Source organism: Contarinia nasturtii, unplaced genomic scaffold (assembly GCF_009176525.2).
Source record: "Contarinia nasturtii isolate CC-2019 unplaced genomic scaffold, AAFC_CNas_1.1 Cnas_scaffold_129, whole genome shotgun sequence".
NCBI classification, from domain to species: domain Eukaryota; kingdom Metazoa; phylum Arthropoda; class Insecta; order Diptera; family Cecidomyiidae; genus Contarinia; species Contarinia nasturtii.
The window spans coordinates 9,613,490-9,685,578 of record NW_022197486.1 but is presented as its reverse complement, the minus strand read 5'-3'; the positions used below and the strand labels follow the sequence as shown (position 1 = coordinate 9,685,578).

Sequence of the window (72,089 nt, the reverse complement as noted above, 5' to 3'; positions counted from 1 at the left end):
TAAAAAAGTATCAAACTGTTGGAAACAAATCTATCTTATTATTATTTGGGCGACCCAATTTTTTTTTTCTTCAACTTTTTGTTTCAGCAATTATAATTTTTGCACTCACAGAATTGAAACCATAAAAAATAGATCATTTCTTACTCTTTTTTCTATTCTATACATTCTCATGTCGCGGTTTACGTCATTACGCACTGTGTGAGCCAAAAAAAAAAACGACGCAATTAACTCGACATTACATTTTTTTCATTGCCTAACATTGACTCAATCTCGAATAATTAAACACCACAGATGCAAATCGCCGCTTAAATTTTAATTACTTTAAAGTAAACAAAGAATAAAACAAACATCTCATTCTTTAAGCCATTTTAAAGTGCCGTTTAATCACATGCTTCAAACGAAGATCTTCTTGTTTCCTTTTCTTCACACGCACAATGACAAAAAAGACATTGTAAAACAATCAGAATTGAACAAGTAAAGGGCAAGTATAAAATGACTTTGACTAACCTGTGTAGGTTTTTGTAGAATTTGAACGACATTGAAAGACTCGCCTCTTTGGAATTTTGCACAGAATTTAAAAATTATTTAAGTAAATCGATCTGGCCAAACCCTTTAATTAAAATAAAACATAGTCGTCATCTCGATTTTATTCATTCTCTTACATCCTTCCATTGTCTCACGTTTGAAATGTGATGGAAAAGAAAATGACGTTTGGACGCAAAATTTCGATAAATTGACCCAGTTGAAAACGAAGTAAATTACAATCATAGAGTATATATTTTTGAAATAGCCATATGAGAGATTTCATAACGAGCGGATGAAAAATGTGCAAAAACTGACTTTCAGTCAAATTAATATCACATGTTGAAATCAATCATTATGAGCAGCTATCAAATTAAATGTGTACACAACGATGGGGTCTAATATTGTGCTGTGTAAACCGATGACGTTTTCTTTTAATTCGGGCGACAAGAGAGGAGAGAGGCACATAATGCAACATAAAATCGCAAATTATTCACACGAAAAACATTGCAATACACACACACACACACACACAAAATGTCTATGGGAATAAATTGGGAACAAGGAACGATAAATTAAATGATTAGTAAATTGCCTGTCCATTTGCATGACATAAGCCATTAAAATCATTCATTCCTCCGGTCGTTAGCGCGGTGCTATTCTTACCAACAGCCAACAACAAAATAAAAACAACAACGATGTTATTCGATGACAACCGATTTTCTATGCATTTTTCTGAATTTGATTTTTGGTTGGAACGAGTTGGAGTCAGTAAATTAATTCAGGTAAATGTCAAATAAGACATTCCTTTTCATGCCAAAATAAATCTTAAAATTGTCTTGTGGAGTATTCAAACTGTGAAATTGATATCCATTTGAATAATTTTTCAAATGTTATGTGCTTCAAACATTCCGTTGTCTTACCGCAGAAAATTAAACCCACTTAATTTTTGGTTAATGGACGAGAGTGAGAAAAATTGTACTATTACCAATTGAAAACGAAATCGAAATTGAAACATATAAATCACAGTAATGGGCAGCGATGCCCCGAACCATGTATGGTTTTTTTTTTTTGGGGAAGACATAGTCGCATGCATTTCATTCGATAAACGGCAATCGCTTAATGCAATGTTTATGAACTCATTAATTATCGACTTGGTTATAGGTACTGTTGCATATCAATTTATGAAAATTAATGTCGACAAGAAGAAATGTAAACCGCACTACAACGCTCACACACACACACATGGTGAACGTAATGACCGAGTAATTATTGAAAAAGATTTGCTATATAGAAAAATCGATCGAACAATACAAACCGCAATGAGACAGAAAAATAATGAAAAAAATCCAAACGCGAAACATACATTATTGAAAGTTTGGAATTTATTACTGGAATCAATATTCTTTTTGTTGGCAGCCTACATTACCTTTCCAAGTTAAAAAACGAAAAGAGAAAAAGAGCAAAGCAACAACAGCAACAGTACCGCAATATATGATTTTAACACATGAACAGAGCGATTTGGTAACTCACATATTTAAGCGAAGAGAAAATTGCACTGTTCTTAAGCTACAAAAAGAAAAATAGCGGCAACAAATGTGAAATATTATGCACCGATCGCACACACCGTATACATTTATTTGCAATGTGCTGCTTATCAGCACCACAGATGCCATAGCATTACCATTATATATATATTTTTTTTTCTTTGTGGCTTGACTTTTATCTAACACACGTTTCACTTCATATTTCTTTTCTCAGTGCGGTGCGATTTTGCTTATGTGCACATTTTTGCCATCATTTGTTTTCCTTAATAAAAACTGATGCAATCAAAGCCCACAGTAATTACATGAACATTTGAAATTATGTGTACGGTTTTTTTTTTTATGTTACATTATTTTCCTGTAGCATTTCCATTTATACACCGCGAGATTTTAATTCAATTGATTCATAATATTTCAAATAGATAAGTACATTTTAGGAAATATCTCATCTTTTTTTCAGCAGAAATCTGTCAAAAAAAAAATATTTTTTTTTCTTACTTTATTTGATGAAACCGTTTTGATGGCATTTCGTTTTAATTGTTAAATGCTGAAAAATGAAGAAATTGTAGAGAAAAAAAATCGAATATTTTTTTTTGTTTGTTTCAATTTTATTCTAAGCTCAAAAATTGTTCTAATCTATGCTTTTTTTTCATTATCTAAATAATAATCAAAGTTTACAAGAGAATCAAGTGAAATGACGTGTGTTGTTTTTGTTTATTTTGAAAATAAATTTGCTTCTATTTTGTTGCTTAAAAATCTATTGAGCATTTGATATCGTTTTATTTTTGTGTGTATGTGTGTTAGTTACAGTGACGTAGAGACAGTTTAAGTTGTGGCAGGCAAAAAAAGTAATAATCTTGTAACATAAAGTGAAGTAAAGTGAAAATAGATCGGATGTTTTGTAATATGTTCACTTTGCTAAGAGTGACGAGAGAAAGGGAAAAGAGAATTGTGGATATTTATTTGTTATCAAATCAAGAGATGGATAGAAAACATTTTATGAGAAAATGTGCATTTCCATCAAATTCGAAAATATGTTTATATAGAACACAGTTTTATGATGATTTCCAGTTGTTGTTGTTTTTATCGCTTGCAAACATTTTTTTTTTCTTTTCGTCCAAATCACTTTTGATTGTCTTAATTTTAAAAATTGAGCGTAGAGTATTCCTTGAGTATTTTCGTTTATGTCGAAACATTGTATGTGTGTGTGTCGCACTTTTAGTTTTGCTTAGCTTCAATGAAATCTCCATTTAGCTGATTATCTAAGTTAAAGTCGTCGTCGAAAAAAATTGGTAGGCATTTGAGATTTGGCACTTTTGAAATGAAAGCTTTTTTTCTCGACTACTACTGATGAAACACATATTAAATTAGAATAGAAATTGAATAGAATAGAAAGATAGAATGTTAGTAACAAGACACAGATAGAAATGCGAAATATTGAAGGAAATAGAAAGTTGTGAAATCAACAGCAAAGCAAGTAGTAACTATTTTTGAACATAGATATGTTCAGATCCTGAACTATAACTTAGTTACAGTATGGATAGTTTGGACAAGCAGCAGGATTGACACCTGAAAAGAAATATTACATTATAGACAGATTCAATTGCAATGGATAAAGAAATTATTTTGTACCAGCTGGATATTGCCGTGAAACGTATCCTGGCAATGGAGCAGCAGCATATGCACCAGGGTAAACACCGGCACCGGTGTCACAGTATGGATAATTTGGGCAGGCCGATGGATTAACGCCGGCTGGGTATCTGTACATGAAATTGCAAAAAAAAAATGCAAGCAACAGCGTTAAATTATCATCGAGTATATAAATCCAAAATGACTCACTTGTCACCGCCTGGTCCTTGGATGTCATTTGTTGAGTAATCGTTCAAAGCTGGAGCGTCCCATTGGTTATATGCTGGTGCAGATTGATAGGCGTAACTTTGTGCACCATGATTCCATGCGGGGGCTGAGTAGGCAGCCGGAACTGGTGCCTGTCCGTGCAACAACGAATTGTCACAGATTGGAAATCCTTTCAAAACAAAATTCAAATCGAAATTATTTTATGAAAAAAATGAACGCAATTTTTTTTGTTCGAATTTCATTTAATTCGAAATTGTCCATCAAATGATATATGTTTTTCAATAACCACCAAATTTTGCATTTTTCGTTTGAAAAACTTGCGCACGCAATGAAATCAAAACATATAATGTATAAAAGAAATTTTTTTGCGAAATGTGATTTCATTTAAAATGATTTTGTACCTGGACATAATGCTGGATTAACGCCAGCTGGATAACGGGCCGCTGGAAGTTGTGGAGCTGAGTGAACAGCGGCAATAAGCACAAAGAAGCAAATCTACAACAGAAAAACAATCGTTAAATATGATCGGTATCCGAAGTGAAGGCGAATTGATCGAGCGAGCAATATTTTGGCACACGCATTTTTAGTAATCACTTGATTTTGCAATTTAAATTTTTCACACAATTTCAACATTCGATTAAATCGAAATGGAATTAATTTGTTTTTCTTTTTTTTTTATTCATGTGACTGATTGTTATAATTATTGTGATCGTTGTCGTTGGTTCTTACCACTTTTGAATTCATATTGGACTATTATGTGTATATCTATTTTGTTTTAAGAGAGCAAAAACAAAAAACTATATATCACGGTATTAAAATAAATGTAAAAATTGTTTTAAATGAAGCGTGCTACACACAAAACTTCCAATATTTTGCCGATTCGGAATGAATTGTTATACTGATTCAATTGAACTGAATTTGGCGGTTTAAATACAAAATACCGCGCCTTTTGCCATGCACGCATACAATCGCATACTTACTCCCATACCCCAGCGCACATTGTCACTGTGTCTCGTGTGTACACATATGTTTTACGTGGTGTTTTTTTGCATCGTTTCCACGATATGCGGTTCAATATGTTTTTTTTTTTCTTCTTGCTTTCAACTGCTTTCCCTTTCTTTCGTCGTTTATACTACATTTGCCAGTCTTTCCAGCGCGTTTATTGCAGGCTCTCAATTTAACGCTTTTCTGTAATTTATGCTACATTATTATTAGCTTATTGGTGTAGCACAATAAACAGTTGCTTCAGCAGAAAAATGGTACGATTCTAATCTGGTCAGTACATTTTGATCAAATTACAAATCTCAAAATCATATCAACATTTTTTTTAAATTTCATTCAACGAAAGGCACATCTTATTGCTGATGCAATGGAACACTCTTTCTCAAGAACTTAAATCATTCATCGTTTTTTTATGCATTCCAAAATCCAAATTACCCAGAGATTACGTTGTTGCTTTTTCTCTCGTGTCATTTTTTTTGCTCCAGTTCATTTAAAAGCAAGCATTGAAATTGCATTGCAGCAAACAAGCAAGCAAGTTAATGCAATTATTTGTTTGTATGGTGAGATATTGAACGATTAAGCACCGATATTTACAAATATGCCATCAAGAAACGTGTTGCCCTTGATCATTGGTCCGGAAAAGTGAGTAAATTCTTTAATATTTTCCTGTTTCAATTCATTGAAATTGAACGATTAAGTTGCAAGAACCAATTTCAATTACATCGCTCAAATGGTTGGCGCTTATTCATATCCATTAATCGCTTTGGTTGGCTCACATCGTATTCACAATTTATATGCAATACGGCATTTTGGTGTGCATATTTCAAACAATTTAAATAGCATATAGAACCAATTCTTGTTCCTGAGGCGGTTCTTAGGCTTCTTATCGCTAAGCTGACCAATGAATTTTTGTTCAGCTCGTGACAGAAGCACAACAGATTTGTCAATGACACACATTTTCACGCTTTTACATTCTAACGATTTGACCGGTTTGAAAAAGTACATAGTTTTGTACAAAAAATGTCATAAATTAAACGAAAGGAAAAGAATCTGACCAGAATCGAAACAAAAAAAAAATAATAATAACAAAGCCAATTGGAAAGGATATTTTTTATTGTTGCAACATTTAAATCTCCAAATTTATGTATCGTACTGTATGACAAATATTATTTCGACTCAATTTGTTCGAACATATATTTGCTGTGTAATAAATGTTCTTCTTTCTTTTTCATTCTCAGCCAATGTTTCATAGTAGAATTTTTTTTTCCTTATTACAATTATTTGCTTTTCACGCCTGGACAAAAACGAAAAGTGTTAAATCAAATTCAGCGAAGTTTTCCATTCACATTTTAAAGTGAAAAACAAAAAGAATCGGTTTCAGTTTGAAATTTTGACTGGTGCCGAACTATGAGTTTTCAATTTTAATTGAGTTGAAAACATTTTTTTTTCGATTTTGTTTTGTTCAAATTACACTTCTTTCAAATGTTTTGAAAATTGTTTTGATTTGTTTTATATTTTGGAATCACTAATTAGAAAAATAACATTGGACACCTTCGTTTCGCTCTGATTCATCGATATACGTATCAATAATCAAATATTTGAACTTTATTTAATACGTTTGCAATTTGGTTAAAATAAAATAACTACAAGTCATGCAACAGTCCATTTGTAAAGCCAAGCAATTCAACTGAAATTAATATGACTGTCAGTAGACATGTAAAACGTTGAAAAAAAATTCTTCCTGGATGTCAATAAAACGCAATATGAATCATTGTCACCTCATTTAACAGCCTTCATTTTACTTTATGACATCTTCGGTTGATGCTGCGCTCAACATAATGAGCTGAGCGGCAAAAGCCAATCAGTTGCATAATCAAAATGAACGCGATCCTGAGTGATGTACACTGTGTTCGTTAGATTTTTACTTCATAATGCTCACAGCTCATAAAAAAGATAAATGCGTTCATCTGATGAAAAATGGTCATTTCAGCTTTAGCGTAAGAGAATAAATTCACTGCCACCTGAATATATTATATAACTTCCCAGTGTGCATTTTAAAAACACAAATCAATTATCAGCGATTTCAGTATGTTTTTTTTCTGGTTGGTTTTATTTTTGAGCGCGGAGAAGTTGTCCTGCGCGCTCAAATCAGGAAAAGTGAATAGTTGATCGAAAAAAAGCGCGAGTAAAATGAGTAAAACTAGCTCAAAGCCAAGTGATTAAACGATATTGTTCCGCTGATATTGAATAAATGTGGAAAATCAAGCGAATTTATTGTAATTTTCCAGGTATTAGGCTGTTAAATATCAAATCTATTGCGCATACCCGTTTATGTAGCGCAATACTGCGATATTGTGCTAACTGGTTAATTATTATGATCTCATTAAGCATTTCAATATTGGTTAAGCTGTCGGTTTTGTGTGCAATTTATTCTGTTTTCTTTTTAATTGCTCGGGCTATTCGGCGATGTTTATATTATGCTCGTTGTTGTTGTTGTTCGTGGCACGTATTTCATCGAAGTTTTGATTGTATTTCTCTTTTCGGCGCACTCTGGCTCTCTCTCTCTCCCTATCTATCTCTTTCGCTCTTTTTTCCGATACGATTTGTTTTGTTTCTATTCAATTGGAATGGCATTTCAAATTTACTGAACGGTACTTTTTTAGCGAATGCGTCGACATGATCGTATTGTATTGTAAGTATGTTAACTAGCCAGCTTTAAGCTAATGAACAAAACTACTTAACTATACTTGAGCGATTAGTCCAACTTGATTTTTGGATCTTCTGTCGAAAAAAAAGATCACATTACTTCCTTTTACCAAAATACTTTTTTTCTCGCCACATTTTCTGTGCCATTTCGCTTAAAAACGCATTACGAATTAGTTCAGTTCTTTTTTTTGTTCAGTTTGAATCTGGTTTTGTGTAATTCAGACAATTTTCAATGTCATAATAACAGGAAAAGAAAAAGTGCGAGTAATTCGCTGCCAAATGAATTGCAAACGACCTCGAATCGAAAGAGAAATGAAATCAAAGCAGAACGAGACAAAAAGCATAAAGTTCATACCACATATATGTACACTGTATAAGACGCACTGTGTGCGACATGCGTGTCTAAATGTGATCGAACTGGGGTTGGTATTTAGAACCAATATTTTTCATAAAATTGTTGACAGCTAAAATACGTTCGCACCGCATGCCTCTTTGTAAGACACAGGTGACTTTGCAAATATGTACTGTGTACATTTATGAATAATTTATGATGTGTAATTGTACTCCCGAATATTGGCATGAATGCGTGGGAGGACGAAAAGATTGAAGATCAAATGTAGAAGATCATTTCAATGGTATCGATCAAGTCTTTTGTTCATTTAGACAACATTTCATGTGTTTAATAATGTCAATTGTTTGTTTTCCATTAGCGTTCATGGATTAGTATAATTGAAGAATAAATTTAAAATAAGAATTGTTCGAATTAATTTTTATTATTATTGAGACCTTCATTGTAAGAAAAAACATTGCCATCATATTAACGTAAAATATTGAATCATATGTTTTGTGCATTAGTTATTCGCAAACTCACAAACACCTACTCATGCGGCAGACACACAAGTTGTTGTTGTTATTTTTTCAATTCCCTTTGCAGATTCCACGTTTGAACATTTAAGAAGAATAATCTTAACATTTACAATACAACATGGACAAGGTGTTGCTTGTTGGAGCTGTCGTCTTCCTGATGTGTGCCTGTCACTTCAGTCGTTTCATATATGCTATAATTAAAATAACATGAAATAGTCAACGGGTATGATAAATGCAAAGTAGAGAATGAAAGTGGTCACGCTATCGGTTGAATTTGTACGGAACATGTTTGATATGGCTTCACAATGGAACGTGTTCGTATGCCGCATATTTATATCCTTTCTCTTCAAGTCCTTGAATTTAAATGTGTATCACTTTCAAATTGAATCATTTACACACATACATTATGTGAACTATTCGAAAAACTATAACTCAAGCTCAAGCTTGAACTCGAACTAAGGTACAATTATTCACGTAAAAATATGTACACGATAAAGAATGTGTTATTTTTTCCCTCTATCTCTACATTTTCGAATCGGCGATATTCTACTAATTGTTCTTTGTGTATTGCTTTGTGTCGCATTTGGCGAATGTATTTTTTCCCCTTCGACAATTGTTTCAAACACAATTCATTCGATCAATTTTGAAGTGTTGGAGTGCGTGCCAATAGACCGGCGGTCATTTGTAAAATGTATTTGTTTCGCCGCTCAGATTTATCGAAGTTTTTGATCGGCATGCAGTAATTGACGTTTACAGTCATCAATCGTCATTGGATATTCATTAAATACAGTCCATTCTTGCATCACAAAACACTACAATGCACAAAGAAAAGAAGAAAAGGGCGGGCGAGCGAGTGAGAGAGAGAAAGAATAAAAGAGAACGCGCCGAATTTGACAGCTTATTGCGCGAAAGTTTGCATTCGTATTTACGCCAAAAGTAAGACATGAAATTTTAGACGTTTTCAATTCGCGCTTGTGTTGCACCAGCAAAAACCATACATATCTGTCAACAATCGTTGTCGATTTGAAATAGAATAATTTTGATTCCGTTCATAAATTAAAACATTCAAAATGATTTCGTTGATTGGATAAATGATACGTCCATGATCAGTCATTTTTGATACCTTTTCATTCAAAGTATTTCCATATTTCACACAGGGTACCTCTAGGAACCAACTTGTTCTTTTTTACAAAAGAACCAAATCAATTTAAAAAACCCTCTTTTATTACGTTAGAAATTCGGATAGTCTTTTGAGATTTTCAAACAAATCACATCTTCTGTGAGCACCCACAAATCATACGACACCAAGCTATGATTAGGACCATTAGGCATATTGTAATCGATGATAAGTTAAGACATTCTGGCCGCTGCTATTCTCTCTGATCTCACTCCATAAATTCAATGGGCCGCCCTGTGCGACACCTTATAAATCAATTTCAAGATACAATATTGTCTTTCAATTTGTGTTCTTTCCTTTCACACAGCCATTCGGTACAGTGAATTTTTCGATCGACAACGAAAAGCGCTTTTGACTAATAGAAACGGTAATTTTATAAAAATTACCGTGATTTTGTGCCCGAATTGATTTGATTGAGCAACCAAATATGAAACGTGTGGGTACAATGGTCAGTTCTGTGGCAAATGCTTTTGTGCCGTGAAAGTCTATAATGTGTTGCTAAAAGTAATAATGCATTGGCTTAAGATCTGGTGTGTGTGTGTGCGCGAGTGTTTCCACTGCAAAGGTTTGGCAAAGAAAACTGGTTCGATATCGTGGTGCATACACAACATGTGGACATATGGTCTTGGCAATGTACGCGCACAAGCTCACTACTTAGCGCTCCGAGTGCTAAGTGCATTCATATTCGCATTGCGACTCAATTCAATTCGATCCGACTCAATTCAACTACCGACCTAATATACATTTGATACGATTTTATTTCTTTCGTTTTTTTTTAATTAAACAATACAAAATGTATTCTTATATTTGGCTTTGTCGACAAGAAAGTGACATATGGGAACAGTCATTACCTAAACATGTGTGTTATATATACATATCAAAATGAAGAAAAACAAATAACAATACAAAAAACGAAAAAAAAAACAACAACTATATAAAACCCATAACGAATGGTCGATTTTTCAACTGGATGATTAAAAGTGATACCATCCAAATTCATTTAGTTCATTGTGCACAATTTCAAATCTACGGGATCTGCGGACGAAATGAAAAAAAAAAAAAGAATTGTGCGCCTACAATTGCAAAAGAATGTTGGTGCGCGCTTGCACGAATATTCAATAAATAAAATATGCATACCCATGCATAAAAAGCAATGCTTGAAATCAAATTACATTGTCCGGCCGCACGGCAATCAATATTGAGCTTACCATTTTCTATGCTGTATATTTGTGTATATATTATTCTATTGCTCTCTTTTGCGTCGCCCTCTCTCTTTCTCTTTCTCTCCCTTGAATTCCATCTCTTTCGGCAATTCGTTCTCTCTATCTATCGCTCGCTCTTGCTCAATTTTCAATCTATTTCTCTTGTGCATTTCAACCAACGCAATTGCAATTGTTGCACATGAGCGGGGCACAAAAAACACCGTCAGTGGAACAAAAAATCGAATGGAAGCATTCAAATTATTTACAGTGCAACAAGAAAAATTAAAAACTAACAAAAATTTATATTGTGATATTAAAAAGAACTCTACATGCTACGAAATAGCCTCGTTAATTTTTATTGATATTTCTCTGTCGCAGCATTTTGGCTGTTCTTTTTTTTTTGGTTTGGTTTGGTTCCTTCACACCTCTGCTCGGTACGAGTTGTTTTGGTTCGAGCATTAGCGTGTAATGGGCAATGCATTGCCATACATTGTAATGATAGAAAGCCGCTTTTTTTTCCTCTTTAATTTGTCATACGTTTTGTTCCTGCAAGTAGCGAATTTATTGCACCAATATTTTGCATACGAAAGCGTACACATATAGTGTACACTATGAGCCTTAGATGAGGAAACAATTGTAGCATTTCGACAGGCTCTCTATTGAAATTCTTGTGAGCGATCAGGCGTAACCGTATATACGTGGCACACGGGCACACATAAGTACGTGGCTCATTCCAACGATCGGAATTTCTCCCAACCGAAATAGTGCCAATGAGTCAAACAAACACAAACCGAAATTTATATGATTACACATTGGAAACTGGAATTTTCAACGAATTTATGACTCGATTGGCATTGGTTTTAAGATAAAACGATAAATTGCGATGAATAATTCAAATGATACCAAATTTGTTCGCCATATAAAGTCAGCGCTTGAGTTTCATACTGGGTGCGAAAATTAAACACAGGTTGTTACACATTGTTGACTCAATTGATTGGGCTCTAGCAGGCATTGGCTACAACATTTATACGATCGATTTAAGTTGAAAGTGCATTGGAAAAGATTCTTGCTAACATTCATATCGAATGGTTAGTTTTCTTTATCGGAAAACAATTTTAACATTTTTATTGCTTAGAGAGGAATGTAAAATAATTAAAATAAAAACCAAACAACCATTGAGAACCTTGCATTTTCGAAAGTATAACAAAAGCTCAAATCATACATGAGAAACATTATCATATCGTAACATTCTTTAAGACAGAGTCCGAATATGTGGATTTTTTTGTTAAAGAATATAATAGGTTCGTTTACGATGCGCATATTTGTTGTTTTTACCCCCTCATAATTTGTACGTTCAGTGCTGCGATGTCTTTGTAGTCGAACGTATGCTGAGGCGAAAAAAACAAACCGGCACGGCACATCTTTAAGTCACGCACAAAACAAGAATGAAGAAAACTCCATTTGGTTTTTGTCCTGCAGAATTTTTATGTCGAACATTTTTCTCATCTTATTGTTCTGTTGTAATTTCGAAAAGATACTTATAGTTTCTTTTTTTGCCGCATTTGATTTTTCTTTTTCCTGGCTAAATCTGTAGAATTAAGAAAAAGACTTACAATTCTTTTACATAGGCCAACTTGTAAAAAAAATTCACTTTTGTTGTATATTGAAACGTTGAGGTCAATAGACTACAGTGTTCGTCAGTGATCATCATGTAACTTTAAAGAATAATATTGTGTTTTTTTTAGCAAAACTCTTAAAATTCAATTTGCAACTAGTTATAACGGAAAAAAAGTACTTTTCGTCTGATTTATGGTCAGTTGCTATTTAGTTATTGCTTTCCTTGAACGTCGCATTTTCTTCAAACGTTTTTTGTGGTCATCTATTATGCAATTTAATTTTCAATAAATTCATTCACTTGACGTTTTAATACATGACAAATTATTCAACGCTTAGACATATTTATGTCCCAAATAATCTGAGCTGCATGAAGATTCTTTGAAATGGAGAAAATTGAGATAACCAACATCAAATAGCCAATCATATAATTTGAAAAGATACTGCTTTTATCAAAAATGTATCAACATTTCGTATATACACATGTCTATAGAAATTAAGTCCATCCCATATAACTCATTTGCGGAGTAATTTTGTCGATGGCGGTACTGTGCGGAGTTCGGCGGTGATAGTATGCAAGCATTCTTTGCTGTTCATAGATTTAATCTGTCCAAACGAACATCTTAGTAGCCGTGACACACAGCAAAGTTACTAATCATCTGCGTAAGAATGATACACATAGAAGTGCTGTTATCCTCGTACACACAGAGTTTGTATGTCATCTCCGCCAAACTCCGCACAGTCCAGCCATCGTTAAAATTACTCCGCAAATGAATTATATGGGATGTTACATCTTATGCCTATGAAATCATATTTATATCGTTGTACTGTTTTTGTAAAGTAAGTAAATTAAATATTATTATTATTTTTTCCCTATATGGGAACGGTGCTCATTAACGAGTATTTTTTTAGACAAGAGAGTATTTGGAAAAAGCTAAAAAAAGGATCAGAAATAAAATTACGGAGTTTTCGGTGAAAATAGTGCAATAATAATATTTCTGAAAAAAAAAAAAAAAAACAAATCATTTAATTTCAAATTAAGTACACAATTTTACTCTGGAAAAAGTTTATTATACAATTAATTTTAAAATAAAATATTAGCAATGTAATTTCTAATTATAATTTTCAATGTAATGTCTATGCCTAACTCAAATTTGGTTTAATTGCTTATTTTATCTTCGACATCAGAATTGTCAATTAATTGTGACATTCTATTCAATTTTGATTCTTACATAAAGGAACAGTTCCACAGTTTTTTTGAAGTCTACACATTTGAAAGATTTTTTTTTTCCTTTTCTAGAACCAAATTTCCGCCCAGCTGAATTCAAACATTTTATTGGCGAACATAAAAATACATTTTTTTGAAGGAGCTGTACTTTTCTTATGATTATCTTAAATCATTTTTCTGTTCACAATTTTTTTAACTCATATTTTCAAGTATGTTCAAAAAATCTTGGGTTTTATCATTTATAATAAGATTTTTTTATGAAAAAAAAAATAATTAAAAAAAAAAAAATAATCCATGGAAAAAATGATAATACTTTTTTTTAAACATAACTTAAAAACAATATTTAAAAACAATTATCAATGAAACCGATTTAATTTACTTCAAGTGCGAATGTTGTTTTATAATGTGTATTATTTCAGCGCCAAAACCGAACAGGAACTAAATAAAGCGTAAATGAAAATTAATTAAAAAAATATTGTTTTAAAATTTGAGTGAAGAGAGAGCAAAACACAGCATTTTTAGGATATTTATTCAATCTTTATGTGGCAATGAATTTTTATTTTGAAGTGCTTGCTTTTTGTTGTTGTTTCGTAGAACTGGCATAGGTTTCGTTTATTTTTATTTTATTTTTTATTTTCAAGTCCAATGAAATGTTTTCCTTAAATTATTAAATTATTTAGCACAGCACGTCCGTTTAGATGGTAAATTGCAAATTGTATGGCCAGCTTTTGGCTGCTGAACGATAAACTCGGATCTAAATAGATAGATGTTACATGTGCTCTCTGTATTTATTACAATACTACTATTACTGTCAATCTCGTAAATGTCTCATTGCATACAATATGTATGAAATATTATTGGCTATGTTCAATGTTAAAAAACGGACAACAATGAAAATTAATTTCTCGTTGAAGTATAAAGTTGTTGGATTTTTCTTTGTCATACTGATAAATTGATACCTTTTGATTTTTCTCATGCGATTTATTTTTATTGCAGATCCCGTTAATATTTCCATATATATCTTCTTTTTTTTGACAACTTTCTTTCATTTTGTTTTTAGCTACTTAAGTTTAGGTTGTAAATTAGATTGCAATTTTATGTACATGATTAGCATTAATACGAGCATTCTGGTTTCCAGCACCGCCATTGTGATTTCCGATAATTGGTGATATGGAATTTTTCACTTTTCGTGCATTACGTTTGCCGATTCCATTTTTTGTATTCATTTGACGTGCTTGATCAATTAATCTCTGTGGCACTGTCCACAATTGATCTGCACGCGTGATCATAATGTCGGCAAGTTTGCAACATTGTGCAGCCATTCGAACCTGCGCTGCGATGTCATTTTTATCAGCCGGATGAATGTATCTAAAGTGGCGTGAATCAAAAGATAAAATTATGCTTCGAACAATAGGAAAAATGTTTTAAACTGGTTTTACCTTGGCGAAAATAATGATGGAGCAATGATTGTGGCGACATTGTGTTTGGACATTTTATTGTATTGTTGATTATCGATCACACATTTTAAAAATTCCAGGAATGCACGCAATGTGTTTCGATTTTCATGCGGTAATAGAAGACACAATATGGACATTGCTTTGCACTGATCGGGCACCGGAATGTCTATCGAAGATTTAAACGAAAAAAATCAATCGAGTTTAGCATTCAATTAAATTTTTAATAAATTTATCCTGTGCCACAGAAAAGAATGTTTCACACAAACCTGCTGTTTGATAGAATAGATGCACCAAATCATTTGCAAGTAATGGTGTTGGCAATTCGCGTAACCATCGTTTTAATAAAGCACTTAAATCGTGAACGCCAGCCTTTTTCAAGATGCCACTGACTTTTTCATGTTTCGAATAAAAATTTTGTTCGAGCTCATTGTAAAGCATTTCGGTTTTCTGTTTATTGCCAGCAACACGCAAAATACCTTCTTCTCGTGCGCCTCGACTGCGTAAATTATCTGTAATTCAAACCGAATAAAAAAGAAATATTATCAAAAATGATCATCACCGTTCAGCGGAAGATCGGAATAAAAGCAAAAATAAATTACCGAGAATTCCTTGCAGGAGAAGTGGAACCAATGTTGAATCCTCACCAGTAACTTGTTGATCACGTCGGATCAGCGCATTCAACGAAACACCAAACACATTACCTTCCTCCTTTCGTTTTCTTTTGAATGGTTTACGTTTATCGAAGGCAACATTGTGACGATCAAAAATGGTGGCCAATTCAAGCCAAAGTAATGGCTGCAACTTTTTCAATTCGGTTTCATTTAATTGATCGATATCACAACCGCCTTCATTGTATTCGGGTTCACACCAGTCCGTTTGATCGATGCTATTATCACGGCATAAATTCTCAAAACTAACTGGCTCGGAACGATTACGAATGCTACTTCTCACTGGTTCTGGACTAGAGTTATGCATATGATGATGACATGGTGTTGATGTGGCATTGCTGCCTAACAAACTATGACGCAATGGTGAATTGGATGGGCTATGCTCTGGTGTTGATGGTTGCGATGATGATGATGTATTATCGGGTGAATTGCTGTTGTACAAATTATTGTGACTCCGTGAATTCGACATATGGGTTGATCGACGTCCAAGTGAACATGATGGATCTGAACCGGATCGAATTCGTGGCAAATGTATTGTACCAAGACGTTGAAAACCTAATAGCTCAATACCATCGGCCGTATAAAATGGTATGTCACATCGAATATGTGATCCTCGGAACAAATCAGCACTCACGCGTAATGGTTCACTTGGTGTTCGGCGCAAATTCTGTTTGATTCGAGCATTTGTAATGGCTGCCGTTGGATTGTCAAATATTGAGACAAAACTTGGTCTACAATGGGAAATAAAATGACATAAAATCAATTTATTTGATGTTTACATTTAAAAAAATGGAAAACATTCGTTCAACAATACATACATTTGATGAGTATTCCAGTGATCGGTGTCTGCTGGTAAAGAGTCCAATGAGTCAGGTGTCGCGCTGCGCGATCGTGTTCCAGTACTTGATGTGTCTACATCGCGGAACACATCACGAATATCGGGCTTTCGAGAATGACGTGATCGGGTACGTCCACGAACTGTACGATTAAGAGCCTTCACTCGTTGCTTAACTGCCTCAGCATGTGATCTCGGTAAACCAGCAATGCTTGATTTTAATTCACTCGTTGGTAGCTCTCGCCCCTGAAAATATTTTAATCAAAATCATTACAAATTAAACAAACACTTTCCGTGAATAAATCATAATTTTCCCAATAAAATTATGATCAAACAATAGAAAACAAAACTGGTGCATATTTCTTCTGCTATTGCAATGCTAAATGATTTTAAAAACAATGCTAAATTTTTAACCAAATCAAAATAGCAATGGCATTCTATTTAGTTGGCTGTGCCCTCGACACACTTGACACAATGGAAAAATGATTGGCCTGTATCGGTGACCAAACATGAAATCAAATAGCATTAAAACAACAGATTGAAATAGACAATGAAATATTCGACAAAGAAAAACAATAAAAAAAAACAAATACCTCCTGAAAAGCCTTCGTTAATTGAGGAAAGCCTGCAGCAACTAACCATTCAGCTTCCAATTCGCCATCTACAAATGAATGAAATAGAGAGAAAAAAAAAAACAAAACAAATCAAACTATTGGTCACGGTACAACAAATAATTGATTTTCGAAACTCAATGAATTTTGAAAATTCAGGTTCATCCAATCAAACGGTGTCGCCTGCCTCAACCAAAAGAAGAGTGTCAAAGGTGATCTGGCGCAATTCACTCAAAAACCAAAAAAATAGAAACTGAAAAATACACGACGATGATGTTACTACACGTTTTTGGCGGCAAGAAAAATTACTCAAGGCAAATAGCAAATGCAACCGTAAGTTCCGCTTTAAAATCTAATGGCCTGATATTATCGCACACAAAAAATTGAATTGAATGAAAATAAAACAACAACAACAACATTTCGAAATGAACGAAAGTGACGCTCGAATGCGTCTATTGTGTGCAGTTCACAGAACATGTGTGTGTGTGTGTTGAACCAACTCAACCGCGATGATAAATTATATCAAAACGTTTACCAAATACTTGCTTGCTATGTTTATATTCCGCTATTTCAGTAATTGATTCAAGCGGATTGACTTCAATTCAATAAACACTTGCACAAAGCAAAGCTGACCAAATGAGGAAAAAAACACAAATCAAATTATGTGAACAAAAGAAACGAAAGGCCACTAGCGCAATTGTTACACGCGCTGATTGAACATTAGTTAATATATTCAATAGAAATACACTTCAAAGAGAAAAAAAATGCTCACAAACTCCAGGTGAAATGAAATTAGTGGTTTTTCGCACAACTTTTTGCGCCAAGTAGTGTTTTTTTATCTCTTTCGTCTGTTTCGGTGTTGCAATAATGATCTCTTTTTCTAAATACAATTTGATGTATTTCAAAAAGGTAGAAGCAATGATTTATCTATCCAGACAACGGTAGCCGAAATTATTTATGAGTTTTAAATTCGAAAATGCAGCCCAATTTCGCGCTTACGAAAAATTGCAATTTATATCCATATCTATATCTAATATCGTTGCACCATTTATTGACACATTGTTGGTTGCACGTTTGTAAATTGATTGTTTATGTTTGCACAAAATCTGGGTTAATTTACCAACATTTAGTTTTGATTTTATTTATTTTACATCGAAAGATTGTGAGCGCAAATGGTGCTAAATAACATTTATACTAATTGATTGAGCGACATGTAATTGAGTATTTTGAAAACAAATAAAAAAAGATCCAATTAAAGCATATAGAATATGGAATAAATATCTCGCGAGTGAACGCGTGCGATAACATGAAAGTGGCCCCGAAGAACAAAATGAATGAATCATTAAGAATATCAATGTACTTTAAAATATGTAAACAAGTGATTGTGATTACACATTGGTTGTGACAATATAATGTTACACTCACTCGTACACATTATAAAGTGATAATTACGAGTAAATATGCGAACAAATTAATGTCATGCAACTTGAGATTGGTTTTGTTTACAAATAAAACTGGCCTTCACTATATAATATATATATATATATCCATTTTCCATGCTCATCATATAAACACTTAATTTATTAAGCTTTAGCCGGTTGAAGGATGTATTTCGTTTGAATGGCAGATAATGTCGCGCAATTTGGTTGGTAAACAGTGCGACCGAATGACCGATTCAAAGAATGTGCATAACACTCTCTCTATCACACAATCACACTCATACACAAATCATATGTAAATTATACCTTCATAATGGCTGATCGGTTCTGCTGGCGCCTGTAGCCGATACTCCGTTAAATATTCATCCAAATCGGGATCCAACATAATTGCTTAATTTATGGTCGCTACTTCTTCAAAGTCTTTGGAATTGGCCGGGATTGTAAGTGTTGAAAGTTTTAATGATTTATATAAATGTATATATATATATGTACACACGCACACACGTTCCAACGTTTCACTCGATACGGAGAATCGCGTTTTGGTGCGGGAATATATTTAGCTTGTTGTCGATTTTCAAGAACTGCTGTTAGTTCTGCACTCAACTGGTTACGAAGACATATTCACAATCAGTTTGCTTTGTTTGCCTTGCTCTTTTGTGTCCGTGCCTCACTTAATTAAACGCATTCATTTCACCGTGAATCTGCAAATGAGTAGAGAAGATAAGAGTAGAAAAATTAAAATGAGAAACACTAAACCGATCAGTCTAATTCAATAAGTAGGTTAAATGTGTTGGGTACTTTAATCTCAAACATAACAAAATGATTTCCAATTAAATGTAAATTCTGGTATGTTTACAGATCATCGTCTAATTAATTCGAAAGACTCACATCACAAACTGGATTGAAAGAAAGATAGATAGACAGAGAGAGCGCGCGCACGCGAGAAAACCTTCGAATTGACAATCAATTCAAGGTGTCTTAAGAAACTAAATCAAAACCAGAAACAAAAAGAAAAAGGTAAACATCGACGCTGTAAAGTTCATAAATATTATGAGTCATTTCAGTGAATCGTCAAGTGAGCGAGAGTGAATGGCTTCGCGCATGTTACAATGCACACGTGATCGTGATCTATGCGACTTAATATGATTTCATTTTTTTCTTTCGTATTGTATGTTCATGACTAACTAGTCCATAAATGTGCGTTTATTTCTATCGCGGCCACGATAACTCACAAAATAGATTCACATTTATTTTGAGGTTACAACCATTCATTGAAATTCCGATTATTCATTCTACAAATGGTGTATGCATGAAATGGTGCAAAAAAATTGTGGATGTAAATTAATAAGAAACTGTGCCTCAGATAAGAAATCGCACAGCAGGTTCAATGTTGCCGCTGAAGATGTTGACGAGGTTGTTGTTGTTGTTTTTTTTTTCGTCGAGGAAATTATATGTACTTTAAATAAGTTTTTGGGGCCAGCTTCAAGTAGTTTCTTGATAGAATCGAAATAAATACATGTATCTCAGTGGTAGCAAGAGCGAGAAAGAGAGAAAAAAAGTGCTGGTATTTTTTATAATGGAGAAAGCTGCGTGTGGAACCACGTTTGCAATTATGTATTCATGAAGCATTTACCATCTCGCCCATTTCAACTTACAATAATGTACATTTTAAAGTGTGTGTGCCGATTAAGGCGACTAATGCCCGGTCTGACACATTGCGAAATAAATTTTGGGAAATAAAAATACTTATTTCGTTCGTTATCTCGTGTCACAGATGTTTTAAGGTTAATTAGGTGAAAACAAAAATAATCTGTTCACGCAAATCCTCATTGTTTCAATCGGTTTTTTCTCTTTTCATTTTGATAACGATGCAGTGGACAATCAATATTCACTACATACTCTGTTGCTCCCCCTTGTGCAAGTGATCACATCATTTTCAAAGAGGTCCACAAATTCAATGCACACAATGCTTTAATTTAATGTATCTTTTGAATTGGCAGTAAGAGTAAACGAAACAAATCCCGTTGTGCACATGTGCAATGTAGTTTTTAAAGCTTGCACTTGTGCATAATATCAATCACCTCTATTGTTAATTGGCCATAGGAATTTTCTTACACATACGAGAATGTAACCGGTCTGAGATGTAGTTTTGTCTTTCATTTCATTAAAAATGACCAAGAGAAATTCAATGAAAACTAAATGTTAACGAACAAAAAAAAAAGAAACCAAAAACAAACGAACAAAAACAACGTTGACTCACAAAAAGATTTATCTATCGATATTGGCTCACGCGCAAAATATTCCACTTTATTCAGAGTTAATAAATATGTATGAATGCTAAGCAGATCGAGAGAGGTATTTTTGTTTTGTTTCATTTCAATTTTCCTCTCAAAATGTGTGTATAGTGTTTAAAAGTCGATGTATTAGACGTTATAATCATGTGAGCATTGTTATTGTAAATCGTGTTCACTATAGAACAAACACGAAATGCATAAACGTAACTGAAATTGTACGTGTGCTTCTAGCTTCCGTACTAAATGAAATGCATATCGGCATGTTGCTATTCACATGCTGCGAATTAACCAAAGAAGGTGCAGAATAAAAAAAAATATTTATAAAACGGAATATTTGGTTTAACATACACACATATTCCGGATTGGATTGGGTAGACAATAACCGCATGCTGAACGCGTGATATTCGAACCGATCAAACGCAAAGAAAAATGGCAACAGCGATATGAGCGAGTGGAATGCGGTAAAGAATATTACACAGCAAGGTCATCCATGCATGAATTTCTTACATATTTTTGCCTTTTTTTTCACTGCATTTCGAGCGTTCATTTCATTGCCGTTTCTCATTAAAGCACATGTGCAGTGTGTAAGTGTCGCTTAATGGTGTAAAATCACTGCAATCGAATGTTTTGATATCAACGACACACAAAATACAATAAAATTCATCAATGTCCAAAATGAACAGCAGTAATGATTTGTCAAAAATGCAGTTATACTTTTTATGTTTATCTTCTATCTTGCGCGCACACTAGTTTTAACCATGAATGCCATGCATGCATTTATATTTCCCATCAGAGATAAAAACCAACAAATTGAAATGTGTCGATCAGAATAAAAGATAAGAAAACCGAGTGGTAGAACGACCGAAATTTATCACCTAGTTTTGAATATAAATTTGGTTGTTCGATGGATAATCCAGCGTGAATTGGGCGCGTGCGCCACAGAGTAAAGAAATACAAGTTTGGCACTCAAACTTGATACGAAAATTCCTACCAAATAAATTAGTTTAGAAATTAATGGATTATTCGTCAAATGGTTTTTTTACTATTCCACTTCTGTCTTTGAATTTCGACGTATAATAAATACGTATAAAATACCAAATGATAATACTTCGAATAAATGGCAAAGATGACTCGTTTCAAATCAATATTAGTACGTCAGGCGCATTTTTTTTCTCTATTATGATTACAAAGAAACAAAACACAAACATCATTGTTTATGCTACGATCGGAATTTCCGAAAAAAAAAACTGTTGCTGACATAATTTTATAATTTTGTTTGGTATTCAATGGGAGAAAAAAAAAGAATTCGCAAAAATTCCGTCAAAATTGTTTTTTTTTTCTTTTGAATTTTTGCGGACCCAATGTTATGGCTATGGATTGATCTAAGCCGCGTTGGTTTAATCTATCGATCTTTCTTTCTTTCTTTTTCATCATTATGGAACGCATCCACTTGGCATGGTACATGTGAAAATTAGTGGCGAGGTGGAAAAAAAAAGAGAGAGAGAGAGAGAAGAATGGCACAAGAGAGAAATAATGAGAAGAGCGCAACAGTTGCCAACTGTTATGTTTACTTATTTGCAGAGCGTTCGCATCGTATTTACATTCTTACGATGTTGACGCGTTACGACTTCTAAAATGCGCAGAAAACAAACGTAAACATAGTGAGAAAGAGAAGAAAAAAAAGTAAACAAAATTAAAATTTACACGCGTGCAAAATGATATACGGTAAAGAATAACACGCTACGCGATAAAAAGCAAGAGAGCAAAAGTTCTAATACGACAGTAAAATGGTCGCACCTACCTAATAGTTTTGTTTGTTTTTCATATGAACATGCGAGAAGAAAAAAAAGAAACACTATAGAGAGCCGAGCGTGAGAGTGAGAGAGAGAGAGAGAGAGAAACCGAACGCGACTGCGAAAAGGCTGTCTATAATCAATGTTCATATTTACTAAATTCATCCAATTATTTATTGTTGTGGCAGCGACCATCTACTAAACACTTTATATTAATAAGTTGAAATTTGAGCTAGAACATGATTGTCGATATGCAAACAAAAATGCTTCATAAGACAAGAATTGAAAAACACACACAAACATGACAAAAATTGCGACTGATGAATAAGAAAAAAAAAACACAACAAAAAATGTTTGTGGATTCATAAGATTCGTTTTGCGTAGATAATTTACAACAACTTTGACGACATTTTTCAATATTTCCCGCTTTATTAGCTCATATATCTTGTTTTTTTTGTGTGTTTAAGTGCATATATGTGTGTATGTGTTTTTTTTCTACATTGGAATCGAAAAATAAAAATTTATTAAAATTCCAATGGAAAACATAGCTGTATATCAAATCTCGATAATGAGCAAATAGAAAAAAATAATTGAATAAAATTCTTAAGTGTTTGTGTTTGAATCATATGTGAGAACAAATTAAAATAGCTACGAACGAGGAAGTGATCACACTGGAATTTTTACGTTTGAAATTTCCCACCACATATACACGGGAAGAGAGAGAGAGATCATACGATCAAGCAAGCGAAATTCAAACCGACTAATAATTATTTTCAATTATTATTTAAATGAAATGCAATAAATAACATCAAACATATTGTATTATAAATATATTGAGGTGATACCATACTGCCAAATGACCAGTGGTAATGACTTTTTGAGTGTTTATTGAAGAAAAAAATGCGGTTGATCATTTTGCTGTCGTGTTCGTTGCTTTCATTCAAAATATAAGCGCTTTAAAATCATTTCCAAAACGTTTTTTTTTTGTAAATAAATCGCAACGCTCTCTGTGTTGCATATTATGTGTGAAAGTCCATGTAAGAATAGAAATTGTTGTGAGCAAAGCAAAAAAAAACCCTCGATTCGAGAGGTTGGTTGTGTGATTAAATTCAATTACGTGCTGTTCCGTTTTTTTTTTGTGTGTTATTGCCCTAGTGGTTATTTGTTTGTGGTGCTGGCTTTCATCTCGATACTTCATTATTATATATTCAAAGCATATTTTATATTTCTTCAATTTTCCAATTAGGCTTTGGAATGAATGGATGGATCTTGTTCGCCATTGTTATAACGCTTCCAGGCGATTGCCGATCTCACTATCTCGGACATCGAATTTGTGACCTTTGTATGAAATTAATTCTATGCATTTCTGAAGTAGGATTTTCCATCGTCAACGATAGACATGACATTAACATTGAAATAATTGCTGAGCACAGCCACATTTATTCTTTTACTGACTCGACTTTGTGTGTTTTTCTTTTTTTGCTTTTCATTTCCCTCTTCTGGTTGTGGCTTCCATAACATGTGTGTACGGCGATGATTCCAAGCCAACCGAACATTGTTTGTTATCTCGGTAGAAGATTGTGAGCATTGAGTTTTAAGAAATGTGAATTCTACACTCAGTTCTCGTTTGGTTTGTTTGTTTTATAAATTTAATGTTGGCCTGTGTGAATTAAATTCATAACAATAGCGCTTAAATATGGTGGTTTTTATTCATATAAATATCTGAATTATGTATATGTATGTATAGTTAATGTGAATCTGACTACAGACGGGAAGATTTTTGGCTTTTGAATGCGACTCAAGACTATCTTGTCTGTCTGTCTGTGCGAAAATAAAAATTCTATACACTTATATGCCAATTGACTTCTTTCTCTCTCTCTCTCTCTCTCTCTCACTACCTCAACACACTACCATGAAAGTCTAATCGGCTAGTTAAATATTGAAAAAAAAAGCAACAAGAGAAAATGTTGGAAACACATGATTCTAGAATTGTTTGCAATTTCCGCTTGAAAGTATTTCAAACTACTTAAAAAAGCAAATTCAATGTAAATAGTTGCAGATTGCTACTATTTTCATTGCTCTGTTTACGGTGTGCAACTGATACTAATGCTATTGGCATGTTTACTGAACGTTAGCGCGCATTTTATTTCATTCATTTAATGCGATGTTTTAAACATTTGATGGCGTAAGCGATTTCAACTGATTTTTATTCTACTAATGCTCAAACAAAATTGGTACTCTAAAAATGGAAATATAAATGCGATTTTATTCGCATAAGACTAAATTGTAGTTTCGGTTGAAAAAAAAAAAAAACATACACATTTTTCGATTATATCATACAATGGAAATCGATGATCTTATGTTAACATGCTTTCACATTCATTTGTTAAAACGGATTTTTTTTTAAACGATTTCGAGTCATACTATTTCGACTGAATCGCTCGATGAAACGGAAAGTGATGATGATGATGATTTGTTATTCGCTGAAATGCGTTGTAATGCGTTGGCTATTAGTCGAGAGTTTTATTGTACAAAAGTACAAACTCTTCATCGATCACTTAATTGAAACTAGTCAGTTAAGCAAAATGATTATGCCAATGAAAATCGAAAGCCAATGATTGGCGAATGCAAATCGACTTCTCTCGCAATATTTGAGTACGCATTCGAAATTGGGATTCTCTGCCTGCCCTACGTAATAATGTAGGCAATTGAAAAATGTCACAGAAATGCCAACTAATAATAATTAAAGTACCTGCTCAACGATTTTTTTTTTTTTTCAAATGATGTACGGTGTCAATCACATCACCTTAAAATGGTTTAAATAAATAATTCGCGTAATGTGCTTCGGCACATGATTGGTTTTTGCATTCGTTGCTTTTGGCACAACGATGAAATGGTTGGCAATTTCGTGCGCACATTGCACATTCGCCTATGAACACTTTCGCCTCCATCTGATTGAAACAAAGAGAAATTCTTCGTGTGATTCGCGGCGATCTTATGCGAACAATAACATCGAACATCATTGTTAAAGTAATTTTTATGTTTTGTTTTTGTACAATTTTCATGTAAACAGTGTCCCAATTTTATTGAGTTGAACATCGTGTACAATATACCACACAAAGCGAATCAGAAAACAAACACTTTCGCTTTGTGGTCGGTTGTTGTTTATCTTTGTCTTTCGCCGTATTCGATATACCAAACCGAATTACCGAAATATTGTGTGTGTGTGTGTGTGTGTGTGCCATTCATTCAGGCAATACAGTTAATCATATCTTTAAACATCAGACTATCATTTGAAACCGGTTTCATGATGTGACATTGTTACTAACACAGATTAAGTGCTTTAGATTGGACATTCTTTACCATACATATTTGCAAACAAGCAATGATTAAAAACGCATGCTTTTCGGAATTCAATTTTTCCATTTGTATTTGTATGAATCAGACGAAGAAAATTCATACAAACATAAACATAGAAAAAGTGTCGGGGCAACTCGATCTTTGACCGAAATCCATGTTAAAATTAGTTTTTAACGTTTTGTTTTGAATGAAGTACAAAACAATTCGGATATTCGGTCAGATCGTATTTAAGAAAGAAACAAAATGCACATTTCGAAAATTTGAACGACGATCGGCTGCAATAACTGCATTCGTTCGTGCATCGGAATGTATGTGTTGGATAGAGCGACAGTGAAAAAAAAATCAACCGCGGTTTCTTTCTAAGGCACGAAAAGAAAGAGTAATAATTGAAAGTCCATATCTCCAACAGTCAACATAACTTAGAATAATGAATGGAACGCTCAACCTTTGTGTGGCAAAACAATCTAGCAAAAAAAGCGGCCAAATCACATACACACAAGCAACGCCACAAACATCGCGGCCATAAACGCACGTTACACGATAGAGAGACTTATGCTCAAACTCAACACTATTATATTATTTATGTTAATTGCGAAAACACATAAAAACGCAAATGATTGAACGTCGATCTTTGCTTATATAGAGATGAATGTTGGTTTTGATTGTATTTCTTAACGTACATATCAATACTTGTATTTGCTTTTGTACACATTGCCTATTCTTTGGCCGTTCCATTTGTGGTGCGAAAAAAAAACGACGACAAAGTATGTTTCTCATTTGAAAATCAAGTTTCAAATAGCAAGAAAAAGTAGTTATTCATTTTGTACATTTGTGATCGATTTCAAGCAACTTTGTTGCCCATAGGTGTATGTGTATGTGATAACACTGTTTGTCCGAGCAACAGTTTGATTTTCATTTCATATAAACATGAATGAAGTACGCAACTTTGTTTGTTGGTTTCATCCGTTTCATGTCGTTTTGTATGTTTGTTGTTTTTTTTTTCTGCAAATTTCGAATGAAGAATTTCACTCATTAATCGCATACACCACATTCCACACAGTAGTTGAATGTAAAGCAAGAAAACATCATTTTCGGTGTACTATACCGTTTTGGCGATGCATTCACAATGCGCATCGAGTATACTGTGTTCGTCCAATGAATTCAGCACCCCAGTAAACCACAAATCAACCGATATAATGACAGCATTGTGCATGAACTACATTTCATTAAGAACGAAGTGAAAATACCTCAAGCGCCGTGAACTTTGCAGAATTTTTATGTACGTTTGTTTTTTTTTATTTAGCCGACATTCACTCACGCACACTCAATCGTTTCTCTTTCTTTCACTCTCAATTTGGTGCCATCATTTTACAATTTATTTTTTTTTTTTTTTCGTATAAATTCTCTTGTTTAATGCCTTTACATCAATCCACATCAGCCAGTCACTGTTGAAAAATTATTTCGTGCGTTGGTTGGGATTTGTAATGCTCATTGTTACGGAAGTTCCCATTATAAATACAAACTTTTGTACTGAAGATTTGATAAACACTTTCAAATCACATTTGAAACCATCTGTAATGAGTGTTGAGATTGAGATCGACAAATGAATCTGAAAACTAGACCTTTTTTGTCGAGTGATGAATTATTATTTCGAATGCTGATTGGACTTTAATTATTATAAAGTGAAATGTACAAACGCTGTTATTTGTGGTTGGATTTGAAATTCTTGGGTGTTCTTCGCATTGCAATTGGAGGATTAAAGTAGCAGAAGCCGACATCCGGCAAATCATTTGGCTTCCATCGAATTTCGGAAGAAAAAAAAGAAGAGAATTAGACTTTGTAAGCGCATTTTATTTTAATTGACACAAACCATAGAATTGTCAAAAATATCATGCAAAAAATCAGTTGAAGGTTAGACAATAACAAATAAGAGAATGATTTGCACGTTGAAAAAAAAGTTTTGACATTGAAATTTGGGTTAACTATGAACAGACATGCGATCGTTCGTTCTGAATACAGGTTAATAAGATATAATTGGGATTATATGTTTTGAAAGTTGAATTCGCAAACAAAATTAAAATAAAATCCCGATCGACATCGGTGTCCCTTTTTTTGAGTGCCATGAGTTCTACCTTCATCAACATCATCAACGTTGAGCGCAATAATTGCGAAAGTGGTTGAAAAATGTGCCGATCATTATTCTAACATTTTAAGTAATAGCTCAATTTATATCGCACATGATATGTAGAAATGGTGGCTCAAGAAAGTGCGATGTCGATTTAAATATTCAAATATTTTCACTTTGTTTGGTGTAGAATAGATGCATACGATCTCATCACGAAATGCAAAATTCTGCAATTTAATTATGATGTCGACCGATCGCGATTGCAGTTTGATTTGCATCAATTGATGGCAACCGGTGCTGGCAAATAAAGCCGTATTTCCGTGATTCAAACCGCTAAGTGGTAATGCTCCAAATTCCTTGATGCTTCATTATAGTTGATGTCTAATGCTATTCATATTTTCTAAACACAATTCCGAATTTTATGGAATGTGAATTAACTCGAATTTCATTCGTTATGCACTACATTTCTCTCTCTCTCTCTCTTTCTCTTCCAATTCAAAATCAGCGAATTCTGCTGAGCGAAGCCGGCTACAGAGCATTTATATTTTTCGCTACTATTTGTATTTGCAAACAGGTAGATAAACAATGCTATAGAGTAATTAGTAGGTGCATAATTTATACAACGTAAATTATGAATGAAAGTTCCCATACAAACTGCCTCAACTAAATTCATGCATTTAATTCCCTTTTCAATGTTCATTTAATGTTTGTTTGTTTATTTGTGTGTATAAGTGCTATCGCTTTAATAGTCTTCAGCACTCTCAGCTGGTTGGTTGAGTGTGTATTTCTTATTGCATCATGTTCTAAATATAGTAGATTGATTTGCAACGCTCAAATACGGAGATTGAGAAGCAAACATGAAAACTGGATCACAAACACCTTTCCGTCTAATACAATGCAAAATTTTTCATGATTGAGCGCGTACGCTCTACTAAGTACTGTTGGACCTTAATGCATCGTTTGTGCTGTTTCTTTTTTTTTCTCGTATTCATTCTTTCTCTTCCTCATTTTCAACAATTTCCCAAATGTTATGCTTGTAAATCATGCGATACTTTTAGCTATTCTCGCTTATGGTGCGCTGTCGTCTTCGAAACCGATTGTATTCGGAACAGGTCAGATGAACAAACAATCGAATTCAATGAAAAGTCATCTATTTATTTCAAATTTATTTGGACAATGAAATCAGCACGCAAAATTCACGGGGAATCAATAGAAAGAGAGTGTATCATCAGTAAAAATCAATCGAAATAAAACTAGTTCTGATTCGTAGAAGATTGAAAATGTAAATAAGCAAAAACCCACATTGAAGATCAGTTCAAGAGATTAGCGCATGATTTGACATTTCACATGAACAAATGAAGAGAAACAAAAAATGGAACTGGCGACCTGTAGACAGGCGTTGAATATCAATTCACGCTCCCGTTGTCCATTATCAATGGACGTGTAACAACGCAAACTTTTATTTTTAGTCGGTTGATGAAACGTTTCGAGCATTTTTCTTGTTATTGTTTTTTCGCCTGGAGCCGTTTGGATTTGGTATTTTGTCGCTCTGTGTGTGGCAATGGCATGAGTTCATCGATTCATTGTGATCACATTGTGTTGATCAAAACCATTTCGAACTTTGTCACAAGTAAAAGTCATCCGCGTTGTCAATTTGCAATAATATCACATATTCGTATCGCGAATCATCCAAAGGAGACACTTTTTTTTGTTGTTGTCGTGCACCATATATTGAACTTACTTTGTTGCACTTTTAATGATTTTTCTTCTCTCTTTATTTTGAACAACAAAAAAAGTGAAAGTTAGTCAACATGGTCCGAAGTACATCTCAAATGGCAACAAGCTTCTTTAAAAAAAAATTAATACGCGTACCTTTGGAAATATCTACAAATGTATCATTTCTTATCATAATTGATATAACTGCAATGCAACGATCAGCATGAAGACTGAAAACAACGATGATGTTAGACTACATTTTCTCGATGGCAGCAAGAGCCCAAGTAAATCTACCATTCAGTAGATATGTGTAATTAGACGTGCGAAGAATTTGCAATACAGGTTTTACCTCTCTCTCTCTCTGTCTCTTGATCGCCCGTCTTTTCCATCGTTGCCACTTAAAATGAGCTAAAACATTACATAGACACGATCATGTGTGCATGAGTGAATATAACGATCTCAAATAATAAATGCTTAGGTCCATGGCTTTTGATTTGCGCTATTCGCCTTTTGATTTATTCAAAAATTCATGCATGATCTCTTGCCATTCTTTGTACCGTCACTTTTTTCATGTTCATAATTCGATCTGCTGTTATGCGATCTATTTCCTCGCATTTCCGATCACAACAGTTTCCTCATTGAAGAAATAAAAAATATATAATAATTTCCAAATCTACCGTCGGGAAAAACAAAATCAAGTATCACGATGCAAGAAGAAGAAAACACACACACACACACAAATTAATCAAGAATTATTTTACTCTTTTGCCAGCACACTGAAAAATCATGGTATTGGCTAGGTGAGTTTCTGGTTTTTCGCTGGATTAAAAACTGGAATGCGTGCACATTCCAAATACACGTAATCATTGAATATATGGTATGGCAATCGGTTGGCTCAAATCGATTCAAATGTAACGATGTATAATCTTTTGCATATTCTAAATGTAGTTTACATATTAATGGTGTTGAATGTAATTCGATCCGGATTTTCCGTTTTGTTTCTTGTTTTTCTTCGACTTTCTTTACTCATTATTACCATAAGAATATCCACATCATTTTTGTTTTGAAATAATTAAAGTAAAAGTTGAGTTATAAATGTGAAACGCGGCACAGTTTACTTTAAAACCTAAACGTGTACATCTTCCTATGTTTTCTTCATTCGACTAATGCAAATCATTAATATATTTCTTCTGTTTTTTTTTTTTGGACAGAATGATGATGAGCTCAAACATATACCAAATGCGCCCATCATTTGGTTTGGAAAAACGCCTATTGTGATTGTATTTTTTCAGTGTTTTTTCCATTTAATATATGCAGTATATTTGAAATTCACCGCGTGTATATTGTGAAATGAAATGATTATTTTATGTATTTGCTCATTATTGAAGCGATTTTTGTCGACAATATCGTCGGCATTTTTCCACTCTCTCACCTGTTTATCAGCAACGAAATCAAACCATGTGATGAATCAAATGTGTTATGTAAACAATAAAAATTATTGGACTATTCGAGCGTGTAGATATCTCTCTGCGCACGAGTGTGTGTGTGTTTGGAAATGCAGTCGGATATATAAGAATTACGTTTTGTTTGGTTTCTGTGAATGAAATAACAGAAATACGATTCGATGTTTTGCATAAATTACTTCTTGTTTTCTAAGAGATTTTTCATGTTATCTCTGATGTATATGATCGAAGTCTATTCCATTGTAATCGTAGATAAAGAGAGGGAGAGACAGAGGTGCAACAAATATTCTTGAAACGAAACGAAATCAATTTATAAATTTTTTCGTTTAGACCAACATTTGCAATAATAAATATGAAATGATGTTAATTTTGTGCATTTCGACATATTTCAACCAAAAATCAATCTCGTTATCTTCTTGAATTTATAAATAGTGTGCCTATCAATTTACTTTTCACGAAATCAGGTAAATCGCTTGTGAAACAATGTTTTCCAATTTTCATATTGCGAGAGCATCAATGCAATCGTCTGAGTGTTGTATGATTCCGAATGAAAATACATATTAATTATCACATTCATTGTGAATTCATCACATTGAGATGTAAGTCATCGAGCGTTTTAGTTTACCAAACCGCCTACATCCGTGTTTGACTCATTCAAAACGGGCAACCGTATTATTTATTTTAAATTTGTCGATGTTCAAAGCCAAAACTCAGCATAATTAACTCCATCGATGTGAGCAAACAAAAGTCATCAATGAACTTCGACGATTTGAAAACAAATCCATAGTTGTTTGTCTCGTTTCATTGAACGCTTTCGTTTGTAAACAGTGAACTGAGTTAATAAACTAATTAGATATGAGATGAAGAAAAAAGATGAAAATCCAACACAGACTCTCATATCAATCAGACACGATACACTATCGAATATCACATCAACATCACGGTCCCAGTGGTTTTTGTTTTTACTGGTGCAACACTTCTTGCATATCGTCTATCTCTTGAAATGTGCATGTAAAATGGAAACGCACGCTGCCGGATGACCATCATTTACATATTAAACTTGTTCTCTTTTCTTTGATATTTAAAAAGTTAATGACACAAATTGTTCCGCTTCCTATATACATGCTCCAATATCGTAACACTTAAACACGCTTGTTGCGATAAATAAGTGATTTGAGGTGGTGTGATGCATGATCATGTGTCATTTGCATCATACAACTTATCTATCAAAAGAGTGTGTGCGCTCGTCAGGACACATTGATATTGCAATTGATTCACTGACCCATTGCTCGTTGCCATCCTCGCCATTTATGCCATCACGTAATTTCAACGACAACGACTTTTTCGCACCAATTTGTCTTTGTTTATTTCCATGCTGTGTTTATTGTGCACATATTTGCCGGTGTTGCTATTTTTTTATTGTTGTTGTTTTGTTTCACTTCTTTTTCAATTCATAATACATATTATTGATATTCAGTCGTTTTGATCTCTTGCTCTCAATCATGCTACTTCTTAATTATATATGAAAATAATAAGCACTTTAACATAAATTGAGCTACGCTACCGATACACAGGGAAATAGAGACGACGAACAGCGCACGAGTCTTGCTCTGCAATGAATGAGAAAAACACATTAAGAGTTTGTAAGGTCTTGGATAATATGCATTTCAATTACTATGTACGATTGTGTGTGCCTTTTTTTTTTGTTTCACTTTCTGATATAATAGACTGAATCATTTCGCTCTATTGTGAGGATTTTGTATTTTGTTGTTTTGCATTTATTCCCATAGTAAATCGAACGAGTGCACTTCCGTTGTTTCTTTTCTATTTCAACGCTATTATTTTTCTTTAGCATGAAGTCGAACATTCGGAAAATTGAATGCCATGCCAAATGCAATTACAAAAGATCAGTTTTTTTCTTTCTTTCTTTTCGATCTTATTAAAAGAAGTACACAAAAAAACAACAACAGACTCTTTGTTTAGTATCCATTAATGGCACACATTGAAGGCGTCTCTTTTTTTGTCCAAAAATATAGTTCTTGTCCTTGTTGCCATATGTGGCGATTAATACTATTAATTAAAGGCCAAATGGCATTCTCTGTCCTAGTACGTATACTTGAACGAACAACATACGAACCACGTCATTGCCACAGAATTTCACCGATGCCGTAGGTTGATAATAATGTTGTCGCAACAAAAATTGTAATTAAAAAAATATTATATTATAAAATTAAAATATGGAATTGCACAAAGCGTAAAATGCCGATTTTCTTTGGTGAAAGAAACAAAACAACAACAACAAAAAATAAACACAAAGAGAAAGTGGTGAATTTGGCACCTCATAATTGCGACACGAAATGATTATATATTTGGCATAAAGTAGAGAAAAATACCGAACTAGAAATGTGGCATGCACACACACACACACACACATACACCAAAAGTTACACTTATCGTTTCGAGCTAATTAAATGACATAGACACATTTGACGAGCAAAACTGTACAAACTTTCTTGACAGTAATTGTAGTTGCTATTGCTGCTGCTGCCACTTTTTTTTTAATTATATGTATTATTATTCAAGTGATTGTTGTTGTTATTGTTGTCGTAAGTGTGTTGTGCATGCGCACCAGATGAGAAAGGGTACATTTCCGATTTTAGTATAAATTAATGTGAATAGATCTTATATGTTTCAAATTCGAATTGATGTAAGTGTGTATTTGTGTCTACTCGCACGTTTTTTTTTTAACTCGCAACTGTCACTATACTTTCTTCATTAATAATGAGATCGCTTGTAATCATGCTTGTACGGTACGCTTTAAATCAGATAAGCATCTAACAAACGAGTGGAAAATATTCATCAATCTGATTCTTATGGCTGTGTTTTAACGGTTTTAATTCATGAAGTACGTAATTTGCCGTGAATTTTGCACGTGTACGCATTTTCAATGGCAATGGATTTCTCTCTCTCCTTCTTGCTCCTCTTGCTCTTTGGTGTTTGTGTTGATGCATCAGAATAATGAACTTCACCACAACTTCACCTTGCCAAGCAATAAATCACAAACCAAATTGATGAAAATCTTGGCTTAAAAATACTAATCAAATTGTATACATATATTATTTTTTTTGGAAACACAGGCCCTAAATAAATATAATTGGGGATGCGATAGAATATGTTTTCGATTTTGAACGCAGGTAACGCCGGTTAATGTATACATTGTACGCAGGCAACGAGATGATGAAGCCGAAAGAATCAAGAGCGAGAGAGAAACGCACAATGAGAGAGAATTTTATGACTTGATTGCTACGCGGAAAGTTCAAAAAGGGAATTGTTAAAATTCCAAAATCATTCAGTCATAAATTCAAAGTGCGAGGTACATCAACTTTATCATTACCAGAAACCCATCGGATTCGCTTAAATTGAAATAATTTTTCTACACGGCAAAGGCGAACACAAAACAAAAACCAAAAAGAATAAAAAAAAAACAATAAGAACGAAAATCTGGATAATTTATGATCACATTCGACCGGTAGATGGCCGAATAAAGAATAAACAAATCAGACAATATATTTAACTAACTGGTCAGTTGAGCTGACAGTACGTTAGCCAGCTAAATGGGCTAAAACAATAGACGTTATTGTTTTAATGATGAATCACTTTTCTTGTTTTAATAGCAGTGATTGTTCATTAAAACAATAACTTGTATTGTTTTAGTCCATTTAGCTGGCTAACGTACTGTCAGCTCAAATGACCAGTTAGTTCAATATATTGTCTGAAACAAATTCATGTTAATAACGGAACCTTCCGTTAAATGAGAATCAAAATTGTTTACGAATAGTCAGTCAGGGTACATATGATTCTATCGACAATGCCGACTTGTTGCGCATGTTTTCGTGTATGTTCTTTCTCTTCGGTTTTTTTACTCTCTCTCACTCTTTAAATTCAACGAAAACGATTTTAACACATCGCTGGATTTCTGATTTTTAACTTGATTGTGCATCAACTAAATATATTTCTTCCGTGCACTTGGATTTTTTTTCTCTCCGTCTGCTGGTTTTTATTTCCAAATGAAAAAAAAAACTCCGAAGAATACGAAGAAAACACATTTCATTGCATTTGGAATATGCCGGCACGAGAGTTTTTGGCTGCATGATTGAGATTGATTACAAGCATCAGGTCAATTCAAACATGTTCGCTTTGATTGTTTTGTTTTGTGCGTGTGTTTGAGTGTGTGTATGTATTTTTTTTTGTTATCTTTTTTGGTATGCACGTAAGCGCATTCGGCTCGCGATGCAGAGATGCCAGCACAGAATTTAATTGTTTCAATTCTATGTTGTTGTTTTTTTGGAGTTGATGAAACAGTGAAAATGTGAATCGTGAATGATTGGACACATCATCAAGCATCAATGAAAAGAATATTCAAGACAGGACGTGAGATCGCCCGTTCAAAAGAATGCGAAGCGCCTCACAAACTCGATTCATTTCATCTTCTAAAATTCACATACCAAAATCATCAAATTGAAAGAACAAAAATGTCCAACCGATCGAAACAGAAGTTGGCATCATTTGACGACAGAAAGCGAGTGATTGAGATAGAAAGAGAGAGAGAAGCGACAAAAAAACACAGAGTGTATGAAAGTGGTTGCCATTGATGCCTAGCTAATTCTATTCGAATGTGCATTACAACATGTATATGCATGTTGATCGGGCAAATATAAAGGGCGGTATCATTTCACATTCCATTCTACTTTTTTTTTCTCGCTTCTCTCAATTCCATATATAAGTGGCCATGGATTTTCTAACAAACGTCAAAATGGCATGCAGCGAAATACCTTTGAATGGCAACGGAATCGAAGAAAAACAAAAATCGAAGTAGATCTTTCACTATAAACACTTTCGTCATAACGGCAAAAAATAATACGTTCGTCTTAAATTGCAATTATATTGATATAATTGCACGGACCCAGTGAAACGCGTACATTTCGCCTGGGCACATAATTAGCGTTCGGTTTTGATAGTATGTAATGAATAGATAGAGAGAGAAAGAAAGAGAGAGAGACGGACTATGGCATACGATATGTTTATGGTGGCTTTACGGATTGCCATCAGCGTTGAAATTTTCTAAAATTGTAGCAGTAACAACGATCATTAATTTTTGTTGTTGTTGCAGCAGCAGCAACAGCATCAATAGTAGTGGAGCAACAAGCACATTGCGCATTCGAGTGAGCCATGTGCGCTGTGCGGTTACAATTGCGAACTCACTCCAATGAAATCATTGGCGGCAAAAATTTGTTCACGTACATATAAGTCAGTCCCCGTATGCGTGCTGCCGTTTATATTTTTAAATTGCCAACGATAACTCTATTTTATTTTTCTTCGCCTATCTATCTTTCTAACTCTCCTCTCGCCACTTTTCCAAATGATTTCTATTTTATTGTTTATTTCTCGACTTGTAAATGTCAAATAGTACTAAGCATAAACACTTACATTTATCAATTCAGTGCGAGAAAAAAAAGTAATAATAATCCCGGCTCATACACGCTCCGAACAACAAGACGAGAAAACAAAAACGATGAACATCAAGTACAAATTTTTTTTTTTTCCAAACAAATTTGTACACCGAATCAATTTGTGTTGAAATGACTGCACATGGACTCTCTGAAAATATGAAGAAAGAAAGCGGTTTTCAATTTCATTAAAAAAAATAACGTTTTTTTTTGTTCACATTCGCCATTCGAACGAAATCGATTTTGGAATTTTGAATTAGTAACAACCAGTGTAATGTCTAAGCGATTATATGTTCAATGTAGCAAATGTGATCAACTGATGCCGTTTGGCTACCGGCATCTCCTTCAGGTATGCAATAACGACGTAATAACTGCTAATCTTGCACTCGCGAAAAAGCAGCCAAGGAAAAACGACAACAACAGCACACAAAGACAACATATACAAACACGAACTATTATTGAATTAGAAGAAGAAAGCAGCAATTAGATCAATTACTATGGCGAACTTATTCCAGTCGATGGATGCAATATGCAACTTGTCGACGACTCTTTTTTTCATCTTCGTTATCTTTTTGTCGTTGCTGTGAGTCATTCGATTGATAGACACTTGATGTTTACATGCCATTTCAAATTGAGAAAGTCTCAATCATAGAAATTCTTCATCGTTTGTCAATTTTACAAAACTCACAATGTTACAAAAAAAAAAAAAAAAAAAAAATCAAAAATTACGCTTGAAAATGTACACCAAGATATCGCTTAAATAAAATCAACCGAAATGTAAAAACAAGGCACAACAATTGAATAGAGTGTGAGTCAATTACTGGTTTATCATGATTACAACTAATAGCACATTGTAATGTGTCAATAAGCGTAGCATCATAATGTCGCAAACAACCGTCGGAACTCACTTTGGCGCTGTTTTCATAACTACTCGCATTGCGCGTACAATATTTCAACAACAACAATCACATTTTTTCAAACTTACTCATTTTTGATCATGATCAATGATAGAAAGTACGAACAATGCGATATCGTGAAGCAATCCTTGACTTTGATTTGATATTTTAAATGGATTTTATTATTAAATAGAGAATATTCGGGCAAACTGTGTGACTCGAATAAGTCTATGCCATGCAATCAGCTGTGTGTGCGCGTAGTATTTATTTTGTTTGAACAAGTGCTTTCATTGCGTATATAAAATTTTCAGTTAGTCAATTGAATGCGTGAAAAAATCACGTTTGCGCAAAGTTATTTCTTCATTGTTGTGTTTTATTGTTCATTTGCTTATCGATTATTATTATTTTCTTGTTGTTCTTTTTTTCTCTCTTCACCAACCATTACGAAATGGATTGCAAAAATTAAAATAATTAAATTGACCCGATACTTTCTTGATCGAAACGAAATTTGCACTTCGATTAATTGAAATGGCGCCGACCATTTAGCTGAATAGCTTGAATTGTTTAGATTTCCTTTCAATGGCATTTAATATCGGAATAATAATAATAACGTCTATGGAAACATGATTAGAACAGTTAAATCAACATACTATATACCAAAGTATATGTTTTTATTGAAATGTAAACAAATTTGGCCAGATGTGTTATTTTTTTTTTTTGTCTTTTCTTATAAGCCAACATTTCATCGAAATACAAGTATTTACTACATTTTTTTTTTCACGCCCAACATCATTGGGGCATACGAAATTTTATTTACCACATAAAATATTTCTTGCATTCTATTTGCTAATTTATTTTGAAAGAAATTTTTTTTTCTTCGAATAAATTCCAAATTATTGACGGAATTTATCATTAAATAAAGAAGACGATGATGGAAAAAAAGAATACGTAAAGATAATTGCAAATGATTACAAGTTAATGTGTTTTCGGAAGAATTCAATCAATCGACAGATAAGTATTCCAAAACAACGAAGAAAAAAAACAGACAGACACCCATTCTCTTTAAGCAAATACATTTTACAAATATCACACTACATTCATTGTTCTTTTCATTTCAAACAGTCCTTTGTTCAGTTTGTTCTCTCAATACAATGTATTTGGTGTGCATATATCCACATACATCGTTATTATTTCTTCTTCTTTTTGCAAATTGGTTGTTTTGTTGTGTTATTTTGGCTCAAAATTATTATTCATTTCTTCCAAAAATGATGCTAATTGACCGAATCGCCGTAATAGTTCATTTCACTGGGTGGCTTGGCAACAACAATGACTGCCCACACTCGTGTAACAGTTATTAAGTTCTGCGAAGAAAACGATGGAGTTCATTATCGCAAAATCACGAAAACAGAACCATTTTTTTATTCTTGTTTAAATGCAATTTATATTTACCATTTTTAATTAATAAATAATGAGTTCAGACACAGGATCTCGGTTCAAAAAGGTGTTGTGAATCGATTAAAATAGGAAACTGTCGAAATACATATTTTCAGCTGATGTCATCAGTGCAAATCAATTTAATTGAATTGCAGAACGAATTTAACCCATTTTTACCATCTCATTGAATGCACAACGACAATCGCTTGAAAACAAAAGAAAAAAAAGAAACTTCATACATAGACACAAAGTGGCACAATTATTTCATATTTCAAGTTTGTCATGCACATAAGTTCTTTTTTTTCTATACACACATACACACCAAGTATCATGATGATTATTTTCACTTTGAGCCACTGTCATTCGAAAACTTCCTAAAAAAAGAAACTGTAAATGCAACACCTCATCAATAAAACAACCATTACCGAAATGGTAAACATGCGAAAGAGTGTTAATGTTGGCGAGGTGTTGTATTTTTGCCATTCGACATTTTCTTTGTAACGACGATTAGTCATCCCATTTCAATATGCTATATATGTATGTATTTTTTGTTTCGTTTCGTTACGTTAAATAGCGATTTTTGTTGTTGTTTGGGCTTTTGTTCATCAAATACATTGGCAAATGGAGAATAATTCCAAGAGTCCAAGTCATGAACTGTTGACGATTACTTTGATTTATTAACTTACGTTTTTTCTCTCATTTATTTGAATGACGTAATGCCTTAAAGGAACCTGTGCCGTGCAATTTTTATTTTCTGCCTCATTTCGTACACAAATGTTATGCAGTTTCAACCAGAATGACATGTGTGTGTACTTGTGAATGCAAAATGGATTTAAAGCCACTTATTTGAATTCGTTATAAATTCAATAAATTTTTTTGAATTGAAATGATATTTATCGATTGCGTGAATTGAAAATAATTCGCTTCGTTGGAATTAGTTTTGTGCATGTGTTTGTATGTTTTTATTAAAAAAAAAAAATTCTTTGTGCTGGAAAGTGGGCGCACCACGCACATTTGCACATTTTTTTGAGTACTCAAAATACGGTGCTTATTTACTCTTTTGACATGTTTCGTTTTAAAAATAAATCCTTTATTTGCATTGGCACGTACTTCTTTCGGACGCTCATGTTTACTGTCCAATTCTGTTTGGATTACGAATATTTAAAAAAAAATACACAACAACACAAATGACGTCAAAGTATTTCGCGTACACTGCCAAATCATAATCTACAACGTTCTCGATACTAGCATTTTGGAGCAACAAATTCTAACGTCATACTAATATGAATAGTTTATCTTTGTTTATTTTTCATGTTTTCCTGTATAATATTTATTCAGTTTAGTCAAAACTGAATAAAATATTTGCATTTTTTGTCGTAAGCGATGAAGAGGCTGGCCGTTAAATGTTTGCCGCTTTGTCGCACTCACCAAAACTATATAAATCAGAATTGAAGAGACTAAAATTGAATTTTCTCTCTCTCTCTCTCTCTCTCTCTCTCTCTGTATATTTAATTCGAATTCAGACGCCAAAAACCTGAAATTAACCGTCAAAAACGTTAACAAAGAAGATTGAGAGAACGTTTCATGTGAACAATGAATGAGAGAGAATGAACGAGACGCAAGATATTTTATGTATCGGCAATTCAAAGTGATTTTAATCCGACAATTTTGAACCATGATTTTATCCATTTTATAAATTCTGAATGGCGGATTTCGGCTTCATTCGAATCGAAGTAAACAAAATATTTTTTTTAGTTCGTTCTTCACAACTCACGAAAATGCTGTGAATTTTGTTTTGTTTTGTTGGTGTGTGTGTGTAATCATACTTTTTTTTCTTCACTCATTTTGTCAAGTGTGTCCATGAAAATCTTAGCCGTATGTATTTTTTTTGTTCGTCAAAAATGATGATAATTATATGATGTTTAGCGAGCAGCTGAAAATGTTGTGGTACATCACATTGCATCCATGTGCATAGGGTATTCACTCGTCAAAATGATAATTGACTGATGCATTACAGGACAATGTACTCCTTGTGCAATCAAACTTGATGGCGAATAATGTAATATCCACAACGAAATGAACCGAAGCTCAAAGAATAAGTTGGAATTGTCAAGAGGTCCGATAATTTATTTATTATGGTTTCAGAATCGATTATTATCAAGTCATGAACGGCTTTGACGTATTACACTTTTTTTTATTCGTTCGTTTTTCATCGGACAGTTTTCATGTTCAGTCTTTCTTTGGCTAGTTAGTTGTTGTCACTTCTTGTTTATCCTGAAATGCCTATTATTATTAAATACATAGTGTTTTTTTTTCATTCGTTCGTTTTCATCAAAGAGATGGACAAAACAGACAGCGCAGCGCGTAGTTGGAAGATAGCTAACTTTTAATTTTTTTTTTGTTTTTTTTTTTTGTTGTTGTTGGTTGAAATAAGATGAGAACGAATATTTTCTAGATGGAATCGAGCGAGAAATTCCGTCGGTGAAAATGATAGTGACTTAACGATGAATGCAATAAATCTTTGAACTTTGCTTCAGTTCCATTTATCATAATGAGAGCGCATTCATTGCACTTTATCAAATGCTTTTTATCGTGCCACATCAGCGGTATTGGTGGGCAATAATTCGCAGCACCCAAAGGAGTCTTCTGCCTTCATCCACCTCTGATTTCAGATACATGAAATATGTCGTTCACTCTCGGCGCACTTCAGCCCAATGGAAGTCTAAATGCAAGACTTGTTTCGGTGTGCATTTTTCCTCTTGCCATCGTTTTTTTTTAGAAAAAAATCGTTAATTCTTCTACTTCAATGCAATCGAATAACTAAACCACTAACACGATGAATTATATATAAAAACACACTTGAAAACATGGTTTGTTATACCAACTAGCACTAACGATGTTTTTCTGGTCATTGCAAAAAGAGCACACTTTACCATAAATTTACTAATTTATATTCATTTTTCATTGTTGTTGCTGCCGCTGCTTCTGCTGCTTCGTATACATTTTCCAATTGTACATAAACGAACGACTAAGCAAAACTAAATATAGCGCTTATGCCTCTGGGCAAATATATTTTTTTTTCGCTCTATTAAAACGTTCAAGGCGAATAATTTTCAAACAGATGCATGGGAAGTTCTATGCGATAATTGCAACAAGTTGCAAATAAAACGATTTCAATTTTCATATCAAAAGTAAGACGAACGACTGAATGACTTTAAAATGTCATCAAGTTGGAACGGTGACAACCAAATTCGTTTCTCTGAATGATGTGCAAACAATGAGCCGTGCATTTTTTTTTCTTTGCCTTTGGTTTTGTTTTTTGAATATACGTGTGAGAAACAAGACTACGAAAGTAAGAAAAAAAAAAGCTGTTCCGAGCTACTAATTTTGGATTGATATTCACTGTTTGCACTCTCAGTGTGTGATGGGTTTTTAATCTACACTTTAAATAGAAAGACTTGATAACAAATGGAAAATAAAATTGAATTAAAATCAATCAACAGTGGCGTCATTCTAGCTCTTGGCTTAATTTCGCTTTTTTTATACATGCATATGTTATTTGTTTTGTAGCTGCCATCAGTAGAAATCACGATTTTCTTTTTTTTACAACTGATATCGATGTTGATATTTATTTCCAAAAATCAACGCTTTCAACTTTGGATTGAGTTTGTGTGTGTGTTAAACACAGCTTACCATCACTTGAATCAAAAAGTTTTCTGTTGAATAGAATGAAAGATAAAAAACGTGTTGCCAAATGTGAATGAATGGTAAACCTGTTTTTCTAGATATTCAAAGTATGGCAACAAGTGTCGTTTCCATTTTGGTTCTTTCGATATGTCGATTTGAAATTGGTGATATTTCTTGTGTTGATATTTCTATTTTTGTTGTGTGTGTATGAATTTTTTTTCTCCTATGTATCAGATAATTATGGAAAATTCAGCATTTTACCATTAGCTAAAGCCTTATTTGGACGAATCTCAGGACAAGCAAATCTCTATTCACTCACAATGGATTTCGTCAGGTTTTTTTTATCTCTTTCTCTCTCTCTATTTAATTCAGCTAACAAAATCAATGATGTTTGCTTATATGTAAATTCACACTTAACTGAGACATCAGCGTTTTTAATGTGGTCATGTTGTTGTTCCCAATACTATTGCCAGCAAAAAAAAAGTCGAAACAATTTCTGCTGAACATGCAACGAATTTATGTGTTTTTGGTGTCTTTTTTTTCTCATTCAAATTTGTTTTGCGAAATGCATTTTATGGAACACAAAAACATTGTATCGACTGTAATACACTCAGTATTAACAAAGTCGATTCGTTTTTATCACGGAATTGCTAATGAATGCCTGAATTGGATTGAAATGAAAATAAAAACTTGATGCCTACCATAAATGAATTCATTAGATCCTTTTTGAGTAAATGGCAAACAAATATGAAAACATAAGACATGCATCCTTTCAATTGCCGTATAATCATTTTGTCGAAATAAATTTCAATTAAGGCATGTTCTAAGTCATTGATGTGTATGTGACATGATGCATTCTACATATTCAATGGCGTCTCTTCACTTGTTTGTTTATTGAAGCGCAAGTTATTTTCTCTAGTTCGATGCGCGATCTATATAATGCGGATATATTGCATTAACAACATTACGGTGTGGCCAACAGAAATAATTGAAAGTACATGTGAGAGAAGATCCGAAGCGAATAAAGAAAGATTGAGCATTTAACCATTTTCATGTGCACTGAAGAGATCAATAAATATCAATGGGATGAACTGATATGAATAAATGATGCCACACACGCGCACAATGCCTAAAATGGATGGAATGGGCTGGAATAGAGCGAAATGCAATAAACCATAAGAGTTATCGTGTCGTGTCGTTCGATCTTTTTATTATGTGCTGCGCTGTAGTTTCTTTGTGGTTCTTTGTTTTATTTCGTTATTATTCGTAAGAAGTAGAGAACAGCCGATCGATTTTATAGAACAAATAGCAATGATGTGCTCTCTGAACTCCAATTTGAGGTCTTTAAATGGTAGTAAACATAATTGAGAGATATAAGTACGATAATCAGGCGACTTTGACTTTTGTTCGAAGAAGCCAACCAACTAATTCAAGTATCATCACTCTTCGATGGGATGTGCATCGGCTCAAAAGCATTCCAACATTGTTGATTTTATGAATTTAATTGCATATGACGTTGTACATTGATTGCTTGATGTGCCGCATCAAAAGAAAATTAAACAACAACAACAACAAAATTTGTTTGAATTTACAGAATTGATTTTCCATCAACCAAAAAGTTTTTCGAATGATGAAGAAAGAGCATGTATTATTTCGATTCACTTATTCTTTCTCTTTTTTTCGCTTGTCATAAATTGGAATATGTGATGCAATTGAGTAATGCAAGTCATGTTCTATCCAAATTGGATTTTTATTTTGCAGCCGCTTACAGTCGAACGTAACAGATCAACATCTAGATTTATATGAAATACAGCACCGATCGATTCCCTTGAGTGAGTGGCCCGAGGTAGGAAAATAGGAATTATTCGTTTATGTTCCTCTTTGTTCTGAATTGACAACAAAGGAGATATTCTTGAAATATATATGGTTGTGATATATGTTATACATATTATATACATAAGGAACGTTGTGAATGAAATCTTTGCTCGAATAATTGTCCAACTGCACTATTCGTGAAGACTGTACTCACAAATACACATGCACATCTACAATTGCATCGAAACGATCATCATGTTAAAGAAGGTGAATTGCCCATTCATATCTGCCAGCTAGCCAGCCATCCACCACAATAATCGAGAGCCGATGTAACGGAAGTGACAATGAAATGCCGTATAAAAGGCGAGAGGAAGAGAGAAACAGATTGAAATTGATAAATAACTCGTTAAACATTTATCGCAATTCAATATACTGGGACAAGAACGCGCACTGTCTGAATTCAATGGAAATGCAACAGGTTTTATGTATTCGGTTGCACGTCGGCCTCACTCTTACGCTCATGTTCAGGCTGCTGCTGTTGTTGTTGTTGTTGTTATTGTTGCTATCGATGTCGTTGCATACAACCATTTCAAGTTATGTTATCAAAGCACAAATAAATCGTTTTGAAAAGTCATAATGACAATGAAAACTTTCGACTGTTCTATGCCACACGGAAATCTTTCATCAATCAAAGTATTACCAATGCGCACGGCTACTTCTCAGTATAGAAAAGTAGATGTCTGCGTGGAAGCGATTGAAAACGATCGAAATGATGTCATCTTTTCATTCGATGAATGACTTCGATGTCATGTGAATATAGTTGGACAAGTGTTAGATATATGCAATACATACATATGTGTACTCTCTCTGTCTCTCCTCTCCTATTATGTGCATGTGTTTGGAGATTTGGCGAAGAACTGAATCGAAATAAAAGTTTGTTTTCAGCCATAATTCATGTATATATTGTGGTAAAGCCGGATTCCATTGCTTGCCAATTCATATGTGTTCAAGCTAAAGTGAAGTGAGGCTGTTTCAATGTTAAAAACCGTTACAAATAATTGTTGGCATACGCCTCTATTTTTATTTCATGCGCATATAATAAATGCTCTTTTTGTTGTTGCCATTAAACTGAAACTTGAACGGGGAAAGAAAACGTCGTGTATGCTCACCAACACTTACCATCGTACCAAGATTAATGAAGAATTAATATTATCGCTTGGCAGTATTTGGTTCCAAATTGTGTATTTCACTTTTTGCCTTCTTATTTTTTTGACCTATGTGCTCCTCTTCTTCATCATTTATAACATTATATCGATGATTATTTTCGTTGTTGCACATCGATTTGATTCGATTAAATGTGTTTGATATAAAAGAGCTGAATAAATTGTATGTATGTGTATGATTTTAATTGGATGCCATCATGTAGCATCAGGCACACACTCTGTGAAACAAAGTAAAGATCATCATCATTAATAACTATCATTATTTGTCGTTTACTTCGCCTTGCTGAACATTCTCGTATTATCGCCTTACCGTCAATGTTCAGCAAAAAAAAAAGAAGAAAATATAATAATTCGCCGCGCATTAACATATATACCGCTTAATATTTGCGCAAAAATCGACACATACACTGAAAACTGCATAATCGTAATATCGTTTTCATTTTTGATGTTTGTTATGTCGACTGTCACGATGATGGTGTCGTGTCGCAAATTCTATCTTTTCCTCTTCTTCTTTTTCTTATTCTGTTATCTGGCGTTCATCGTTGGTCACTTGCCCCTCCGTAAAATGTAGCAGTTTAGGTTTGCTGTACGCACACACACACACACAATGCAGGATTCAGATGCAGTTGCAAGTGGACTGTACGATACGGGCAACCACACCCGCCAATTCACATGTTGTGATTTAAATACCAAATTAAAAGTGATAAGATACGTACACTCGGTGTACGGTGTACAATTCCAGAAATGCAACGGGCTGACCTCTAACAACCTTGGAAAACATTTCATCGTCGTCTTTGTTTTTACGATTGCAATTTGTACAAACATTGTATGTCATGTCATTGCTTTCCATTGAGCAGTATTTTCAACCACAGTAGCTACACTTTATGATCTCATTAAACGATTGCAATGTGTGACTTTTGGATTATTAATCATCATTAGCATATTTGGCACACCTGTTAAAAGCTCTCACTATTTATTTTCACACTCACGCTCTCTCATTCACTCTCTTTCCATTTTGTTTCACTTTATTTCAATTTAAATATCAAATAAAACTGTACTCAATGCAATATTGTGCAAATGAGCATGACATGTATACGTGGAAATGATCATAAAATTAATTTAAAAAGCCAACGAAGAATTTACGCCGGATGGAGGTAAACAGCATTCATATAAAATCATCAAAAGATGCACCGAATAGTTCAACAACAAAATGCTTACAAATGTCGTGACGCGGTTAACATGATGGCATAATTCAAAGCAATTGCATTCATGAATCGACTTTTCGATATGTTTTGCTCGTTCATCTTTTTTCATATATATATATTTCTCTGTCTCTCTGTTGTCGCCACAATATTCGTTCTTCGGGCATGGATTTCATGCATTAAAAGTGCATAATCATCACGTGCCTTTTATATTTATAGTTTTTTTTCTCTTTCTTATATGGGTTATGGGTTTTTTGTTACGTGCAAATATGTTAGATAGCAACTTCAATGCATTTTTTGAGCATTCCAACAACTTAAGTGGTGCGAATCTTATTGCATTGCATCAGTCGATAAATAATGCTAAACCATTCCTTTCAGTGTGTCACGAGTATATCGATATAGAAAAAAAAAGATTGAACGAACGAACAAACGAAATACACATAAGCACACAAAACGGTTTCATTGAATGTGATTGCATGACTAAACTCCGATTTTTTATAGTACTTCTGGACCTTAAAATTGTTTACAGGTGAATATCTGGGTCAGATACATTTTTTCTTCTTCTCGTATTCAATTTAAATGCGTGAATATTGTGGTTGGATGTTTGTAATTGTTCGGTTGGCGACTTATCCGAAAATGCATTTCATTGGCGATTTGCACAGATGATATCATACCAGAAAAATGCGGAACATGAACAATGTTATGTGCTGGTTTTTTCTTTGTCGCTGAGAAAACAAGCACTTTTACTCTTTTGTCGTTGTCATCATCGTTCCGCGGCGATTAGTAAAATCGATGTAAGGTTGTTGTTGTTGTTGTACTTTTTTGCCTCTTATCGATTATAATCGATTACATTCTTTCATTATGATTAATACAATTTTTATGATTTAATGACAAGATAGAATTAAACTTGAAACTAGTTCGTTTAAATATTTTCGCACACGCAATGAAATTCCTGCTAGTTATGCAATTACATGGATCAATCTAATTACAATGGATCTCGGCATGCGAGCTCACTGTAATTAGAGGCAAGATCGATCTAGGCTCTATGTTCTTGAGCTCGTTAGAAACAGCAATATTCCCCATCGACTCTGGTTAATTAATGTTACCGTTACGGTAAACATCGAACTATGTTGCTTTCAATTGAATTCCACAACAATATACACTAATTTACGAGCACTCACTCTCCGGAATAGTGAAAGGACTGAAAATTGCAATGCGCATTCTCTCTTCATCGACCGAATGTTTGCTATTTGAAATGATGTAGAAAAAAATGAATTGAGAAATGTGCAACAGCTCTTGTTTATAAAGGTGGAAAAAAAATAAAGAATAGAAAAAATTAACATTTGTTTTCAACCGAAAGTCTTTACATTGCACATGGCTGTCATTTGCAATAAATGAACGAGCAAAAAAAATAATAATAATATCTCTGTTAAGTTGTAAATTCAGATAGCAAAAAAAGTAAGCTGGAAACGGAAGAGAGAGAGGGGGGAGCAGAAATAATCAATATATTAGCGTAACATTCAAAACTGAATCGGCATGTCATATGCGCATAAAATCAAAAATGCTGTGAAACAAGATCCAACATTCATGCAAGGTATTTGGTTTCGTGGGTGGTCACTCTACTTACAATTAAATATGTAAAAGTTCTTGATGTTCTCTTAATAGCCAACGCAATTCGATTATTGTATTCATTAAATCATTCTCTCGATGATTTATCATTCGGTGTTCTCTTCCATTGATTACGTTGAAATTCTTCCAAGACTACACAGTTTTTGTAAATTGTTGGTTGCTATACAATAACTACATTGAATGCGAATCCATTGAAAAAGGAGACAAACCAACGGTTTTCCTTCAGCAAAATGATTATTTGCTGAAATGCTTTGGACTTTTTATTTTATTATTATTCGAGATTTCTCATGATGATTCTTTGCGATTTTCAACACGATTGCCATTTTTAGATTTAACCATCCAGGCAATGCATACCGTACGCAGTCAATTTCCAAACACACTTGTTTTGCCTCTGTCTGTATATAAAGGTGTAATACACGAAATATCGCGAGAAACAGATTAAATTGCTAGATTGTTAGTGAATACTTGAATATCACATATTCAATAGCAATTCAGGTTTTGGCGCACGTTCACGCTCACGATACGACAGATTGTGTTAAGTCGTTTTGTCATATTCCAAATGGATTTAATAGAATTAGCGCGCATACAATTCTTTTAATGCGGAATCTCCCTTTTGCTCTCTCTCTCTCTCTCTCTCTCTCTCTCTCACTTTGTCTCTCGCGTGGGCAATTTAATGATTAATTGCGTATGACAGAACTTGTATGAAAAGGTAGACGAGTTAAGGAAAGAGAGGTAGAGACAGAGAGCAAGCGAATTCGCTGTGAAATCAGAAAACAAATAGAACCTAAGTCGATTATTAAATTGTCAAAATCGACTGATTTGTGTTAAACCGCACACTTGCGCGCGCATTCTCTTTTTTTGGCAGGTAGATTTTTTTAAGTCATTCGGCCATGCATCCATACATAAAAGTGTTTCTATACACACAGAGCAACACACAGTACACACATAAGCTGTCTGGAAAAGTTGTCGCGGTTTGCCTCAATTCAGTGAGCTCAATGATCGCGGCATTTAATATACTCGAGAATGTATGCTTTCAAGCGCTGAATATAGACTTGGTGAAATAAAATCCGTTATAATTTGGCTGTTATTTCGCCGTTCTATCATTTCCGCGTGCGCGCATACACACTCTTTTTATATTTGGCTTTTAAATTATTCCTAAGAAGTGTTTTGGTTCTGACATTTTATTCTCTTTCTCCGTTGTTTGTATATTTCTCTTTAGCCCATTGTTTGTCGATTTCGCTTATTCTTTGTGCATTTGTAATGAGATACTTAAACGGGACAGATCCATAATCTAATCTAAATCATTATGCAAAGTTTGTTAATGTTGTATTTTCCAAAAAAATAAAGTATAATAATAATAAAAATGGTCAACACAAGCCGTTACTATCAATGGCATCGGATGAAATAATAGCTCATCGTGGAACGGAAACAAATCACATTGAAGAACTATATTACGAATTGCAGAGAGACAACAAAACTACCGTCACTGTTTCTTTCACATGCGAGAACATCGTCGAACTTAATCGGTCCAATAATTTTATTAAGAGCTTGAATTTCTAAACACCTCAATTTGCTTGTTACATATATTAACCTGCACATCACATAATCATATATAAAATGGATGGTTTGACGTTGATTTGAATACAATTTGGTGAACATGCTTTGCGTTGCGCTATTTAAAATATAGTGTCTGTGTCGCATCAGACGCGGCATTTATGTATGGCAATTGTTGACTTTTTTATGTCATGGAACAACTCAAATGTATTCCATATGTGTTAACCGAGCTGTACAGTGTGTACATCGTCAACAATATTCACATGATGCAAGATTATGTACAGTATGTAATTGCCATATTAGTGCCTAGCACAAACACAGCAGCCCCATCATTGTTGTTTGTTTTGTTCTGCATTGAATAACCAACAATCTCACAACCTTCTGATTCCTCTATTTCTTTCTTTCTTTCTCTCGTACTCTCTTTCCCTCTCCGTCATTATCTCTCTCGTCTAATTTCTTTTTCTTTACTCAAATGGAGATATAAAATGAATTTCCACTTTGTGGCAGAAAAATGGAAACAGTTCTTCCCATTTGCCGCATAATTCCAATGTTTTAAATCTGAGAATATAAACATATGAAGTATGATAGTTGTCTGGGAAAATGAGAACGTAACCGATAAATCAATGACACCAGGAAGAACAACGTTTAATGTTTTTGTTCTTAATACAATGAAAAAAAAAAAAAAAAAAACATTGTTGCCAATTACATTGAAGTCGTCAAAATTAAACAAGAAAATGAAATCGAAGCAATTTGTACATTCCATTCAATTAATAAAAGATTTCCTTACTTCCGATAAATAATTGTAGAAAATATCGCATACTAAAAAAGTGCATGTGCGTCAAAACCATTCAATGTAGTCATTTGTGATGGTCAAACGCCGTTTTCAAAAATTGATACGCGGTTTTCTACATTTAAAAAAAAAAACGACTCATTAAATTCCAAACTTTTGTGACAAATTTTCAGATGGGATTCTCATCGTCATCATTCAATCACATACCTATTATCGAAGTGAACACATCAGCTTTTTACTTGGAAATCGATAGTAATTTTAATATTCAAATGGCAATTCAATTAACTTAACAATTGTGTGGATTTTGAATTGCACGTTTGTTCTAAAGGAATTTTTCTCAAGAAAGAAGCAAAACGTTGGTGTCTTCTTAATTTAAAATGCAAGACGTTAAAATTATAATAATAAGCGCAACGATGTTGTTTCTTTTATTTGCCGATTTGAAACTACACTAAATGCAATCCAAATGTCGTCTAAGACAAAACGATGAAGAATTATTCAAATTAATCTGTTGTCGCTGTGTATGTGGTGTGACATGGAATATTTAAAAAAAAAAAATGAAATCACCTTGATACGAAGGAGTTAAAATAAACATATTCGTTTGTCAATCCATTAAAAAAAAGCACATACGATACGTATTCCAAAACGATTCCAAGTACAATTCAACTTTACTTGGAATTGTTTTGTTTAGCTGTGTCGTGCCGTATGTTGATTGATTATTCACTCGTGATAGTTGTCGTTGTCATTGGTATTTTGCACAAACGCGTTTCAATAATAATCTTAGTGTATACACAATGTATACAATGCATACAATGTGCGCGCGCCGATTAGTTGATCAACATATTATATTATTTTTTTGCCATATATTTTGAAATAAATTTACTCTGAGTCGATCGTATGCTGTTTTCGTCGTGGTATGTGTGTGTTTGTGAGTCTGTGTTGTTTTCATTATTCTAGTCGAACCGTCAATCTCATTCGCTCTTATTTGTTGGTTTTGTTTTGTGTCTCGTTCATTTCGACATTTCATTCAAATCACAAAATGAGTCTATATAATTATAGCAACAATTTATGCCAAATACGAATTCGTCTTATAAATATTAAAATTGAAATTCCGGATGAAATCGGTGCTTAGGTGTACAAATAGGCATGGTGTTGAACATCATTACCATTCATTGTTTTCAATAGCAACACTGTTGGCATCTCGTTCTATCGTTTCATCTTGTGTGTATGCGTGTATATGTTTGGGGGGAAAAATTATTATTTTATTGAGACGCTTCTTCGGCAATTTGTCTTTTTGTTCAATAGTTGATCATTGACTTCCAAGTTTTTCAGGCTTGGTCTTTGTTTAGCCCATTATTTCAATTTTCATGCGATAATTAACACAAATATCTACATTTTGCGCATTCCATTCGACTCACATGTGTGCTGCATGTAATTTATGGTTTTGCGTTTTTGTTCTGGCCGTTTTGATGATATATCTCTGATTATTTTGCCTTGAATATTTAAAATTATGTATTATTGTGTGCTCTTTCTTGTTGTTGTAATTTTCAAATGTCGATATTAAACCACGCTTCCAACCGTATCACTTCTTCGATGAATTTGCAGCCATACGGCTAAATTAAACATAAATTTTACAACTGCAAAAAAAAAAAAATAAAACGATGATTGTGCGAGTCAAGTGTCTTTTTACGTTCACATCGGTGTGGTTTGTCGTGATGGGCATTTGTGTAAGATGTTATTTCTCGTCGATTCCAGACATCAAAACCGAATAAAGATTTCATTCGTTTGATCAAACAACATCCTATTGTGTTGTCCAATCGTGCTATGGTTTGAATAAACAAATCGAATTCAATCGGATTGACTTTATTTGCTCAAGTAGAACCATTTTAAAAAAAATGTCGATTTGCGCACTTAATTTCATGCACGAATGTGAGGCTCATCGTTAAATCCCAATTTCGATGCGATCGAAGCGACAACGAACACATACCGTAAAACACAAACTACCGGTGTGCCAGTCAAAATGTGTTCCGTCTACTTATCCATCACTCATTTTCCCGCCAGTTATCTTCGAATTCTTTTTGAGTGATAGTTTTTTTTTCTATCTTCTCAAGGATAGGATGCTCAATATTTGAATTATTGTTTATCTTGGATGGAACGCACAAATAGTGATTTGTAAATATATGGTTCTGTGTAAAACGGAATTATTTTTTTTTCGGTTTAAAACGGAAATCACAGCTCAAAAAAAAAGATAGTGTTCGTAGAACAAATAGGATTTTTATAGGAAGTATCTATCCTAATCATCTTTTTTCGGTTATGGACATTCAGGCAAATAGACAATACTAAACAGTTACGTGAGCATAACAAAGCCAAGGAAAATCACAGCCAAATGTTGAAGTAACAAAAAAAAATGGCAAAGAAAGTGGTGTGAACGTGCAAAACAAAGAATGAACCGATGTAAAGAAGACGAAAAATAACAGATATTCCAAATGATGCTGAACGACGCAGTCAATGCACAACATGCGTGAGAACTAGAAAAAAATCCGATGTACCCGTAAGTTCATAGAACAAGAAAAATGGATTCACAAAATTCAAAATTCTACCTGCTGTTTTCATCACTTTTTTTCCCATTTACTCTTTCTCTCAATTTTTAGAACCATTTCTCATTTACTTTGTCCATTTTGTCTGCGTCTAGCACATTGAAATTTTGATTTTTCACTGCTTCAGATACTGTTTTTTCTGTTGCATAGACAGTGGTTATATACGTGTGCGTGTGTTTGAGTGGGAGAGAGGGAAAATACAGAGAGAATGAAAGAGAAGTGAATCTTCCTTTGTAAATGTGCCGTTCGTTTCGTTGCTTACTTGGCCGAATTACGTTTGCTTCGAATATTCAGAGAATTCTTAAAAATTAATTTTCAGTGTGTGTGCATTGACCGAAAATCGATTAACCAATTGTTCGTCAGTGCACGTGAATTTCTAGCTTCTACTAATTTACCCCGTACTTCTTCACACTCCTCAGCCTCCTTTTTGTTCAATAACAACCACAAATAATACATTTCGAAAATATTTCACTTTTTCGTTTTCCTTTTACCGCATAAAACGCGTATAATTTATTTCAATGTTATTAATGCGTCTTTTTTGTATTTAATCTTTAAAAAATGACTCGTATTTTTTTACGTTTGTTCTTGAAAGCTCCTTTTTTACATCGCACAACCACTTTAACATAAAAATCTTCATCATCATTGACGACGACGATGATGATGATGAAGAGAGATGAAATGAACAAAAAAAAAACTACAGTAGATAAAGAACGCTTGAAATGTTTGGCCAGAGAACTAAGAATCAACAAATCAGCATCGAATTGATATAAATGAATTTTTTTGTTTTGTTCCATCTTTTTCTGTTTCCAATTGTTGTCGGTGTATTCATACACACCGAATGATATTCGAGCAAAGATAGCGGCTCTAATGAAAACATTCACAGCAGTTAAATGAGTTTTTGAGTGTAATATTCCGTCAAGCGTTCGTGTTTTTTTATCACTCTTTAATTATTGTAATATTTCAACTTAATTAATGAACTTGATGGATTTTCTCATATCAATAGCAAAAATCTTATGAGCTCATCGAAAATTGAACGATTGAAATGTTTCTGTAACTATACGGGCATACATTTAATGCACGAAACGATGAAAACAGCATACAATTGAATTGCGACCACATTTTGATCTAAAAATGAACCGCTTTTTGTTTTGTTTCACTTTGGTGTCTGGTTAATAGAATTGTTTATTGCTTGATGGTTTCAATTCAAAAATTTGGTGAAACTACGATCGCAAATCATTTTGACGTCTGAGGAAAGTCGTTACCCAAACGATTTTGCTTGGTGTATTTTTTTTCTCTGTTCATGGTATACCCGATGACATACTAAATAGATGGGGAATCGATCACAACGTTGCACGTATTAACCAATGTGAAAGAGAAAAAAAAACACTTGCTAGAGAAAACCAAACGGTTCAATACGAAACACTTTTAAATGTGAATTGGAATAGGAAGAAGAAAAAAAAAACGGTGACTCTCGCGTTCATTCATTTATCGCACGTCTCGTATTTCTACATTTGCCTAAATGTGCTAAGCCATGGAATATAGTATATAGTCTGCCAATTCCATACACACACACACATGATATGAGGATAGAGAGGAAAAAAAGACACTGACTGACGTGCTTCGCATACTAGCCAATCTGCACCGCTGAACGTTCTCTTTTATTGATTGTTATTAATTATGATATATCCATATGCACTCGACGAACACAGTCCGCAACTATACAATTGTGAATCGTATTACTTATACGTATGTATTATATGGTGTGGTTTTGTGGTTTGTTGTTGGGTCATTTTGAATCTCTGTTGATTGAATGATGTATTTTCCTAATCGATTACTTTGAAAATCTCGGCTTACTGCTATATTTATTCGGCTTGATTTTTTGCTGGTAACATTCCAAAATGGTTAAACTCAATTATTTCGCACTCAATGTATGTGAATCAATATTTTTGTAAAAATTGAGTTAGCAGGTGAATATGGTTTTGTTTTTATTTTATTTTATATTGTTTTAATGCAGCAAAAATGTGCACGATGTTGCACATTTAATTAGGTGGCCTGTATAATTCGTGCATCAAAATAATATTCATCGGGTCAATCAGAATATGATGTCTTGTGCACCTTCTTGTTGGTGCGTTGTCGTACATAATGTGCATACGTTTATATAAGCCTTCAAACGAAAAAAAAGAGAGAAAAAACATACACGGTTACAACTTAATGAACGGTGGCGATGAAGCAAGCAAATCAAGTTAATGCTATCATTTGCGTTCTCTTTCTCTCCCTCTCTCGGTCGCATGGAAATCATTATTATTTTCGTATGATTTGTGGCTGTTTGTATGTATGAAATGTATTTGCTATTTGGTGACATACTTGTTGTTGCACTATTAGCATCGAGAAATCAAGGCTTAGAAAATAAAACGAGACTCTCTGCGATTCTATAAAAATTATTGATTCAGTCAATGAATGTGCGGCCGGTTTGGATGGAAGGAGAAAAACGCGACGGAAAGAGAAAATGAAAAAGAGAAAAAAATGATGGCATGAAATATTTATTCATTCTTTAGTTTATCATTTCCATTTAAATGGAAACGTATGCATTTCATATGAAATTGTGGAGAAGAAAAAAAAAACATACAAAGTGAAGTGATATGTGTCGATTAAACGAACGTATTAAACGAACTAATCGCGGCGAGACAGTGACCACCGATTTATAAGCAAAATGCCATCGATATTGTACCCCGTTTTAATAGATTTGCATTCATTGCAGAAATGTCGCTGATTGAAAACATACCAAATAATTTTGATGCAGTATGCAGAGAGAGGAAGAGAGAGAGCGACTGAGAAAAAGCGACAAAATAAAAATGGCATGGTCGGGTAATAGAGTGTCACGACAAGCATTTACCATTAAACCAATCGGTTTGAAATAGCAATATAATAGTCACCACTAAGTAGTAAAAATAAAGAAAACACGAAAATCAACCGAATATAGAAGAAAAAACCGCTTTCACAATTTATTATTTTGATTTCTTGTATCTTCTGTAGTGTTGTGTATGTACACCGTGTGTTGTATGTGTGGTTGTCTGTTTCATTTATTCATATAATACATCCATTTCGGTTACTCTCTCCGTAGATTGTCACAATTGTCTAGTGCGTTCCTGCTCTTCGGTTTGTTTGGCATTTCTTGTTGGTGATAGTATCGGTTTTTGTTTTGGTTGGTGCTGTTTTTGATTTATACGATGTCGTTTTCGTTGTTATTGCTATTATTGTTGTCTTGTGTTTTTCATATGGCCCGACAACAGAGACGAAAAAAAAATAAAGAGTGTATTCAACGGAAAAACAAAAATTGTTGTTGATTTCTATAAAACTTCAAGTCTTCAACACTTTGTAATGATCGCAAATCGGCATGAAAGTCACATGTTTGCTAAAATCACATTTCTCTAAAATACCTATTCGACTGACTAGTTGTAGGTGATTTAATATTTGTGTATTGTGCGTGCTTGTTTGTATTTTGACTTATGTATCCAGTTGTCAAGTGCTTTCTCAAAGTAAAAAAAAAATGCAAAAATATTTACCTTTGTGGAAACAAGTGCAACGCGATGTTGTTGTGGATTTCAGGTTTATTTATGTTTTTTTTGCTCTCCCAAAAAAAACTAATAGTTGGACGTTGCTTTTGGATATAAATTGTATAACGTTTGCCAAAGCCACCCCAAAATATGATTTCGAAGAATTTCAATTCGTTTTAATTCTCAGTCGTTCAAAAATTGTCTTGTGGTTGATATTTAACGTACACTGGACACTTAGAATATCGCGTAATGAAACACTTGAACTGATAAAATTGCGATCAATGACGTGCGATTGATTGTCAAGTGTCTTTAAGTTAGAAGAATGCCGCACATTAGAAATTATTGATTTCGTTTCTTAATCAAAATGAAGAAAATATAATGTAAACCATGTCTCTTACTTGCTTTCTCACATAACACATTTCACCATATCAAAACGGTAAATTGAAACTTTGGTTTACAAGTTCGATGATTTTCAATTTGCCACTGTATCAACTATCAGCGCAACAGGTTACTCTTTTGATTTCTTTGTATTACAAATATTACTGTATCAAATGTGCGTTACGATTATGTTCAAATTGTTAACATTTATTTCTTCACAATCAATCACTTTTGAATTGTAATTTCGCAGAAAAATGTTGAGTTGATCGAGAAATTAATTGAATTGTCCACTAACAATATTGTATTATATTTTATTGTCGATATCGCAAACCAAGTGAAATAACGAATGAACAAAATAAAATAACACTGTCAGACACGTCCGACTATTCGAAAAGTCATATCTCAACTGAAATGCATAAACATTCAAAATTGAGATTTCTGTATGCGTACACACTCTGAACGATCCCCACGTTCGACGCCGTCGTTGCCGCCACCGCCGCCGCAACAACAATAACAACAACAACAAATACGCTATACATCAATGAGACAACAACTGAAATAGAGATAAAGCGAGCGAGAGCAAGAGTGGCAGAAACAGACAAAATGAAACGGCAACACACTGAATCGAACCGAACTGAACGTCAATGGAATGTCGTACAATGCGGTCGGTCGGTTGGAGCAAAACCGATCGCTACGTCGCTCTTCGCTTCTTTCTTCTTCTTCGTTTACTTCAATGCCTATTGTAAAGTCACATTTATACTTACTTTCTGTATGTGGCATTAGAGAATATGCGCTAGAGTGAAACGATTTTTTGGTTTGTTTTTAAACATTTTAAAGATCACATCGTACTTAAAATAGTGATTTGATATCATTCCTTCATTGGCCATATATATTTGTCCTTTCCTCGAGTCCATTTTAAAGATGTATTCACTTGGTGTTTGTGTATAACGGAGAAGAAAAATTGGTAAATCAAAATGCGAACCACTCTAAAACGTGCACGTACTTAAACGTGCTGGTGTCTTACGAGTATGTTTTGCGTGTATGTGTGTGTATCGTGCTACGTTGGACATGTGTGTGGATTTAGCGATTTAGTTTGTCTTACGAAAACGCATGCAAACTGCAAAATACCTGTTGTTGCTGATTGCATGCAACATATATCGTACTTACTTAACAAGATGCCGATGTGAACAAATGATGCATAAACTCAAACTTGCGCTCATTTGAAATCCATGCGAAAAGAATCCGGTGAAGCGTTTCGATTGATTTCGCTTTATAGTTATATTTCATAGTTTTATAGTATGTTTCTCTTTTTTTTCGCATTCTTTTTTTCTATTTTGTCTCTTTGCATTGCATTTTAATTTATGTATATGAAAATCAGTGCATTGGTTATGTTGCAATACATCGCAGCAATTCGATTAATGTGTGAAAATGTTCAAAAGAGAGATGAGCACGATAGCAACCATACAAACGGGAGAGTTGAGAAAGAAAAAAAATCAAACATGATACACGGACAATGCATACATATTAATACTCGCTTTGTTTTTTATATTAATGAATACAAAAGTGTCAAGACAAATGTGATGGAACCGCATGCCAAACGAAAAATAAATCGATGTCAATTTGTTTACAATAAACGATAGATTTGTAAGAAGTTACTTCGATCAATCTCCATAAAAATTTATACGAGCTCGAATCAAATGAATCATAATACACTATTGTGGTGTACAAATGCGCAATTTCAATCGCCGTATTTTTCCGATGAGAAATTCAATTGATATCGAAACGTTGCAATTCAATTAATTAAAAAAAAAATATAAGGGAAGATGAAGAGAGAAAAAAAATCGTGTGCGCGCAAGATGATTTTCTCATCATTCCATATCAGCAGTGTAACATAAACGTAAATTGATTAAAACTGTCAACGGCGGTCGCATGCAATGCATTTAAAATAGACACTTGTATGCATTTTTACGAAACAGAACAATATGAATGAGAATTGACGTAGCAAATTACTTTTGTTCATTCATCGTTATGTGAGAAGAGCAATCAAACTGAGCGAATCGCTGAAAGTGCGATTACTGCAATTCTCTCTTGCTGCATGATTACAGAAAATAAAATTTAACGAAAAAAAGAGAGAAATAAAACAAGAATCGTCACTCAAGTGAATAAGAAACGACAAAATCATTTTTTTAAAAATGAACAACTTGACTTATTCAGTCATTCCAAGGTATTCCACTGCGATTATTATTATTATTAATGATAACTGCACCAAACACTTACTATATATTTTTCACCTTGATGCTATTCTCCATCGTCCAATATATACCTGACTTTTTCCACATGCAGCAGCTCACACATTATCCATCTCGGTACGGTTTTAATTCACTGCGCAAATCAAAAATTCTTCTCTGCAGATTAAGTAACTTTACGGCGAAAAAAAAAATAAAAATAAATAAATAACATATTTGTGTACGTATTTGGAAGTTGACATAGCTCAACAACTAATTCAGTATGTAGTTCGATTCAAAAGACTTGAAACAATTACTTCCATTTAACATACACATCTTAGCCAGAAAATAAAACGTGAAGGAGAGTGGCACTGTGGTAAAAACGAATTCATACACAAAATGGTTAGAATTGTGAGTTTGAGTTGTGTGTTTGTTGCATTTAAATCGATCATACTTATACAATTGACTAAAAAAAAATACACAATGTATAATTTTTCTCTTTTTTTGTTGTTCACATTCATTTCATGCAATCGAATTTTTCCTTGAGTGAGAATACTTTTTTTCGTTTGTTTTTTTTTTTTCTTTTTTTCAAAACTAAAATTCCACATCATTTATATCGAAAAATCAATCAAAGTCAGAATGTTTGTGTGAACAGACATTTGGAAAATTCGGAACAATCGTTCATCATAATCATGGGTGATTTCCAACTTTTCGTAAATACAATGTGCTTAGTTTTGCATAAACACTTTTTCTGAACCGACTAATTACTTCACGATTTAGTTCGCACAATTAATTTGCATCATTTACATTTCCTTCATTATGCTCAATCATTCAAATGACACTTTGAATTATTACGCCGCTGAAACTAAACGAATTGAACATGAATTCAATACCGAAAGGTTTGATCACAGGTTGATTGAGTTTGAAGACCGTAGATGAATCACATTTCATAGTTTTATCCCACGTTTGTGTATGCCAGCAATCAGACCACTCTAAATTCACGTTAAACGTTGAAATTCCAACGGTTCTTCTGTTGATCAAAAAAAAAAAAAGAGACACGGTGTCTTTTTTTATTGATAAATGAAAAACGAAAATACGATACCGCTGCATCATACGTGAACGCACATTTTCTCATCATGACGACGAGCTCTCTCGCGAATGGCAAAAAAACCAGTTTAAATTTCGTAATCAATATCTTTGTTTTGCGAATCGGTCGCGCGCTCATGCATCGCTTCAATATTGACTTGATGCAAAAAAAAAAAAAAACGATGAACAAAAAAACACACATATATATCGGGCAATCTTGGAAAACCAAATCGACGTGCATTCGTAAGTGTTTAAAAAAAAAATAAAGGTTTGAGTGCCAAACCAACGAAGAAACCTGATTCCATTGATCGCATGGTTCTATTTCTTGCCCATTTTCGTCTCAGTTATGCACCGATTATGAAATAAACTACCGGATAATTGTAATAGGCCCAATGGGATGAAATGAAAACGTCTCTATACCATTGCACTTACACAAAAATGTACTTCTCTCATGTCAAAATAAACTTGTTATCTGTCTGAAGTTTTATGGAAATAAAATGCTTTTCTACTTGCATATAAATGCAATAAAGTTCTTCCGCAATGGTATACGCATTGCAAGCTAAACAAATCATTACGTTTTTTATGATCGCATAAAAAATGGTGATTTTAACACAAGCAACAATGACAATCGATCGATCGATGGAAGTGATGAAATCGATCATCAAATCTCTTTATCGTTTTGTGCCCGCACATTGTGGTTTCAAATCATGTAACTGTTTTATTTCGTCGTCTGATAGATGTTTCAACTCAAATCATATTCACAGTATTTTGTGCTGCACAAGGTTATTTGCCCGCACACACACAGGCCAATATTACACCTTACAATCGCATCGATTTAAAAAAAAAAATTGTTTATTTTCCTTTGCCACATGCTCTTGCCGCTCTGTGCACATTTCAGTTAAATTATATCGTCTGAAGGTCAGAACAATTTGTTTTTCGAACCACAATTCATTATTTAATATGTAATAATCTTGTACGTGTAATTTTTTGATTGTCTTCACAGTATGTTAAGCGAAAAGTCAATTTGAATATTATTTTATCCATTTTGATTGTTGTAATTTTTAATGTGGCACTTTTTTTTAATATATTGCACGCTACCAAATGGGCAACTTTTGGCGAAACCAAATGATTTTTTCGTTTAAATTCATATACGCTATTCAAATTTCAAGACCAACAAATTCGGTGAGTCGATACGGTAAATTTGGCGTCAAAACATTAAAGTGGTCATGACAAACAAACAAAAAAGAAAATATATCGGTTTTCCTTTCATACATTTTTGTTTCTTAATTCTTTGCTTGCGGGGAATTTATTTGACAACGAAAAAATGTTCTACTTTTTTATGTTGATCATTTCATGCGACAAAAAAGAAACAAATTAAAGAAATCAACACGAAATGTCAATCAAGATATATAAAAAAAAACTTTTACCAAACTACTATACGATCGTTCGACTGAATGAATGGAGTGGAATAGAAGTGCATCTTGGCCGCTCAGATAGTTTCTAATACGAGAAAGTTCGACCACCATAAATAATATTGGAAGTTTGATTTGAATTATTAATTTCATTTCATTTTTTTTCTTCTGTACATTTGAATTTTAAAACTGTGGTCTTTATGTCTTGATATAATTAGCATTATTTTGGCGCCTTAAATCTGTTTGATTCGCGAAATTTCTCTCTTTCCATCTCTCTACATCAATATTCTGTTGTAGTGTGTTATTCTTCGCCATTTTTCTTACCGGAGCTTCTTAATTTACTGATTTCTTTCATGGTGTCACCATCGCGCGCGCAAAAATCACAACATTTAAAGAAACGTTATGCCGTGAATAAAGTTATAAATAGAGATTTTATGCCAGAACTGTTTTTATTTCATTTGCTTATCGAAAACTTACTCGGTTTTTGGACGATAAAAATGATTGATAAATTGACGATTTGGCTAAAATGCTCGGCTGACTTCGAAGATGAAACTGATACATTGCGTGAAAATTATCAAATCCAAAAATGTATTTACAATGTAATTCAATACGCTTTTCTTTTATTTAATTTTCTTTTATTTGAAATGTTATCTTTTGATTATCTGCTGTCACTTCATCAAAATTAGAGAGAAAACAAATGCTGCATCGAAAAAAAAATTCAACAGACGAAAAAGTAAAAAAAAAAAACTGTGTAGAACCAAATTCAAGACCTCACTCACGTCGAATGTATCGTTTGTCAACCGTGACGTGCAACATCAATGATTTTGGTCTGTTGTTTTTTCTACGTTTTTTTTTTGTTGGCTTTGAGATTATTTTTGGCCAAATGGAGAAATACGGACCAAAAAACAAAAACAAGAACGAAAGGCCGTATAAACGATGGAAGTGGTAATGTGATATCCGATTGAGTGCGTTATACATACGAAAAGGTAAAGTTTACGCATTGTCCAAAAGAACAGAACAACAGAATACGCAAATGAAAAATGATCATTTGCATAAATGTTCAATGGTTTATTTGAAAAACAGTGTGCGCACGTTTGCCATGGACAATTCACATTAAGGCAGACAAACATAGAAAGAGAGAGAGAGAGAGAGAGCAACAACGAAAGTAAGAAACACATTAGTCGCAAATTATCACGGAGAAATATGATTGTCGTGCAAAAGTGTCGCCGCGATCCACTGTTCTTCACATCTACAAACTTGAATTGATTGAAAAGACTGCAGACGAATAAAAAATTTCACAATAAAATATTAGAATAGATTTTGTATAATATGAATTTTATGTCTGACTGAATATGTCATCTCAGCCAATGTACCTGTGAATCATCTTGAAATTATTTCATATTATTGCATTCATAAATGACACTCACGAGACACTATTGATTTGTATCATCTATTTTTATACAAACAGAGAAATAAAAATCTCGTTTCGCAAAAATCATTCGAAAAAAAAATATATGACATTTTATTCATAGAAAAATAAATGTAGTTTTGAAAAACACTGACTGCAGTTTAAGCCATTGGGAATGACTATAAAATGACAGTAAACGTTCTAAAGAGAAATGCTGACAAATGTAAAAAGACACATACGCGGAAAGAGAACAAATGCTAATGAACGAATATATGACATACTTTACGTTAATAATATTCCGCGAAAATTCACATACAATCGACGAATTTGCTGGAAGAAAGAATGAATACTAATGATAAAGCGGAGTCGATGCTGAATTCAAAATTAACGTGTTTTTCACAGATTAGCCGGCTATGCTGCATACGAAATGTGTTGATTAAATTGGATGTTGCATCGCTGCAGTTCGTTGTTGGTTTTTTTATTCCATTTTCTTTGAACCGAAACCACATTTTTGCCGAATTGCTGTGTTATTATTTCGAATACTTCAATTTATTGGTTTTTTTTGTTCAGAATGCAGGCGACACAACCGTACATAACAACAACAGCAACAAAAACACACTCGCTCGAGAAATCAGAAAATTGATGAAGGTGTGTTATTGCCAATGCTTTTATTTTCATTCTTCTTCTTTGATGATGATCGAACACAGTTTGTTGTTCGCATTTTTAGCAAACAAATCGCAGACGACAACGATTGATTAAATATGTATGAATATTTTGATGATTTTAGACATTTAGACCTGGATTTATGCCTTCATTCGAAAACACTTTTCATAATCGTCTGTCTTATGGCCACTTTTATCGTTTTCATCAGATTTGCTTTTTTTTATGAAACATCACGGCGCTAAAAATGATTTAAAATTGTCCAAAACCATACATTTCATTTGAAAATTCAAAAGCGTAAATTGTTGTCGCTTCTGAACGACACGCATGACTTGAATCAAATACAACATTTTACGATATGTGTTTTTTTTTTTGTTCATTTTGTTTTTTGCACATCGGTAAATGCAAAGATTTTGCCGTATTTAAATCGGACACAAAAATATTGTGTAGTAACAACAAATCGTCCAATGTAGACAAGGTATTTTTCGTTCGTGCATAGTTTTTTATTCACCTGTTCCAACAAAAGGACACCGATGTAAGGTCATTTTTGTTCGCAAAGTCATTTTAAAGCATTTATATTCAGAGTGGATTAAAAAGAATTGACCATTTTTTTTATACACATTCCAATGAAGATCATATATTTATATCACACTGAAAGAAATTTTCAACAATAATCGTCAAATATGTAAGTAGCATCAATGGACTTCTGTTATTCATTCGTTTTATCTATTTCAATCCCATTTTTATGATTAACCTAATCACATTACTGCAGCGACGAACGTTCATTCGATCATAAAATTTAATTACACGCAACATCAAAATGCATTGGAATTCAAAATCCACATGTATTGATTGGTCGCATCGCATCATTATTTCCAAGATCAAACTGATTAAAATAAAATTCTTTCTCGCTTATGTTTTTTTTATGATGGTCGTTTTCTTCCGATAAAATTCATTATCGGCATTTTAATTCCAACCAAAATTTGAAATCCATGCTGCTAGAAGATAATCAAAATCACTTCGAAACATTTGAAATTTTGAGCGAAGACTTAAAGAACTTAAGAACTATGTTCGAATCGATTCTTAACGTTAAACCTTCCATTGTGTATTTTGAATGCTGTATGATCGTGTATGTAATTGTTTCGATGTCATTCGACTAATAAGTCGAAAAACAGGTATCACCGTTTTAGAAGAAAAAAAAGAAACAATTTTTCATGGATTTTAACAGTTACATAAATTTTTTTCTCTTTCAATTAAAATCCTCGCATTTACATTAAATTTTGGAATTCAAAGGTTATAAGCCATATTTGGGAAAAGAGAAAGAGAGAGAAGAGATAATTTTTATGTGACATAAAATTGCTCCGACGTTTTCAATCGAGATCAAGTGTGAGAATAACAAGTGCTGCGTCACAGTGACTAGGTAAAAATTACTTGTTTCATTTCAAATTGAAAATGATACACAAATTCCTCAATAACAATAGAAACAGAAGTCCAATTTTGATCACACAATTTGATGAAAAAGAACGAAAATCTTCATTTCGAAATTCGTATCGATTTTCGTTCGGTTGAAAGGATTAAAATTTAATGAAAGAAACAGACGCAGAGAATTCAGAGCACAACAGAATAAATAGTGATCTAAAGTGACTTATTCACATGGTGTTCATCGAAAAGCATTCAAACGAACAAAGAACAATCAAACAGGCAACAAATGAACGACGAAGCACTAAACAATTGGTGAACCTTTGTTAAATTATGTGACGTCCAGCCTAAAGCAAGCAACAACAATAACGATGTCGACGACGACAACGACGATGAGGTGGAACAGAGAAAAATAACGAATATTAAGGAATCAAATTGGACATAGAAAATTGAACAAAGAAGTGAACAAAAATTTCGGTTGAAGGAAAAGAAACGATGAAACAGAGGAGAAAGAAGTTACCTCATGAATTGTTTGCAGCAATCGGCTTTTGTTCTCTTTCATCGAGGGTATTTTATTCAACAACACCAACAACAAAAAAGAACGAGAAATATCGTACATCTATTACATCTATCTAATAAACATAAAGCTAAATAAAAGTGAAATAATAACACGATCAAAACTAAACAACAAGAGCATAAGCCCAAATAAGAATTTCACATATTCTTACGCATGCAATACACGCAACATAAACTCACACATACGCATCCACCAATGCTCAATGTTTTCTTTTTTTTTTTGGTGATTAAATTACATAGCATAGTACGTTTGGTTTTTTTTATCGTTTCTTTGTCGAATGGATGCGTTTTGAGACTAAATTGTGCATTCATATTGATGGGCTCAACAAATAATATGGGTCTTTAATTCCTTTTCTTTTCTCGGTTCAGTTCGGCTCGGCTCGAAGATGTAATTTAGAATATATATAGAAAAAAAAAATGAAAAATAGAAAAGTCGTGCATGAATGAAAGCACATATATGAAGTTAAGGGAATATAACTACATATCAAGTGAATTTAACTTTGCTATTCGTGTTTCTCATAAAACACTCGTTATTGATGACAAACAAAGTCAGATGAAAAAAAAAAAGAAGCAGCAAAAGAAAAAAAAAACCACACCAAACATTATAACCCGAAGAAATGGATAAGGCGATGCGCATCGCATCGATAGAAAAAAAGCAACAACAAAACAACACCAACCAAGAATAAATTATTTCGTTTTTCAGCCAAACAACACCCCATGATGTTCTTTCACATGCACGATGATCAATTCAATGCATTTTTCAATGCATGAACTTGTACAACCATATATTTTAAATTGTACATGACACGGACCCCATGCATATTTGGTGTTCTTTAATTGTGTTCATCTCTTGTGTGAACACGAAATGTATTCAAAACTAGATTCGTTCTGAATGGCCGAACACTGGCCGGGAATGAAAGAGAAAGAGAGTGCGCGAAAGCGCGAAAGATGCAGCAAGTGTTCAAACCTGAGTATCAAACCGTCCCATTCCTTCGGATGCATTTCATTCGTTACTATGAACCAAGTTCATATTTGACATTGAATATTTTCGACTTAATAATGCATTTATATTCAAAACCATATTAAACTGGTTCCAATTGATTTCTTTTTTTTTTTTTTGCTCCTTCTTTTTCATCATCAAAATTTCTCTTCTGGACGAATACACAGTCGATGACGAGAAGTGATATAAATATGAAGACGAGAGAAAAAAACGTAGCCGACTATTTAATGGTCTAAATTGAGCTGCGCTCTCTGTGAAGTTTGGATCGTTTCACGCATGACAGAGTTTCTCATCCAAAAATATATTTGATAATAATTATTAAGTATATATTTTATTGAATTCCTCGTCTAACCACGTTTTATCCGTTTGTAACTTGCCACTTGTTTCGACATTTCACATTTTTCACTTTTATTTACTTTTGGTTTTGTGCTCACTGAAGCCACCCGTCGGGACAATGAATTTCTAATTATTATCGATATTTGTTATGTTTATATTTCATATTATTAGAGACAATTTTCATGTGAGACTGACTCAGAACCATAAACGGAACATGTATACATATGTACTTATAGTACATGTATCCAATTAAGTATAAGGTGATTTGCAGATAAAGAAATGACAAACAATGTCGGTGTATGATTCTCTCTTTTTTTTACCTCATAAACAAGAACAATGTACTTTTTGTTTGGTTTATCAGTGAAGAAACTTAGCCTTGGATGCATAATGTAAAAAAAAAGAAAATGCGCCGCAGTCTAGGGGGTAGATACCAAACAACTCAATCATACACAATGAAAATCCAATCATTTTTGAATTCAAACAAATCTATTAATTAATCCACATCACAATCAATTTTGATTCATCCTGAAATGGTTTTGGCTCAGTGTGAATTAATAACAAATCAAAAAAATCATTTCAAAAGCGTCGTGGATTACATTTTTCAGTTCAAATGAAATGCGGCGAATAGTGTCTACCCCTTAGACAATAAGTCATTGTTGACAAAAAAAAAGTGCATTCTTGGTCAAATGAATTTGATGGGACCCAAAAGTTAGAAGCATAACTTATTTATTTATGTTTTTTTTTTACTTTCAGATCAACGAAGCATGGCGCAAGTGAATGCAACTTGTTCGCGCTGGTTCATTGCGGCAGATTATAAAATATAATATATGCCGTGTGGTTTCATATGTACATTTTTGTTTTGTACGATAACGATTACTTTGGCTGTTAACATTTATCGATCGAGGTTATAGAGAATGAGAGCCATATATATACTTTTTTGCAATTCATGGAAGCGTTTTGACAGCCACATAGCAAAAGTATGATATTTTACGTTTGAAATCATCAGTGGAAAATCATATCCCTGAACTCGATAAGTCGTTGTTTTTCTATTTCCTTTGATTTACTTGATCGCGCTGTTGTTATTTGTTCCTCTCTCTTGCTGTGAAATAAATGGCTTCCAACTTCATTGCATATTAACATAAAAAATCAATTAGAAAAACTAAAAACTGTGTGTGCTCGACACACGGTCGAGACTCTTCGGTATCTTCATTTAACAAGCGATGGCCATTTGATGGAACCAAAAGGAAAGTAGTGCGCATTTGTATGCACAAAGAATTCATTTGATTTAACTGTATTCCGTCAGGGAATAACAAGTGAAGCGAACACAACAAAAATAAGTACAATTGAAAACGTGCACAATCGATTCGAATAGCCATAATTTGACGTAAAACGCACATCCAATTAAACTTAATTTAATGATAGTTTTGTTTAATTTCTTGATTCCATATTTGATTTTCCGCCTCATCCACAATACTGCGTCATTAGTATTATGCGAACCTTTTGCTCGATGCTCGCGCTCGATGACCATATTGCTGTTCACAGTTATGGCATGCAATTGGCGTTGCTTTCTATAAATTCTAAACGATTCCAATTGTGGAAAAATATCGATATTTGAATTGCAAGCACATTCATCATCCGGTGGGAGCATCGGAACCATCGATACTAAATAGGTTTTTGGTCGACACAAATCAGAAACAAACGAATAAATGAAAATCAAACAAACAAAAATTATTATTGAATTGTTTATTGCTCCATTTTCAATGTTTTCATATGATTTATATGTTTTTTTTTCTGCTCCGATTAGGTTTAAATCAATTAGCTCAGTGAAAACAATGATGTTATATTTATAACAAGTGTCGTATATCCAAAGCCATTGTACGCTGTATGGAAGCGAGTCAATCGAATCGCTTTGCCTTAACGTGATAGGGCAAATTACATTGTCAACAATTGAAAGTCATTAGTTCGGTTTTTATGGAGACTTATTATTTTGTCTTTGATTTTCCTTATTTATTTACACTTATCGAACGACAATCGAGGTGCGTGAATTGTATTCAACACATACACGATCTCACATATAAAAATAAAAGCGCATAAAAATAGCAAAGACCGATTATCTCCCTAATATAAACGAGCGAGGCTAAGTTGATTGAACGCATTTGAACCGTGATCGAGTGTGAAATAAATACGAAGCACATTGCGTTTCTTTTATATCGAGAGCCCAAAGAAAGAAGTCGAAATGAGGATTTTCGCTATGGCAATCGCTGTTTAAAAAAAAAAAAAAAAAAAAACAATATTTTCAGAGATATTCGATGCGTCTAATCACCGGACAGTAATTTATTTTTAAAATAATATTCGACACAAAGATAACGAAGAGCGAAAATACAAAGTGATACATTAAATGCTATTAGTTCCATTCGATACATTTTGGGGACAATGTATGGTTTTGTTTTTGTTTGGATTTTTGTTCGGGAGAATTGGATTTTCATGTCATGATCAATCAATCAGTATTTTATTTAGTATATATGTGACATAACGCAATTTGTCGCTGATATCCGGTGTCCATGTAATAGTTTCGGTGCCAAGAACCATTAAGGAAAATTTACGAAAACCTATCTTACCATGACCATTAAAAAATGGTAGATTTGAAAACAAGGTCACAAAATTATCTTCAACGAGAAATGAAGAAAACAAAAAAAAAAACGTTGGAATATCTTAAGCCCATTTAGCTACGTTTTGTCGTGTTACTTTATTTAAAGTTATTTGAGCAGACGAAATAAAATCTATCGGAAATTCATTCGAATTGATTTTGCAAAAAAAAACTAGCTTATTTCAATTGTTTTTAAATATTTAGTCTCATTTTATTTTTAACTTTAATTTGTGTTTGCTATAGCAAAATTATAGTTTCTCTATCATCTCTCTCAAACTCTGCAATAGTTTTTTAAGTGGATCCTCTCTTCTGCTCTGGTTGCAATCGATATCATTACTAGAAATGCCCATTCCAGAACCATCTACGACCAATGCATTTTCGCTTGAAAGCGGAAAGTTAGGTTGACAGAAATGGTTTGATAATTTGAATGGTTCCCAAAATCGAAATAGCAAATCGAAGTAGTGTGGAAACGCATCACCATCAAATCTCTTCAGAAGATTGTAGCTCAGATTTAATTTTCTTAACTTTTGAAGTTTTGAAAATGTTCCATTATTTAAAGATGAGACATTATTATGTGAAAGATCAATTTCAATCAAATTTTCCAAATTTTCGAATGCAAATGTATCGATAGTATTTATTTTATTGTATGACAAATTAAGTTTGGTCAAGCTTCCAGCATTTCTGAAATGTCCATTTCCTATTTGTGTCAATTCATTATGAGCCATATTTAGTTCTTCCAAATGACCAAATTTCCACATTGGAAAATAAATAGTATCATCATGAATTTGACCAAATGAAATATCGAGTTGACGAATATTTTTAAACATGAATGTCACACAAGTGAAATCACCACAAGCCAAATCACCAAAATTGCATCCATTGGCGCGTAATACCGTCACCCATATAATTCATTTGCGGAGTAATTTTGACGGTGGCGGGACTGTGTGGAGTTTGGCGGAGATGACATACAAACTCTGTGTGTACGAGGGTAACAGCACTTCTATGTGTATCATTCTTACGCAGATTATTAGTAACTTAGCTGTGTGTACGGCTACTAAGATGTACGATTGGACAAAATAAATCTATGAACAGCAAAGAACGCTGTTGCACTCGTACACACAGCATTTGCATGCTATCTCCGCTGAACTCCGCACAGTCCCGTCATCGATAAAATTACTCCGCAAATGAGTTATATGGGCAGTTTTGCAAATTGACTGATGTGAAGAAGATTATCCCCAAAAAGTGTAGAACGGCAATCATCACTTGAATGCGTTATGTTGGTGTTGTTACAAATCAACTGCACAGATTCCATATTATTGTCAACAAAGAAACAATCATAGTTGACAGTTAAAACAGACGGAACAATTAACAGCAAAGCAATGAAAATTTTCATTATAATTAAATGTTTTTGGACAAATTTGTTCACTGTGTAGTTTGATGTTTACGATCAGACTTTCGTTAAGCAAGCAAGGATATGATTGAAGTTTAATTTTAATGAGTGGTTTTTCGTTTTAAAAATTGCTAGATTTTGATGTTTTCTTGACAACTAAGAATTTTCGACTGTTAAAAGTCATGTA

At 33.6% G+C, this 72,089-nt stretch overlaps 2 protein-coding genes across 4 annotated transcripts; both read right to left on the bottom strand.

Annotated features, from left to right (window-relative positions):
* Positions 1 to 2,753: 2,753 nt before the first annotated feature.
* Positions 2,754 to 4,813, bottom strand: LOC116348090 (cuticle protein 1). The gene is made up of 5 exons (XM_031778954.1): positions 4,653 to 4,813; positions 4,325 to 4,418; positions 3,906 to 4,092; positions 3,699 to 3,826; positions 2,754 to 3,635 (listed from the first exon to the last, which is right to left on the bottom strand). The coding sequence occupies exons 1-5, from the start codon at positions 4,665 to 4,667 to the stop codon at positions 3,592 to 3,594; spliced, it is 468 nt and encodes a 155-aa protein (XP_031634814.1). The 5' UTR covers positions 4,668 to 4,813; the 3' UTR covers positions 2,754 to 3,591.
* Positions 4,814 to 14,678: 9,865 nt separating this feature from the next.
* LOC116344106 (rho GTPase-activating protein conundrum-like) lies at positions 14,679 to 58,134 on the bottom strand. 3 transcript variants are annotated; one of them, XM_031772526.1, is made up of 10 exons: positions 57,375 to 58,134; positions 36,968 to 37,138; positions 33,045 to 33,090; positions 19,036 to 19,430; positions 17,273 to 17,340; positions 16,663 to 16,925; positions 15,776 to 16,575; positions 15,443 to 15,685; positions 15,159 to 15,342; positions 14,679 to 15,087 (listed from the first exon to the last, which is right to left on the bottom strand). In XM_031772526.1, the coding sequence occupies exons 4-10, from the start codon at positions 19,112 to 19,114 to the stop codon at positions 14,802 to 14,804; spliced, it is 1,923 nt and encodes a 640-aa protein (XP_031628386.1). In that variant the 5' UTR covers positions 19,115 to 19,430; positions 33,045 to 33,090; positions 36,968 to 37,138; positions 57,375 to 58,134; the 3' UTR covers positions 14,679 to 14,801. The 3 variants fall into 3 exon arrangements, with proteins under 3 accessions (XP_031628386.1, XP_031628380.1, XP_031628394.1); XM_031772520.1 differs by lacking the exon at positions 33,045 to 33,090; XM_031772534.1 differs by lacking the exons at positions 33,045 to 33,090; positions 36,968 to 37,138.
* Between the last annotated feature and the right edge of the window lie 13,955 nt (positions 58,135 to 72,089).

Excerpts from the sequence above, each read along its gene's own strand:
- LOC116348090 (XM_031778954.1), bottom strand. Across the intron at positions 4,093-4,324 it reads TAATCCAGCATTATGTCCAG|GATTTCCAATCTGTGACAAT; the intron begins GTACAAAATCAT and ends TTGTTTTGAAAG. Across the intron at positions 3,827-3,905 it reads CAAGGACCAGGCGGTGACAA|ATACCCAGCCGGCGTTAATC; the intron begins GTGAGTCATTTT and ends TTTCATGTACAG.
- LOC116344106 (XM_031772526.1), bottom strand. The coding sequence starts at position 19,114 with ATGTTGGATCCCGATTTGGATGAATATTTAACGGAGTATCGGCTACAG. Across the intron at positions 16,926-17,272 it reads TAACGAAGGCTTTTCAGGAG|GGGCGAGAGCTACCAACGAG; the intron begins GTATTTGTTTTT and ends AAATATTTTCAG. Across the intron at positions 15,343-15,442 it reads TCTATTCTATCAAACAGCAG|ACATTCCGGTGCCCGATCAG; the intron begins GTTTGTGTGAAA and ends AATCTTCGATAG.